We start from the raw sequence: 67,647 nt of genomic DNA, 5'->3' as shown, positions 1-67,647 counted from the left end.
AATATGTATCTATACAAAAATCTAGCACGTGCTCCAGAAAGTTCTATTACCTATTCAAATAATGCAGAATTAGCAATAAAAAATGAAAAACAAATTCAATTACCTAGCTAGTAAGAATATCTAAATCGATAGTAGGTAGGTACCTACCTACCTATAGGTACTGTAGATACCTAAAACTATTTGATTTCGATTCGCAGCTTTTTGTAGTTACAGATTTAGGTTTGAGAGATTTTGTTGCTTCAATTATTTTATTTCCTCGGGGCATGGATTTGCTTGTTATCGTAAGCCGGGCCGAGTAATCTTTACTGAGGATTGGTGCGTCTAAGCCTCGCTTATCGCGACGACTTCAATTAAACAAGGATCTAACTGGATTGCTATTTGCTATTACGACTTGTGTTGTTAGTAGGCACCTTGTATGAGGGCAATGGTGTTCTCATCTATTCTCAAATTAAAACGAGATAAGAAAATGGCGATTATTTAATTTGAGAACCTACTATTAAGTTTGAATATCATAATAAGTAGGTAAAATAAAATGTGATCTTCCTGCATTACAGCAAAAAACATAAATAGGTAAGTAAAAGGCACTTGTATACTTACTTAATTTTCAATGAATATCAAGAGGATACCTACAAAATAATGGGGATAAACTTTAATATAAACATATGAATTACACTCACGTAGGTATTCCATCAGATAAAGCTTTTCTTGATTTTTTAAATTGATGTACCTATAAATATTGGAAGTAAAAAGAAATGTCTTTGGATTGAGAAATTAAGTCACGTTTTTTCTATAAAATCATCACCTTAGTTTTTCCGAAGTAGGTAAATTTTCCTTTTATTTATTTAACCCAGGGGTTCCCAACTTTTTTCTAGCCCGGGACCACTTTTATACTATTCTTGTTAGCAGGTACCCCTATGTAAGTATATTAAAAATATAAAGTAATAATCACCCTGAAAATTTAAAATCATTTGTGGACTATTATTATGACTTCCGCGGACCACTGGTTGGAAACCACTGATTTAACCTGACCTTCTTTTGATCTGAGCCCGGGTAAAAACACATTATAACATGTTGAAGTGTGATTACATGTCACTGAAAAAAAAAGATAGGTATTAAGTAGCTAATAGTTACAAGTACGAGTAGATTTGATTCTCAGCAAAGATGGCTCCTCCTTTAAAGGAGCATCTCTAAAGTTATTATATGATGTTATAGCTATAAAATACTGCACACTGTGGTTCATGACCACATAATAAGGCTATAAGTAGATGAAGAAAACGCAGTGTTATTTAATTAACTCCAGCTAGCAATAGCTCTCTATTCATATAAGTATAAGAATGAATCGGCTGAAGGCTTTATATGATTTCCCTAGGCATTAACAGTGAGTATTGAAATGAAAATAGAAAAACGTTTTTGTTTTCCAGACTGTTCATTGTTCGTATAAGAGGTGGAGTAACAAAATGAGGTGTAATTATTGGTCTTAAAACTAGGCCAGACATCGAAACTCGGATAATTATCGGTAAGTGTTACTTGGCAAAGTTCGATGCAGGAACTTTTATTATATTTTGAATGAAATACCGACAGCCAAGCGCTTTATACTTAGTTAGTATTTTTGTAGTTACTTCTTTTTCTTTCCTTTCCGATAGGCTCTATGTAAAATACTGGTATTCAGCTGCATTTGGTAAGACTAGAAGCTGACTCCAACATATTTGGAACAAAGGCTAGGCTGATGATGATTTCCTTAGTTACTAGCTACAGGTTTTTCCGATGTTTTCCGCTCTATATCTACGATGTAATCGCTATCTTTTCAGGAATACACAATAGTGAGATAAGCGCGATCAAACGAGACTGGATTATGGTCCCACGCGAAAATATATTTAGTTGAACAGAAAGTTGCTCCGGGCTTTGAACCGGAGATTTGTATGTTAGGAAATTTTAAACAATAGAAGAGATAATAAAGAATGCAGAAAGGACCTTTTTTTACCTTTGCTGTCCCACCGATGGGTAAGGTTCTGTTTTCCTTCGTCCTTTTTCGTCCTCCTGAACGAAGGATCAGCCTCGAGTCCAAAACGCTGGCCTAAAGTGGAAGCTAATAGCCTGAATTGATAGTAGTGACAGCTGAGTCCTATAAGTTGGCACCTCCTATCCATGAAATTCTACATACTTAGATGCCGAATACTCAAATACTACGTTTTAAATAAATCATAATACTTATAAGTTTTTCGGCAAATATCTCTTAATATTCCGGGCAATTAAACAAGTTTCGAAGTGTCAGTGATGTTAACATTCACGGATGATTGGCTTCAAAAAAAATCAGCAGAGTTTATAATCCTCAATCCACATTAAAATAAGCTGATGGAATTAAGGTTGACGTGCTGTCGTTCATTTTTGTATAACCAACTTGTTTGATATAACAGTCTTTAAGTATTTTATTATTTTTATTTGGAACTTAGATTAATGCCAATAAAAGGTCTCTTAAAGTCCCACCTTTATTCAAAGCGGTTATCCCAGCCTGTATTAATATTGTCTTTACAACAATAAATAATGTATTTTTCTTGTCAAAAAATATATATTTTGGTTTGAACTGGATGTAGAATAATTCTTTGAATACAATTTTCTGACTTGACAAAAATATTGGGAAGTGTTCAACCTATTTATACTTCATACTCTCTTAAATAAAGGAAACCGTCGAAAATTAAGAAGTATAACTTATATTTTCTAAACTCACAGTCAAAGAGAAGGAAGATATAATATATTTAAATATATATTAGCTTTCACAAAGAAATATTATTGAAAAGAACAATGGATTTCCGCCTAGTAACGTATGTTTCCTTCAATTCACACAAACTCAATTTGATGAGTAATTTGTTACGTTTGACTGACTTTTGTCCTTATAATAACTTATTTACTGAAGTCAAATAATGAAAAAAATATTATTTAAGAAAACCTTTATCAGTCATTCCACAAATTTCTGTCAATTTAGGAACTGTTATTTTCTTCCGCCGTTATGTACGCTACCTATATATCTATACCATATACTATATACTATATATACTATGTAATATTATAAAGCTGAAGAGTTTGTTTGTTTGAACGTGCTAATCTTAGGAACTACGGGTCCGATTTGAAAAATGTTTCAGTGTTAGATAGTCCATCTATCGAGGAAGGCATCACGCTACGACCAATAGGGGCACAGCACCAGTAAAAAATGTAACAAAAACGGGGTTCATGTTGACCCATTCTCTCTTATGTGTATCTCGAAGTTGCGCGTCAATGAGTAATACCATCAAATTATCAATCACTACAAGATTACTACTTACTACTATTGAGGCATATATGTTTTATTTATTTCATCTCATCGGAAAGTAGAGTAACATAATGTAGTTACAAGCTTTAGTCACCCTTCAGCGGATGCCATTAGTAATCCACTTCCCTCGTTGAGTCTTACTATGTCTTAGGATGTTTCATGTGTTTCTATTTGTAGATAGGAAATAACATCGTGTTCGTAATCACAATAGGTTCTAGACATTCTAGTATGACTCTATGGTGGTTTATTTTTAGAACATCCCTTTGAAAATGCTTTGTGCCGTTGACAGCTGCACATGTAGTTTTTATATCGTTCGTCTTGAGGTTGAGAACTTCATTTAAAGTTTCTATACGAGAAATCTTGTTCTACAGACATCGGAAACAAAAATAATCATGGAGAATTTTATGATAATATTTTTTTTTTCTTTTATATAAATTTGTTTATAAAACGTAACAAATTTCCAGTTTATTCTTTTAAACGTTTCTATTAAGTTGGGGGTTCATTTAAGATCCAGTGGCAAGTTAACTGGCAAGTTATGCAAACAATTTATTTTAAACCAATTAAAATTCGTACAATCGTATAAAGCAGATTGATTAGATATTTCAATTTTCTAGTAATTTAATATTTCCTAACTTCGTACCGGTCAAATCATAATTAAAAAGCGAGAAACACTTGAAGTTCTTCCAGAAGAACGGGACGATAAAATAAAGTGGTCTTTAAGTGAATATTCTTAAGGCTTCCCACTTCCCTCGGTGTCGTTTAAATGGATGTTTAAAGCCCATAAGAATCCGGAACCAACACGCCAGCCGATTCTGTTTTATTGTTATGACATTTTCCTACTAAGTATAGCCATTGTTTTGAAGATTTAAGACAGTCCATAGCTTTTTGTGCTCCATTTGCAACATTTAAACACAGTGATCATTGCCATTTTTCATAATACTTTTAACCAGCTTCTTAGGCAACCGAAAATTGTGCAGGATTCGCCCCGAAACTTTAGTTCGTATCAATATGATCCGTTTGATTGACGACGTCACACGAGGCTGTAAACTTTCACAAAAGGAGCTTATTTCGCAGAAAGGGATATAATAGACCTTTATCCAGGCCTGATGTTAGCTGGCTCGGAATAGGTCATTATTTGGATTACCGGTCAACATTATGAAAGGGACTATCTCGTTCATGATGGTCGGTAATAAAGTTTTAAAATTATCAAGCGTTTTAATCACATACTTGAAGTCTTTGTATTTTATTTTTGATTACGGTATAAAGCTATTGTCAGGACAACATTGTTCGACCATATTTCTAATAGAAAAAATAGCTACGTTGATTTCATTTCTAGTCAGTTTTCAAGCGTAATTAATATCTACTGAAGAATATCTTTTGGAAATATTACTACCACTTTACAAACATGGTACTTAACATTAACTGTTCTGCTATACTCTTAAGCAAAATAGCTAAGAACCTACAGTTCTATTAACTTGCATAATAGAGATATAATCAAGCGACTCGAACTTGAAAATTCGTATCCAATTTGTACCCGGAGATCAGCTCGCAATCTCTTTAAGTACACAGAAGAATGCAGTGCAAAAACGATTTGGTGAATCTAGATTGGATTACGTTAAGTCAGCACTGTAGGTTATCAGTGAATTTCCCAAGTTGCGATCATTGGCCGACTTGTGGAACTTAACCGAGAGATTTCAAATGTATTTGGAACACGTCGGCTTTATGCGGTTTCTTTAATTAACGACGACGAATGAGGTTGACTTTGACTTTGGCACGAAGTTATAGAGAACGATGCTGACGTCTGTCGGAGGCTTAAGTATGTAAGTCCTTTGGAACATGTTGAGCTTTTGTCCCCTAGGTACAACGGAGTCTAAATTCAGGTATTGTATTAAATAAATCAGAAATTAATATACATCTCACATTATACTTACTTATTTGAAACTGTAGATTACACACGTGTGTTAGAAAAAAAATTGTAACTATAAGTCTTAACTTCGCGTCGCTGTAGTTAGTGAAATTAAAATCAATCATTTGCAAGAAAAGAAACTTACCAAGAGTTGTTCCTCTAGCAACCAACAAGAGATAACTTGTATAACAAACTTATTTATTTGGCACTTATAATATATCATTGCGGAATGTCTTTAAAAAATGTCTACTCATTATAAATAAATTCAGCTAATGCTGTTATCAGTAGAAACGGGTATTTATTACTTTCGTTACGATGTTGTTGTTTGGATTATTGTCTTCTTACCGATATTATCAAAATAAAATAAAAAAAGAAGCCCGCCCCATTTCTGGTTACGACCTCTTTGTTTTTAAATACTGGCCGTTTAATGTTGAAATAAATGACCAGACGCCATTAAAGTTTATTTTTAATTTTTATTTTCTTTATTTATATGGCTTTTTGAATAGTTTTTAGACATGCTTCGGCCAGTCATATTGTAAACATTAAGTTCATAAAAGTATTTCTTTAATAAATTAATTAACTACTAACTTTGTATATCAAAGTAGGAAGATGTAAAGATATTTGATTTATTTTTAGTAGTATTTTCTGGATAGAAGAATTTTTACTATTTTATCAACTTTGTTTTCTGTTCTAGAGTTGAAATACGTCAGGCATCTGGTGTAATGACATTTATTAAAAAAAGTTTCAGTATAAAGCCTGAGACAACGATGTGTTTCATTAAAATCTTTAATAATTAAAACTGCTACTCGTATTTAAGTTTCCAAAGGTAATGAAAATTAATTCAGCCTATAATATCGATCGGACCAAGTGTGGAAATGCACAGTGACACGTAATCTGTACACAATAAACGTCAAATGGAATATCTAATTGTTTTTTGGGCATACTGCCAATAGTTCCAATGTTTAGATAGGTGGCGCCACTCCCGCGTTGAATTGTTAAAGCAAATCATCATGGAATCGTCGTTGGCGCATATTAATCGAGAAGTTTGCGTTTACAATCGATCGGTTTATTATTAATTTGTTTGTGTTGAATTTTGTTGCTCACATTTTGATTAGCTATGTAGAACTATAAAAGGCAGTGTAGTTTTTTCTTGCGTTTTCTAAATCTGGTTGATATTACTTTTTTAGTACTTTTCGTTTCCTAAAATAGTTTTGGAATATCGTAGAATAATAAACGTAGTATGCAAATGGAGAGTTATACAAAAGATTGTTAAGAAAATAGCATAGTAGGTAGTACAAATAACTCTTCTTGCAGTTTTTTTAGTCAATTGAAAGGCTAATAAATTATGGTTACTTATAACTATAAGTACTCGTATACGTTCTTAGGACTCAATTGTTTGTTCGTTTTATAAAACGTTTTACCTCGAAATATTGTTCAACATTATAAACACTACATAAAATTGAGCTTTTATCACAAAATTCATTAAAAAATAACGAGCGTTAATAACAGTTTTGTCGAGAATATTAAATTATGTAGTGGAAAATTGTGAAATGTGCATAATTTGTTTTCACAAAAGCTGTTAAGGCTTTTGTAAACATGTTGAATAATGGTTCATTAATATATCAATGTGGATTATAATTGAATAATTCTGTAGCAAAACATACAGATATTAAATTAGATTGCTAATTTGAAATCTTTATTGTAATATTATTATTATATCTCTAATAGATTTAACATTCCCAAGTCCCATTCTGTTTACATTTTTATAAATTATGCGAAAGCTACGTGGATACTTGGATAGCACACAATATATGTATGTTAATATAAGTTTTTCTACTTATTTGATGAATTAAATCATTGCCTAAAACTTGTTTGGTATAAAGCTAAATATTCGTTAAGTAGGTAGCATTAAATTTCTTTTCAATTGTCAGTGGTCAACAATGTTGCTAATAAAAATCTAAGTAATATCAAACTAAATAACTAACTTTATTCGTGGAAACATTATGAAATTTTCGTCAGATCACATACAACAAAAGAAATCGGGACTTTAAGCAAAAGACGGCGAATAAGTAGTATTATATTTCCATCTGATCTAGATTATATTATCTAATATTAGATAACTGTATCAGAAATCTTAATACTTATCTATTTTTGTCTTCAAATGAAAGTTAGATTAGATTTTTGTCGTAATCTTGTCATTCGTCGAAAATCCTAATTGATTAAATCTCCTCAGTTGTAGGTACTCTGATTTATTTCACGGAATAAATGATAATTTTGTCGTTAAGTTGAAACGTATGTTAAGTAATTTCTCCTTAAAGATGTACTTATTTATAAATATACCTTTAATTAATACATACTAAATTATAATTTTAGCAAAAAGGGCACACAGGTAAGTTAATTCTCTTAAAAATGTATTCAAATCTGATCACAAAAACTAAAAATGAATCGTTATCAATGAATCCATTTTTAGTCAACAAAAAGGTTCTAAATTTTTTAAACAAACACTGACCAAAAAGTGTTAAAATTTAAACAGTAGCCCTTTATTCGGAAAAGTAAATCATTAAGGAATAAAACTCTAATGGCGTCACATTTTTTTTGCGGCTATGGCCAGAATTGTATTCGATTTAATTTTAATTTGAAATAGGTTTGCTTTAAGCGCAATAATTTTTCATAATATTATTTTTTTCGAATCCTTTGTAGAATACGAAATGTAAAAACCCTTTGACATATTCGTGTTGCAGTACAAATTGTCCATTAAATATAAAACAAAACCAATACATAATCTAATCTAAAGTATTATACAGATAGCGTATGTATTAGAAAATACAGACATTTGGCAATGTAAACAAAGAGGTTTAATACCGACGTTTAAAGCGATATTAATTTATGCGGTGTATAGTGCATGAGCAATGTTCATTTGCATAATATCTGTGTGGCAACCTGCTGCATAAGTGTTATAGCTTCTGAATTTACATAGAATGCAGTACTTGAGCCAAAATTATCTTTATTTAGTGCTAAAGAATAATATTACGAGGCTATTTTCAAACAATAACTGCTTAAAATTATAGTTGTATCATAACTAGTTTATGTTCGTAGCGCCGCCCGTCTGAAACTATAGACTACTATGTCCTTTTTGAGATATGTATAAAAAAATATGTCCCTGCTAAATAAAATCACGCGTTCAGGCGTTTTCACGTAAAAGAATGATAAACAAAAACACTTTCTAACCTATAATATTCTTATGGATAATCAATTATGGATTCTGTCACAACATTAGAATAAAAAAAAAATCATTTTCTACATTTGAAACAACTTATAAAGGTAAAAGTGTTTCATAATGTGTTCTTAATGTCTTTTAAAGTTCAATCTCACACTCTAAGTATTGCGAATAATACACTTTGCTCGTGTCTGCGCTCGCTTGATACTAATTAATATTCTCGGGCTTAATAAATTAAAAGCAATTAATTTGTTAAGTGCCTGTACGACGATCCTACATGTCTTTAGAAATAACTTTAGTATAAAATGACTAAATACATATTATACGCATATGAGACGGGTTTCCATGAAGTTCTTTTTGAAACTTCTATTTTGAATTTGATTTCACTTGAATTTCGTAAGAAAGTTGAATCGTTTCGCTTTTCATATATTTCAATATGTTTAAAGCAACGACACGAACTGGGGTCGAGTGTGGCACGGCCATTTTTTGTATATATTGTTTTTATAAAAATATATTTATTAAAACAAAACGGGGTATTTTCTGCAGTCATGTGTAAGTTTTCCGTCGGTTTTAAATATAAAAAGTTTGTGTAAAGTATTAAAAAATACCTAAGAATCGTTCATTGGCAGTAGACAGTTGAGTTTCAGGTATAATTTAACGAAAAAGCAGACTCTTAACTGTTATTCTATTGGTTCCTCAATGGTTCTATTATGCCTAAGTTTGTTGATACGATTCCCAGAAGGAACAAGATAACTTTTTCGACTGGAGAAAGTTACTAGTAATTTGCCTTGAGTAACTATTGTATTGTTAGTTTTGAGACAACCTATTGTTTTCTTTTGCGTATGTTTTGATAATATTCTGTGAAGGATACTAGTTTAATCGAATTGTATAGAGTAGAACTCAAGAAAGTTGCTTTCAGTAGCGCGCTTTTTTACCAATGTTATCTATACAAAAATGTTGCATGCGAAATAGAGCAGGCCGGGTACCGTAGACTTAATTTTAAAAACCTAGGTTTACATTTTAAGAGGCAAACGGAATACTTTGTAGCAAAATTACGTTACAGATACTACTTAGTTGTTCTTAAATGTTAGTTAAGAATAGATATACTCCGTCCATCGTTTATGTACTTTATCAAAATAAAAACTAACTAATATCTTAAAATAAATCAATGCTTGATATTTATATTTACTATAATATCGCGAACTAGTTTCAAAGTTCAAACTAGAAAGTGCTAATATGCATAATTGTTTGGTTATTAGTTTGACGAATACAAACAAATAAACTCTGAGATTAGTTAACATTATATTTATTCTTAAGCAGCTTTATAAAATGTTCTCGATCACTAAATCCAACTACAATAATACTATATATTTATTTAATCTATTACTCTCCCACTGCTACGAATTCTTTCTTGTAATGAGGCAGGAAACCCATAAAAAGATTTTATTTGTAAAAACGTACAAAGGATTTACTAAATTGAGCCTACCGGGTACTATCTCCTGTGCCATCAGGAAGTAACAATCTTTTTTACTTTAATAAAATTATTAGAAAAAGAGCACTTAGGATAACACATGGGTCCCTTATTCGTGATAGATTACCATGATCTTACAAAAAAGAAACCCCGCGAAGCTTTGCACATTCCGCCATTTCCCGAGAGAATAGACCATAGAGAATGAACAAATCTTTTTTAGAGTAGCTATTCGATTTATTCTTTGTTTATTGTTTTCGTGAACCGACGATAGTAAATATAAAGTTTACGGTCTCATTTGGATTTTAGTGCCGTAAAATGGGGTGACTTTTTAGAATATATACGACAAGTAGAAAATAAATAAGTCTTTTAAAAATAGTGATGTGGTCAAAATATACGGCCCTTTGTATTTAAATTGTAAATAAATTAAAGTAAAAACAACACACCCTTCTCATTACATTTTTAATTTATTCTTATTTTTCAAAGTCACTTTGTTTGACCGTAGTACTTTGGTTACTAAGTTAACTCAAATATCTATTTAAATGATGGCTTAAATTATACTTATCTAACTTTTTGCTTATAACCACACAACAGCCTGATTTTCCTGTTCCATAGCGGATACCATGGATTGGTTACTAAGCAACGAATTATTATAGTAACGTAGTTATTTGGAGTCATTCATAATCCCTGAGGACGTCTTTACTTGTCCGGGCGTATTTTTGTCGCGAACCTCTATTTTCCTCTTCCCTTCCCGTAACATTTCACAGGTGTTGCCATAGCGACAAACGAAAACGCCATGAAAAAGCGCCTGTAGTGTAAATGCTCACTGACAATAGTTTATTAAAACCGACAGACGGGATACTGATAAACGGAAAATATTCTGGTTAATATCGGTCGGTAACTGACCGCTAACATCACCGATATTTATTTGTAGGTGGTAAAACAGTGGATTTTATACTACTATCGACTTGCAATAACCGGATAGTTATTGAACAGTTTAATATTAAAAAGAAAAACTATGATTTAAGTAGATTACCAGTAAAATTTTTACAAAAACAGGGGAAATTTTGACCCATTCTGTCTGTGACGCTAGCGAAGTTGCGCGAGTCAGCTAGTAATATAAACATACTTATTAAGAACACGAAAGTATTTTGTCGTCAGCAAATAGAGTAAGTTGAAGTAAGCTCTTAGGCTGTCAGCAGCACGTCTTAGTGCGTAGACACAAGATGAGTGAATGTGGGCGTTATTGTTAATCACGCAACATGATCCTTTAGATGTCATGTTCTTACAATCCATTCTCAGCCGTTTCATTATGAAATAGGACCTTACTACGTCATATACTTTTAAAATTTTATCGGTATTCGATAGCTTTTAACGAAATAGGAAGCTTTAAGATCGATGATCGTTTAGCGGAATACAAATAGCGCTGTATTTCATCCTTCCATTTTACTAACATAGTGTTGATATAACCTTTATTATGTTGAGATATAATTATGAAAACAAAAGGCGTCGAATTAGATAGAAGTTTTTTAAAATCTTATTTGTTTGTACGAGAAATGTATCGTTTACAACTTAATACAGAATAATAACTGGTATCAAGCACTTATTGTAATTGTAATTACACAGATTACTGTTGTAAGCAACTGACGGGCAGTCAGTTGTTGAACTAATGAAAAGGTTTTGGAGCACGCGTAACGAAGACAGATATTTACGCGGTGCAATTAATTTTACGACATCAATTTACATAAGTAAATATCAATTAATTTATTACAATTCGTGTCACAAGTCATAAATATCTAGTATTCAAACAGTCTCCAAGTATCGACATTATGCCGAGTTTAATGGATATGTGCGGTTTCTACGTAATCCGTGGGGCATGAGCAATACGATCGCGGGCGTTATTAACGTTTCAAGGCACGTCTACGACTATAACTACATTTAACGTTTAAAATGACTAACTTAGTTGAAATGTCTCTTACCGAAGTGATTCAATCTGTGATACACCCTCAGACTATTTAAAATAGTATTTAACAGTTTTGTGAATTATTTAAAAAGAACCACAAACTTATAAATTTACTGCTAAGTAAAACATTATCATATAGATCTGCTAAGTTTTTAAAGAATTGAACTTGGCTGCAGATGAATATTTTATCTATGAAAGGACTTAAAAAAGGCATTGTTGCTATTATAGCAGTATTTTTTGGTAATGTTGGTAGCAACCAACATAACAATAATAGTTTATTCTACTATTTAATATATATTGTCAAGTTGTAATATAAGCTTCGTACATGCGAGTAAAAAGTACGTATATATCTAGGTAGACTGTTATAAAAGTACAAAAATATTCACACACGAAATTGTTTCCAATTTTTTGTGAGCAAAGCAAATCAATCAAAATATTTGATTGACGTAAAACTAGTCGAATTATCAAAAATATAATATTTAGCAATATTTCCCAAAGAGGTAGCACGTTTACGCTCATATCTCACCAATTATTAGTCGGCTAGGTTTTGTGCTTGTATAATCTGTATGAAATAATCCTTGAAACCTAAATATTTTATTAATGGAAGCAATGTGTTGCTACTAATTGTAAAGCAATCTAAAAATGTTCTCAGAACGTTATTTTAACCTATTTTTTTGAACTATTTTTAATCTAGAGTTATGTTGTATTTTCGTTGTGATTGAACATTATGAAATACTAAAAGCAGTTGAAAGTCTTTACCGTTCATTCTTGCAGTTCTTTCTTGAATGGGGTACGAAGTTGTTTCGCGATTGCCGATTTACGATCTAACCAATTTTGGTCTTTACTTTTCACATTTCATCTCATTAGAAAAGATAAAGTATTTACACATACCTACGCCTGAAACAATTATACAGTGTTGAGTCATCAATTCAAGATTTGCAAAGCATTTGTTTACAATGATAGGTCTGGGTACAAAATATAGATATTAATAGTTACCACCTCAGGGAACAAAAATTCCTAAGTAAAAAATTTACGTAAAGAATGTCTGGGATTCTATACATACAAATATACAACAAGTAGTAAGTATTCTACATAACATTGTATTCAAACCATCAAAGAAACAAAATCTTTCTTCTTCACCCAACGTTTCCATTCCAGTCTAATATAAATAATATAAAGTAATTCAGTTAATAAGCTAACTTACCTTACAAATTAACGTCTGAGCAACGAACATTGTTGTTGTAACATACCGTGCGATAGAAACACGGTGTTATTTGTGGTTTGAAATGTTTTCATTAATTACCGCGAAATCAGACTCGAGGTTGAGGAAATAATGAGCTTCTTAGAACAAAAGTCTGTCTGATAATTATGACAATTGAGGAAACATAATATAATTATTTTATTTATTTATGATAAAGAGTTCTTGAGACTGGTACGTCTGGTGACGTATTTTGAATATGGTGTATGTAAATGGGAAAAATTAGAAAGTAGTAATATCCAAGTTTATGTATACAGAGAGATGATTCACTACTACTGTCGACTATTGAGAACAGGCTGTTGAGAAATGTTGTATGATAATCTGATAAGCGCCCCTAGCGGGTGCCGTACGAACTAATTTTACAGTTTACTTAAACCGTCAGATTCTCAATACTTCTTAGTACCAACTGTAGAAAAGGCATTCGTAATTCCTAAATGTATCCGTAACTTTTACACAAGCTTGAATACGAAGGTTCTTTTGAATGTAGTATGATTATACAAATCTATGTAGGTACAATTATAGTACGTAGCCTTAATACAAGTTGCAAAAGCGGCCCTACTTTCATTTGAAAGCGTGCTTGAAAACAAAAAGGCACTGCAGGACTGACAATGTTCCGCTCTGAACACGAGCGTTTAAATGCGCTTTTATCATACACATAATATGTATGTACATTGTACATGATCTGTCTACATGTGATAGTTGTAAATATACTAAAGTATTATCTATTTTGAGGTAAAGATCTATAATAAAATATTTTCATAAATCAAATAAACATGTCTAAAAGCTACGACCTTTCACTTACGTAGGAAGATAAGCACCTGAAATACGAATGTTTATATTCTCTTTAAGATGTACGTGGGAAATAGTTATTTGACGAAAATAGTACAATTACGGTGCCTTTCCATCAGAGATGTGCTATGCAGCTATGCTATGAGAATGTACCTAATAGCTATGCTATGAAACTATTAGGTCGGGGAAAAAGTCTTTTCGCATTGTAGTACTTATGTATAAACTTGTAATAAAATCTTTTCTCTATACAAAAAATGCTCGACATTTGGGTACCTCACGAGCTCACTGAAAGAAACCTTATGAACCGTGTACTCATTTGTGGTTCATGAAGCCAAAGAGATTTTATTCGTTTATGATAGTTCATAAACACTATAATGCGAAAAAACTTTTTCCCCGACCCAATATGTGACCGTTACTACCCATACTAAGCTATGTAGCATGTGTGTGTAAGTAGGATGTGCAAAGTAGCTCTGCAAAGAAGATGCGCAGCTCGATCTATGCGATGTACTGATATAAGGGAAACAACTCACGCGTCACGCATAACACGCATCCTTCCATTTAAAAACCATATCTTATGTGAATCCGTTTCAGCCAGTGCTGTATGTAGCAATGAATATGATTGGTGGATGTAAAACGCATCTTTAGCAAGGTAGCATCTTTGTTGGAAAGGTACCCTTACTGACATGTGAAACGTCAGTAACCGCAAAAATGACGTCACTTTACAACGTATGCTCAATTGCTCAGGCGGGATTCCTTCAGGTACAAACTATTCTAATAACTGCAGTAGTATTTTCTCAGTAAATAGTGACACGGCGATATTGATGATCTTCCCAAGTTCCTTGTAGTTTGATAAAGGAACTAGGTCTTTGTGTAAATGGAGCTGTGAGTAGCCTCAATAGTTTGTTCTATTGGGCACAGGTCGTGGTTGTCCACGCGTCAGCTGTGACCGAATAACGTGATTTGTCCGTAACTTGTCATTTAAGTCATTGGTAGTATGATGTTATAATTTCTGTAGCTTGAATATATAGGTGATGATAGACGAATAGTTTTTACGTCATTTTATCAAGGGAGTAAACTATGACTAAACCTAGTGAGGGCTTACTTTAGTGCAATGGTTAAGGTGTTAACTTCTTCACTAAAATGATTTCTGAAACAAGGAATACCTTGTATGATTTATAGATTATTGTGATGGACTCTGCAGGTACCTAATTTTTATGCACGCACGTCTCTTTACTTCTCAAAATATAATACTGTATTATATGTACGAAACAAACCACGTGATTCCCCGAAAAACTTCTTTATGCAGGATCTTAATAAGTTTTGTTAGTCTACCACACTACAGTTCTAAAAGCGTACGACGATAAAGCTAATATAACTATCGAACATCAACAAACTAGAAACATAAAATGTAGAAAACTTAAATATCCGGCGAGCGAGAGAAAACTCGAGGAAATGAAAGTTGCTTTCAAGAATATTTTTAATATTAAATAGGTAGTCAACAATTCGATTATATTTTATAATCGCCGTCGAGGCTGCCATATACAAGGGGTCTGCGCCCGAAGCGTCCAATACGATAAGTGGGCAAAATGGATTTAAACTTCATAATACGATTTCCAACTTCGTTTACCGTTTGCATTGGCTATGTACGTATTATAAATTACTTCCTCGAAATATTGGCTGAATAATTTTGCGCTTCGAAATGTATTTATAACTTTCGAGTGTGCTCAAATATTTTAAAGATAAAGCGTTAAAAACATTCAGTTCGAATTAGGTACATTTCAGTAGGACTATCGTAAATACATATTATCAAAAGTTTATATTAACCACCACCGAAATCAAACCCAGACCATACATCAATGTTCATTGCGGTTGCACACATTACACACCCTATGAAGCCCATACATGAGACGTTGCAAAGTGAAGGCTGGTTCTCTCAATCGACGTCATTACTCGCATGATTTTGGTATACAAATAGAACAATAAATTCGGTGCAAACCTTTCATTGAAACTGATAGTGCAAAGGAAAATTCATTTGCTAACCTAAAAGGAATGTACGTCGGTAATATAATGCAGAATAATCATAAATCAATAATAGAGCGATAAGCAAAAAACTACATAATATTCGCAAATAGCCTTCTCTTATCGTCCAAAATAAACTCGGTGGCGCTACGTGATTACGTCACATTATCAACACATATTCATGTCATTATCATTTTTCCAATGTTCGTAGTATTTACATACCGTTTAAACGTTTTTTCTTATCGCGTCGTGATGAAAATATCATCGTTGAAATTCGTGATATATCGTATCGTGTCGTAAATTTTCAATGCTTTAATATGATTAAGTTGCGGAAGGCTTGTGTTGATTTTGGAGTTATATTTAAAACTACAGCAAAGTCTAGTGTAGTACCAATAGGTATTTACTTTAGTAACGAAATGTACTGTCACTGTGGAAAATTAAAAGAAATTGTTTTCAAGTTAACGCCGAGAAGGGACTTTTATTACATTCCAAATTGTAAGCTTAGACATTGAAATGGTGAGATAGACGTGCTGTAGTTCTCAAAGTCAAACGTGACTTAGTGACGAAGTCACTCCTCGAAATTTCGTGTCGATTAAAAATTAATCATCATTCGCCGTAGCGTTAAAGGAAAACGTCGTAAGAAAATTATTATGAATGCAATTCATAATAAAGTTAACCCACATTCGGCATGATTGGTCGACGGTGACATAACTCCCTCAATACGAGTAATGACCCGTGCGCAATAATGACACAGTTTGTATAAGTTAACCATGTTATACCATTTATTGAAAACAATGTAATAACGATTATCAATTAGCTGCTACATTTTTCAATCATTACCAAATACTATGTATATACATATAGGTAACAAGGTCGTTTTTAGAGCAATTCCCTCTAGTTGACATTTAATTTCGTGTTCATGTGAGCATGAGAGTGTTTACTTGCGCCGTATGTACTAGGACAGCTTTCAAACAAGTTCCATTTTCATACAAAGTGACAACATCGTATCGAGCTTAATTGCATTTCTAAACGTAAAAGCAAAACGCAATTCTAAACCTGAATCAAAGTAAACATAGGTACTTGTGTTGACACAAACAACCGGATTTTCCATAGAAAAGTGCTCACGTCCACTGCAAATATCAATGACAGGTCAGTATCGTCGATAGGCTTTCATTCGAGCTTGTTATAAAGCTATCTGTAAGCCATCGATGATAAAGTGGCGATAAAGATAGTTTCAAGTTTCAAGAGTTAGGTGGCGAGTTAGTCAGTAACTCAGTACTGTGTGAATCGTTGCCGGGACCGACCGCGAACGCTACGGTACGCGCGCGAAATGTAAAAAAGAAAATTCGTTTTTTCCGCTCTCAATCCATTCACAAATATAAAACGTCTTTAAGTTTACTTTGATAATCACGTTTTGTTTGTGCCCGCAGTATCGTAAGTACTCATTTTTATCTAGTGCTTAGTATTTGTTATTTGTTTTGTAAACATTGAATTTGGCGGTTCTCGTTTCGCTAAACAAATATTTTTTGATGCGAGAAGGATTAATGTGCTGTAAATTTTGATGTTTAACGTGAAACTAGGGGAAATAGTTTTAGTGTGTTGCTGAACTTTACAGTAAATAAATATATTAGATTGTTTTGTGAGCTGGTTTCCAGGTAGTTTTATATTAATGTTCTGTTTACAATGTATAATAATGTAATTTACATAAGACGTCAATTCGATTGACTTTGTTCATTAAATGAATAAACTTGCAATAATTAATTCCGATCCTTTTCTATTGGTAGAAAATTAGCATACAATGTAATTTTGTAACAAAACAGCTTGTTTTAAAATTGATACAAATCACTTGGCAGGCAATAACCCGCGTGTACCTACAGTATGCTGTAAGTAGTTGTATGTGAAAATGCTATGTAATGATAAACAATTTTTAGAATACACAAACTCAACGCAAATGTCTTAGAATAAACAGTGCCCTGTGTTGTAAAAGAAAATAAAATGTTTTAGTTTTATTTAGAACTCGTAAAATGTAGTTTTGACTTAACCTTCAGTTGTCTTTTAAAAGATTACAAATCTTTGCATCCAAAGATCTAACAGTGTTATAAAATCTCTTTAAAGATGTACTTTTAGATAATCTTAATGCGATATAGTTAATGCATTGTTTTGTCAATAAATGTGTGATAAAAACCATTAATATCAAACAATGGACACATGCTCATTAATATTGATCGTTACATAAACCTTTAATCAGTGTCGGGCTGAAATCGCTGGGATTCATGGTCAGTTAATGAGCGAAATGTTTACTTCAGAAGCATATTCGTGACATTATTATAAAAACATTATAATATGTTGTAGTAAAGGCAGAATAGAGACAAGATTATCCAGTTTGCGTATTGTATGTTAGTGGACAACTAATGTACGTCAAGTTAATAGCCACTATGTAGTACATAGTAGCTTTGACGTAACTTATTATGTGTACTCACAATCTTTTTATGAAATTAATAAAGTTTAAAATAGTGGCTATCAGACAGTTGTCAATTGAGATACACAATAGCCCCTCAGTTTCCTAATACCTACTGTTAATAAAATTTTGAATGATGGGGATTTGCACGTGCCTTGCACTCTGAGTGATGAATCTGGATGAATGAGAAGTACGCAGAGTTTTTTTATCCTTATGTTGAACAAAATTATGTACGCGTTTGCGAAAAATATATATTTTACTGATAAAGCAACAATTAATTTAAAAAAATTTGCGATGATGATTATGTGGAAGAATGGTGAATTTTGAAGCGAATATACATCAAAGGATTTTGACAATAAAACAAACATATTGTTATACCCCACGGTTTATGAAACTGTATGGAATACTCCCACGTTACGCCGCCGCTAAAATTAATAGAAAATATATTTACTAAATAACATAAAATAAAACAAAAAAATGTGACTGTAGCCGAAGGTCTACCATTCGTCTATTAAATAGACGTTGATTTTGTATCACACAGTTGGTTTCAGTTCAAAGCTCAGATATTTCTAAAACCACAAATACGTAGTTTTATTGGCGTACGTGTGAATTTTATTGTATGACACAGGACTGCAGTTCTTTTATCTATTTCGTATCGCGTTAAAATACTAGACATTTTTATTCGCAATAAAAGTGTAGTTAACAATGCTTCAAATTGGTTTCGATGGCTTATTTTAGTGCTTTAGAGTTTCCGTGTCTGAAACAACTTGTTAGCTTGTTAACGAACTTTTCATTTGGTATTGTTTTTACTTTCTTGACGAGTGGTTCTATTATATTATTGGTAAGTAAGTTTCATACCCGTTTATTCATACCTATTTATTCATTTAAATAGGTCTTTTTGATGGGGTAATTTTTGCTTTCACTCAATTATTTAAAAAAGTTTTGATATAGCTCCATTGTTACTTATATTATGTCATATTCAACATTCTATACAAGTAAAGAAAGTAATTAAAACATAGATCTATCATGAAAAACCATAAACTAGGTTCAAAAATTTTAATGTGCATACTTACAATGTTTTGTTTATGTAAGTACAGTTCAATGACCTGCCCACAATGACCTAACATCTAGAATGTTAGAAGATCAACTAACAAACAGAATATTGTTATAGCATTCTATTGTCCAGGTTCAAAGCACGCGGAACAACCATCTAGGGACTACGAAAGCACAATTCAAAGAAAGTTCGCTTTTAGAACGGAAAAATTCTTGGGTAAAAATCAAGTACTTACTTACTTAAATGGTTCGTAAAAAAAAATACGCACCATTTGCATTGAACAAAAAAATATAGTTAATAATTTTTGCCGGTCAATTGCGAGTTGAACTTACGCAAGAAAGGTTCCATTATTTATTAAATGGGAAAAAAGTCTTTTGTATGGCACCCAACTTAAATATTTATTTTAATTTGATTTATTATAATATATTTGCTTTTATAGCAACAACAAAAATAAACCATCTCATTTCGGAACCTTTAAAACTGAAAAGTAGTAGGTAGTACCTACACATAGTTATGATTTAATTTTCTCAGTCAAGGAGGGCTGCTAGCACTGAAAGTACTAACAATGTGAGACTTCAAGTTTGTTAGGTTGTTAAAATAGTTGTAACTAGCCTAACGATGTGTTACTGAAGGCACATAATGTTTTATTGTGACCTTGTAATAACATGTTACTATAGTTCAGTTTACTTATACCTAGGATTACCGAAGGTAGTATTATTATTATGAGCCTATATCGTCCCACTGCTGGGCAAAGGCTCTCCCAGAGCTTTCCACTGCTTGGATTGTTGGAGTCAAGCTCATCTCTCCATCGAAGTAACAAAAAACAAATAGTTATACTCTTTGCGAGCTAACACACTCCACAATTTATTGTCATATACCTACAATACAAAGCTTCGATATAATTATATAGGTATAGAACACACAAATATAATATAATCTGCAGTGTAAACTTTAACCAACAAACGTTAGTAGCCACCGATCTTAACCACTATGCCGATAACAAGACAACCACTACGATTCAGAATACTACACCTTCAACTGCAATCATCGATCCCACACTATCATTATTTCGGACCATTGCCAATTAGCCAGCATTGTTCGTATCAGTTCTCCCTGCCTTGCCTCTAAACACTGCCATAATTATACCACATATAGTACATATATCATATACAAATTGTATTGTAACATTACTAGGTACATTGACCAAGACTTTTACGGCTTAAGCTTCTATTGTTGTGATTTCCCGCGAGGCATTCGTGTTTTACGCTTAACGTATTATAATTAACATAGAAATAAAACCTTAGTGATAAGGATGTGAGTTTCGTAAAACCTGCGTCTCATTTTGTAGGGAAAGTTTGCGCGAACATTTATATTATCATGTTTAAGGAAGGTAGCCCACGAGCCTTTTGCGTTTCCTTCCTGTCCGTAAAAAGGTCGGTTAATGATAAAATTGTGCTAAAATGACAAGAATTGCGGACGAACTTTAACAATAAAAGCGGTTAGAGATTGCTTGCTGATAGTTATACACTATACATTGTTATTTAATGCTCGTTTTGTAAAACATCTGATTATTTTTATTGTTTCTTAGATACATTTTATTCTACAAAAGTCAAAAAGTCTGGAGGTCTGACAGAAAAACAACAAAAGTCGATGATTAAAATTAAAATCACGTCTTTTTTCGTAAAAGTACACAACCCAAAAATAGATCAAACTGAACTCCATTTTCATCGCGTTAAAGTAAATACTTTTTAGCCAGGGAGCCAAGGACTAATAACATTATAGAGACGAAAGCTCACTCAATGCACGTGTTCCGCTTTTTACCTGAGAGAAGCTGATAAAATGAGTTTCGAAATTGTGCTCGACATAAATAAGTTTACAAACTAATGTCCTGAAGTGCAGTTTTAAACTTGTAAACTCAAATAGACAATAAAGATGTAGCGTTTGGACGCCGGGAAGTGTTGTTACGATTGTATATTCTGAATGGAAATTCGAAGTTTGTTTTACGCCCGTTCGTTCAACACGAAATGGAATGGAACCAAATCATCGGAGAAAAGTAGGTTATTAAACACCTCTCTGCCTTTCCGAGAAAACGAAGGAAATATTCGTAATATAAAGAAATATATTTAAAAGAAAATTGGCAACGGCTTTATTGCTTTCTTTTGTCAAACTTTTTGAAATAAATCAATATTTGTAGGACTGTATTTTGCAGTGTCGTGGCATTTTCTTTAAAGGCCGTTTACTCGAAAGTCATTTATATCATTTCATTGTTCAACTGCATACGCCACAGAGAAAGGGGAATTACCATACATGAGCAAATATTCTCGCTTTCAACATACGGCTCTTTGATCCGTTAATCTCGTATTGTATCAAGTACAATTGTTCGATACGTATAGTCTCATTAAATTTCGGCTATTTTAAGGAAAAGCGTGAAAATGTCATGTTTACGATAATATCCAGGCTTAATTTCAGTTTCCATTAAGATATTACTTTATTTATAATCGTGTAATCTAGTTATACGAGCATAATATACACTTTTCAGTGGAATTGTCGCAATTAAAACAAACTTGTTCGCGCTGGATATACGAAAGTGCGAAAAGCAGAATATATTAATAAATATGTTGTTTTTGAGATGAGTGGATTACTTAAAAACATGAACCAGAATAGTGCATGAACATTGTAGATGCGGAACAGAATGTCTAAGAGTTAGAGGGCAACAAGCGATAACATAATGTTATTTGTTTTTAGTGTACCTGTATTTTGGTTCCGTGCTGCTTTGTCGGTGTAAGTCTCGTTTGTTTTTAGATAGTGTCTTTGTAGAGTTAAAGGACGGCCTCCGCAGTAGTTAAGGCAGTCGCTACGTCACTACCAATGTGTTGGGGGTTGTAGGTTCGATTTCCACGCGGAACAAATATTTGAGTGATTCACAGATCGGATTGTTTGGTTGTATTTTGTGGTCGGTGTTGTGTGTTATTAAAAGTCCCCGCGACACAAGAGCAATTCTTAATCAATTTCAATAACACTAATAAAATTCTGAGTTGATTAATTGAAGATGTCTAACAAAGATAAAGTTTCTGACCATAGGTCGTCGGTCATTCGCCTGACCCTAAAGTCTTCCATGTCACAAATATAACATGTATGTTGTTTCTATCAATAGACGCTCGCAAGCTGCACAGATGCCATTTGTTTCGAATGCAATTAGTTGAACAAACAGTCGCTATGATGGAATACTTCCTATCATATTTATTTAGCTGTCCTAAAGTGGAAATGCAAATCCTCGCTTATTTATTTTGGCTTGAATATCTTTGCAAAGTGCATCGTAGGGATCTTAACAAAATTACGGGTTAGTTTTGACAGTTCTTAGTGATGAAATAGCAGCATAAACCCAGTGTTATCAACGACTAGTTAAGACATCTTAGCGATGAAGAAGTTAGAAGTTCGGATATAAGGATTATAATCTTCGAAGACGTCTTAAACGAAAATTTTATTTTAAATCGAATTGATACAATACGATCGAAACGTCGGGTAAACAAATGAAGTATCCTAACCTTTAATTACAAATCGCGTTTAAGACCCGTTACAATATAATATTATGTGGACAAGTCGCAAGAGTTTCAAAGGGTTGATTTGAATGATTGTGCAATACGTATATTTAAAATCATTTATAGATGTTTTTCATATATTTGCATTGTGCGCGCGGTATTCATTCTTTTTCCAGAACAGTTAACAATCTGCACAGGTGCGTCAGTCGGCGTCAGATAAAATTAACCATGTAGAAATGATCACATCACACAAAATACTTTTAACTTTGTTGCTTTGAAATACTTTGTGAGCCGTACGGACATTATATTATTTGAAAATCAATATGATAAAGTATTATTTATATTTGTACCTCGCTTATGGCTCGTATCAGTGTCTGTGTTAAAATATTTGCTAGAAATTTACTAATTCTTACTGAAGTTCCAGTTTAATTCATGTGTTAGACAGAAGTGAGCTTATTTTTTTATAACTCCTATATTTATTTATTACAAAATTACCAAAACTATGCTACAACAAAAATACATAGGCGCTACGCGTCAAACTACTCCTCCACAATGATAACTAAATAATAAAAAAATACGATCGTATTGAGGACCTCCTTCTTTTATTTGAAGTTAGTTATATTTAATGTTAGTTATATAACTTGTTTAATAACTAAACACGAAACAGAGTCTTACATTATCTGTCGGACCGCATTATGATCACCAATTTGTATAAGCTACGTACATACTTGATAAACTTTGGTGAAGTGTTCATAACATCTAACCATATATTCTTTTATTACAGATATTACTTTTATTATTTATTGATATACCCAAACTGTATTGGTCCCTATTGCTTCGTATACTTTCTCAATATTTCGGCCAGTAATAAGAGAAGTAGAAAAGTTTCGAGCATCGTACAAATATGTGTGGTCTAAACGTTTATTATTGGACAGTCGGAGATGACTTATTGGTAATAACTGACATCTGGAGATAATAATTGTCATTCGGTCTACATTAGGTCGACGTGGGGGGTTAAGAATTTAATTCACACATTTTGTAGTACAATTAATTAACACATAGGAGTACATACATTAAATCGGCAAAACGATATGAGTAGAATGTGTGATCTAATGCCTACTGTTGTCTCAATGCTATTTCGTTTGCGGTTTTAATGCTAATTCGGGTGGGTATTTTACAGGCTGTGGCAAAAGGCTGCCTTTTGGTTTGTTGCTACCGGCTAGGTCTGTTATTTTAAAATGTTAGAATGGTCAACTCGGACCATCGGATACAAAAATTTTGTAAATATTTGTATAGGGCAGGTTTGTCTTTGGTATTCGTGCTGTATATGTTAATAAACCCTCCTAAAAGTGGCTGTCTAGAAAAGAAAATGACGCTGCTAAAAGATTCTATGATGCAGAGGAATTTTGCGAGAAACATTATTTAATCTTTAACTACAGCAAAAAAAAGAGAGTTGACAATCAACTTCCGTCCTTTTCTAAACAGCACGTGATAATCCAATGTTAGTAGTTACTAGTTATTGTGAATGTCCGTCACCGCACTGTCCGTCTAACATCTCTACAGATCACATCTTCAGAGGAAGAATAACGTAACGTTGAACCTATATCACGTCGTTTACGCCTTTTTTCGACTGGAGATGTGATATGTTCCACTCTCGTTATATCTCAGCACAATCGGAATGACACACGTGTTATTAACACATAGCAGCTGGTTACTCGTAACGATTGATATTCTTTCATGTCAAGTTTATATTCATCTCGTATTTGTTTCAAAACTTAAGATCCGTTTAGAATAATGTTTCAACTTGCATCAGGGTGCAGTGGCGTAGAAATTTTCTTTGAATAAATATCGGTATGACAAGAATTAATAAGCTCGTAAGTGTCTGTCGTGTCTTTTAAGTTATGCTTGAAAGTTTAGAATCTGCGGTTGTAATTTGTAGGATTTATGTATTTGTTCATTCACAAAATTAGACATAGAGCAGTATTGCTTGAAGTTATGAAAAGATTTCGTATTGAAATACCAAAAACACACTGCATATAAAAATGTTTTCGATACTTATGCGTTATATTGAGCTGGAGACAGAGTAACGGTATCTCTACAATCGTTCATAAATAAATCGTTTAGGTTTTGAATGTAAATAGAACATCATTTATGTATTTAAATTAAAAATATCAACATTTTTATAATTATATTTAACAATATTTTAATATTGATAACATAAACACAATAGAATGCACAGGAAAAGAACAATACCATGAACAAAAGAATATTGAGAAACCTGTCCTGTTGCTCAAAGCAACGCACGTTGTCATCGGAGCTGCTGCGTTATTGAATATTTAATTTTCTTTCAAAGCAATACATTCTTCGGAGCTATTCGATGAAATATTTTTACATCAGAAACTTTGCACGTGCAATGAGAGATATTGATAACAATAGTATAATTATTTTAGTCACTGCCCACGTAGCTGTGGGTTTACGGCCAACGCACCTGACTTTTTCGGACTTCAACTCATATACTATTAACGATGATTTACACTTCTTCTTAACGTATGGTTAGTGGTCAACCTAGCGTCAAAGTTGTTCAAGCCACCAGAAGGCCTTTGACATGACTTACCAACTGATATCTTAATTGTCAATAACCGTGACTGAATTTTTAAATGCCCTCCGAAGCACGTAGACGGCCAGTTCAAATACCACTATGCGGTCACCCATCTATATAATGACCGCGTCAAGGTTTGCTTAGCCCACATATTGTTTACCGACCGGCTCAACGGGCTATGGGCGCCTTGATAAATAATACTGCGTTTATTCGGTGTCATGTTAATTGATCTTAAAACGGACGCAGAGTCTGTAATCTACTGAATAGATGTCGATAGCCATTTGGAGAATGATGTTTCATATGTCGACAAAGAGTACCTAGAGGTACTTTTTCACTAAACATATACGCGACCAGTACTGCGGCCCATATTTATATTTTAAATAGCTTTCGACGAATTCATGGAAAGTTGGCGCTTACCTTATTAATTATCCGTCATATTCTTTTAATTTAATTTTATACTGACCTTTTAGCAGAGTTTTTGTGGTATGCTAAAAAGTGGCCTGTGTAGGTTTTCTAAAACGCTCAAGTTTTTCCTCAACTTTCAGATAGCTCTCTGACATTTAAAACGGTTAGAAAAAGTATTTCGTTAATGTATATTAAACGAGTATTTTTAATAATTTCAAACCAAGATTTTTGTTCTTTTAAATTTGAAAAATAATTTATCTCGTTTGTAAGTTGGTATGAAGCAAAAAAAATAATATTTTCTTTAAACGTTTTAAAAATACTAATCACTTTTGTATTCCTCCCTTTATGTTTCTATGGAAAACATTGTTGATATAACAATCTACATCATTCCAGAATAATGTATGCCATCAAAAACATTCTGTAAAAACCTCAAGTCTCGCCGTAAAAAGTTGTGAGATCTATATAATACCAAGTCGATTAATCTATTTAGTCTCTACTTAAAGGACCTTCTGTCTTAAGTTATTACGTACATATGTTATTATCATGCCAATTTTAAAAAAATACCTTTAAAACAAATAGACCGACCTGGCCATCGCATGATTTGATTATTAGTATGTATCACACTACACAGCACGACAAGAAGTTAATGCTCCTGAAATGTTAATAATGGCGAATTTGTGTTTTCTTGCGATGACCAAGTCGATCTATTTGTTTTAAAGGTATTTTTTTTAAATTGGCATGATAATAACATATGTACGTAATAACTTAAGACAGAAGGTCCTTTAAGTAGAGACTAAATAGATTAATCGACTTGGTATTATATAGATCTCACAACTTTTTACGGCGAGACTTGAGGTTTTTACAGAATGTTTTTGATGGCATCTCACTTCTTTTTGTAGAGCGAACATAAGTCCAATTTGTATGGAAAGACGTTTTTTTTTCATAATTCAACATATTTTCTTATGGGAATGTTGTTCAGTTTCATGGGCTAAACACCCTTACCCACCCTTTACCCCCTCCCGTTATGCCTCATATAGTAGGTACCTATTTACACCTATTTATTTTATTTTCTACAGTAATAATAATTCATTAACTGCAAATGTAACCTTGTAATCTTATACATTTATATGGGATTACAAAGTTATTGTTGCAGTTGGTGTATTTAGAAAAATGGACCGAAATTAGAAAATATTAAATTTTTCCCATGATTAAGACACTAAACCCTATTTGTATTCTAAATTTTAAGCTTCTAAGTCTGCTAGAAGTACCTTAGACTTTTGATGATCGGTGAGTCAGTGAGTCAGTGAATCAGTGAGTGACAAAATCCAAAATTTTAACAAGTTGTCATTCTTAAACTACTGGTTCAAATTGACTGAAATTTTAAATATACCGTGTTTATACAATAACTGATTAGTTGCTGAAAATCCAGGCTTCTTGTTTTATCCACAACGAAATTATAGGGGTGTCAAAAATAGCCCGAATTGCTTCGAGAAAAGGATGTTACGGCCGTGCCGCTTTTTTTTTGCTCGACTTGCGGGGGCACTTCCGTGCCCCCAGATTTTGATATCGTGGAAATCCTTCGGAAAGTGGTTTTGTGTTTTTGACAAAGTAATTACGGGGATGATCGCCTGTCATTCTTATCATTGCTCAGTCAACGTCAATACAACATTGTTGATATCAAATAATATCGAAATATGTTAATTTTACTACCAATTTGCTCCAGTGGACACAAGACTGACTGTTTATTATTGAACATTTAATTTGATGTTATAGTCGGGGCGCCAACATGAGTAATTTGTGCGTAGCTTTTGAGTAGCAGTCGACAGCTCTCTCTCAACTTATTGTCTCTTTTCTTTATCTCTTATTTAAAAATATTAAAAATGTATTTCAGATACAGATCAAACTCACTTTTTTAGGTTCTTATCTATTAACTCTATGCGAAACTGTAAAAGGTTCTTTGAAGACTTCTAGGTCAGAAATTTTTGCCCGCTATTTTTTATTTAGCTACGAGTTCATTTACGCAATATTTGTAACACTCTCTTGTTTTACTTTTCTTACTGCCTTAAAATATCAGCTTTTTAATGTACTGCCTTAATTTAAGTAAAAGAGTGGTAATAAATTATTTGTGTCGTTCATTGATGCTACCAATAAAACATGTAGTCCTAATTACATTAGTATTCTAAAGTAGAACGCAAAGTCAACTGTCCACACTAATTAAAACAAAAATAGCACTAGGCCGTCCCAAGAGCCTATATTTTATGGTTGAAATGGTTCCTTTTTATGCTAATAAAAGTATTTGACTTTTATATTAACTGAATAAATAAGCGAAAATAGATTTTGTTACATTAGGCTGCCTTGATTTACATATAACATTTTTGTAACGCTTACACCGTTTAACTTTATATGTTGGCTATAGGCTTTGTATAACAATGGCACACAAAGTTGAAATTATACAACACGTAGGATAATCACAAATAGATACGTTACCTTGATTACTAAACATTGACTTCAAGATTAGTATTCACCGGAAAGTCATTGACACTAGGTCTTGGAATACACCACGGCTGTTCGTAATGATCAATTGGTAAGCAGATTACTCACCTTAAGCAGTTCACACATTCACAGAAGCATGAACCATTCGCAGTCGGAACCACTCGTCACGATTAACCATTAGAATCAAAGTACTACATACGCTTAGAATTTTAATTCCTAAGCGTGCGGATTTCCTCACGATGTTTCCCTTAACGATGGAACCGGTGATACATTTAAATGTGCATATATATATTTTCGAAGATATTTATCGTCGTCCGGGTCTGAATTAATGTACGCCACTATTTTATACGACGCTGATTTGCAATCGTAAATAAAAGGAAAGGAAAAACTTCATTCATTGTTCTCGAATATCACGGTTACTATTACCGAGCTCGTAAAGGACGTAAAGACGCGGAGTTATGTGTCTCTAAAAATATCCCTCTATTGAGTAATGTCAGCGTGGCACAATGTACTATGTTCTTTCTCGAGAATGCGCCGGGGCATTGATTCTTTTATGTCGTGAGGGATATTACTGTTGCGCTATGCATACGTTTTGCTTTACGACCCCTGAATAACTGAGTCCGCTGACATATTGTAGTTATTCTTGAAAAGCAGACAAAGGTTCTTAATTAAATTCCGGGGGATCGTTTGTGGACGGTCACCTTAAACCCAGATTCACACAAGTGCCGCTTGTGATGTGCTTTGGGTACGCGCGAGTATTATACAACAAGAAGCGACGGATCTATTGGAATATTATGCAACTCACGTTCTATTATTTTAGTTTTTTGTATTAAAGAATTTTTCATGAGTTCAAGAGTAAAGTGCAATTAAATTAGAATGAAACTTAGCGGTATTTACCCGAGTTATCTACAAAACAAGAGTGTAACACAATTCGAGCGCACGTGTTCACATAAAACTGTAGATAATTGAATAAAACAGTCATTATTGATCTGTGGAGTGATACGTAAGTGATATAAGTTGCAACTAATGAATTATTCAAGCGGACACACGACAGTTTACTCATCCTTTATTATGATTGATGCGAGGAATAGCTGACTTTTTCCCAGTCACGCGTTAGGTGTTGGTGCGTGGTTCACGATTCATCGTATTTCCATCACATATTGTATTTGATAAATGATATACCAACGGGTTGATATTCGGAATTGTGGTTTCTTACAATGTCGTTTTCTTGACTTGTGTTACAAGAATAATGTGTGGTTAATGTGTGCGCAAATGCGGGAGTCAAGCTACGCCGGGTTGTTTATGGTACTCGGGAACAATGGACCTGTATCCTCTTAGTACAAAGTTACAGTGTTACCGGATACGAGTGTGTTCGTAAACCTAATGTATGTTAATGTAAGTGAAAGAATTAATTCTTACTGTGGAAATAAGGTTGCGTAGGTGATGTCGAGAAGTTGTCTAACGTATATACTTTAGATTCTAGTTTTTGTTTGAGAGTTTACAAAAACATTTCCATGATGTAGTTTCGGGATTTGATATCAAATGAATATTCATTCTACAACGAAAAGCAAATAAATATAGACTTGGGTATGTTGAATTTATACACGATAGAAGTTATTTTACATACATACATTATTGAAAAGTTAGAATAAATTTTATTTTAGATCAAAGTTATTACAACTATGATTACAAAATGATGTTTACACCTCGGGCTGTAATAAAATGCTTTTAATAAAGTGCTAGAAACAATCTCCAGAATTGAAAACTTCTCAGACATTTCTGTAAAGTCAAAATAGTAATTGAATTTCACTAAGCTTAGTTTATTTTTAATAGAGTCAAATATTGTAAATTATTAACCTTTGAACGTAATTTTGTGGGATCCATTAGGATTTGTTGTTTGGTTGTGACCCAGAAAATTAGTAATAGTAGTATCACGAATTCTGTAGCGCGATTCTCTACACTCGGTACTATCGAGTATCGAGTAGCGTGATTCTCTACCATTATCGACTATCGACAACCGGCTAGCTTTCGAGAATTTTTCTATGAAAATTTTATCAGCGCCTCAGGCGGACGCCGTAGGAACAATTTTTCAGTAAACAAAATAAAAATATGTCACATAATAAAAATATAGTGGCAGTAGAATCAGTATTCAGAGTATATTGGTATTAAAATATTAAGGATTTCTTAGATTTCTGTAAAAGAGTTCCGTAAGGTTGTTAAGTTAAAGTTCCAGCGAGTGGTGTGCCTAAAAGATTACGTATTTATCTGGGGGCACGGAAGTGCCCCCGCAAGTCGAGCAAAAAAAAAGCTGCACGGCCGTAACATCCTTTTCTCGAAGCAATTCGGGCTATTTTTGACACCCCTATAATTTCGTAGTGGATAAAACAAGAAGCCTGGATTTTCAGCAACTAATCAGTCATTGTATAAACACGGTATATTTAAAATTTCAGTCAATTTGAACCAGTAGTTTAAGAATGACAACTTGTTAAAATTTTGAATTTTGTCACTCACTGATTCACTGACTCACTGACTCACCGATCATCAAAAGTCTAAGGTACTTCTAGCAGACTTAGAAGCTTAAAATTTAGAATACAAATAGGGTTTAGTGTCTTAATCATGGGAAAAATTCAATATTTTCTAATTTCGGTCAAGTTTTCTAAATACATTAACTGCAACAATAACTTTGTAATCCCATATAAATGTATAAGATTACAAGGTTACATTTACAGTTAATGAATTAAATTATTATTTCTGTAGAAAATAAAATAAATAGGTGTAAATATGTATCTACTATATGAGACATAAAGGGAGGGGGTATAGGGTGGGTAAGGGTGTTTAGCCCATGAAACTGAACAACATTCCCATAGGAAAATATGTTGAATTATGAAAAAAAAACGTCTTTCCATACGAATTGGACTTATGTTCGCTCTACAAAAAGAAGTGAGATGCCATCAAAAACATTCTGTAAAAACCTCAAGTCTCGCCGTAAAAAGTTGTGAGATCTATATAATACCAAGTCGATTAATCTATTTAGTCTCTACTTAAAGGACCTTCTGTCTTAAGTTATTACGTATGTTATTATCATGCCAATTTAAAAAAAAATACCTTTAAAACAAATAGATCGACTTGGTCATCGCAAGAAAACACAAATTCGCCATTAACATTTCAGGAGCATTAACTTCTCGTCGTGCTGTGTAGTGTGATACATACTAATAATCAAATCATGCGATGGCCAGGTCGGTCTATTTGTTTTAAAGGTATTTTTTTTTAAATTGGCATGATAATAACATACGTAATAACTTAAGACAGAAGGTCCTTTAAGTAGAGACTAAATAGATTAATCGACTTGGTATTATATAGATCTCACAACTTTTTACGGCGAGACTTGAGGTTTTTACAGAATGTTTTTGATGGCATATACATATCTTGTGGTAGTAACTTCTATAAAAGGCCTATTAATAAACAGTTATTTATTTGCATGTACAAATAACAGTTCAAACTATTATTATGTTAATGTCTGTCCTATGTTTTGTATGAATACTTAATGACACATTGATAACTCGATAACAACTACGGATTATCTGTACATAAACTATGTACCTAGTAGAAACTAGAACCACTTCATACAGTATAGCTTAGGCAATTCAAGGATACGATGTTCATTAATAGAATTAAAAAGTAATGACAATTTGGGATAGATCTCAATGTCAAGGAAACTCTAAAATTAATAAACCAGTTTTGAGAAGAGAACCAGTAGTATTTTCTAGTAATGTTTCATATGCCCTTTCAGAAAAATCAAATTGTGAATAAAGTAATTTATTGGAACAATTTGTTGGTTTTTGAAGACAATGTTCTATTTCAATTTTTCCGGAACTAACTCTGGCAATTGTTAATCAATATTATAAGTCCTAAGGTTACTATGTAAAGCATCCAAATTTAATATTTTTATATGTATGTGATTCCGGGAGGACGTGGATTCAATTCCGATAGATGTCCCCAGGACACAAGAGCCATTCTTATTGCGGGAGTTGTCTCTTCTAGAGAAAAAAGTAAGAGAGAACAGAGATTTTGGACAAAATAAGCTTCTAAATGTTATTAATCTATCTATTCAGTTCCAACTGCAGTAAAAAAGTCAGTCCATTAATGTTATATTAACTAGAGGAAAAATACCAGGTACTCAACTCAACATTTGTATTCAGAGAGGAGTGTGGGAAGTTATAAATTAATTAACATGTCGGAAGTGCAATTAAAATGCCATCTCTATGTGGCCGACTTTTCGAGGCTTTACATTTTATATTTTCATTAAATTATAGATAAATTTGCTATAAATAAATATTACAGCACGTGTAGTAGAAGAGATTAAAAATGGTCGATCTGAATATTTTTCCGATTAAAATTTGATTTACTCAGAAACATTTCATGTTGTTGTGAATCTTGGAGATTTAATTATAAATAATTTTCTACGTACTTCACAGCCAGTCGTCGCGATTTACTACTGTCGGTACCGATTATCGAGAGTCAGACATTTGAAATGGGCAAAAAAATTAGTACCTTAGGTATGTATGTGTATGGTTTTTCATAAAAATTTGCTGATTAGCAATATTCGATATTGGTAAAAAATTACGCTACAGATACTCGTACTCATCAAAATAATATGTCCTGTGCAGGTAACAAACTCGGAACGTCTTGTTAAATATGGTTTTAATAGTACGCATAGTCAACTAATCAATTTTCTATCTATAAATTGTATAATTATTATTGTTAGTGGAAAAGGTCTCTCACTGTGACGTCACACGCGGGAAATATAATCATGGTCAGATGATTGATTGTCTGAACACGCGTAATTGTACTAATTGCCTTTGATTTGATTCTATATTAGTTTGGGTTATAATTAATAATTAAACGGTACTATTTTATGCGGACTCATAATGTATGTATGTCATTGTATGTTTAGGAATAGTGTTTAACTGTTTACAAATAATACATTCTTTTTCGGTGTAAAGCATTAAGGCAAAAATGGCTCAACTAAAAATAATTCCTTTTGATTATATTCTACGAATTAATATTTTTTAGAAATAAAAAATCAAGGTCTTTAAGTAGTCCTAAGTTGTGTAATATTAAATTGTTGTGTTGTGAAGAAAATGTCGCAAGGCTAAATAAGAACATATTTTGGGTAACGTTAAAAGCGTTATTATTATGGAAATGACACTGCCATTTTATGCCCTGGATTGTTGAAGAACATGTTTTATCGTTGTAAAAGCAATAATGTAATATATTTAAGTTCTGGCCTAGGGAATATAAGAAATGCAAAAGTCAGTCTGTAACATTTCCATTTTTAAATTCCTCATGCGATTCTGATAAAATCTGTCATACGTGAGAGATACCTGAGTAAAGCAAAGATTACTATTAAAAATCAAGATCAAAATCTTGTGTCTTAAATGTGAAAGTACTACAATAGTAGCTTTTTTCTTTCAGCCATTATAATATAATTCTTTCGAACGCTACGATAAATTTTAACAATAATTAAATAGAAGACTGTAGAGAAGGAAAACTTAATATAAAAACAATTACTTAAACGATTTACTCCTTATATTAACAGTGGAACAGGTATTTTTTTGCTCTTTTTTCCTGTACGAGAGTCAATAAATGTCTTCTTTATCTCCGTGTAAGCCCTTAGGATATGTGTCCTAACTTAGAAAACATAGGTGTGGATTATTGACGATGTTCGTATATTTGTCAAAATAATACAAATATAATAATTTTGCTTTGTTATTGTTCAATTATTATTAGCGATCAGATTCTAATATACCTATGTGATGAGATATTTTAACCATCTCATAATAACATTGTTTAACTATAGTATAAATAAGAAACAACCAAAATCCAAAACAATAAGAAACGGAAAAGGACATAATATTTTCTTATACATCGAGAACTTTAAAAAATATTGAAAACTAACTGACCCGCGCAACTTCGATTGCGTCTCATAAGATAGAATGGGTCAAAGTTTTCCCCGTTTTTGTAACATTTTTTATTGCTACTCTGCTCCTATTGGTCGTAGCGTGATGATATATAAACTATAGCCTTCCTCGATAAATGGACTATCGAACACTGAAATAATTTTTCAAATCGGACCAGTAGTTCCTGAGATTAGCGCGTTCAAACAAACAAAATCTTCAGCTTTATAATATTAAGTATAGATATGTACAGTGGTTGGTTAATATGGAAATATACTATTACCACAAAACGTTTACCATCTATTTGACATTTAAACCCATAATTCATGGGAAGGTATTTCTCAATCGTAGGTTTGTCTATAAATAAATTATGTAAAGTTCAATGGCGGTCATAACACCAATCATATTGTTTAGATAACATTGCTTTAAAAAAAAATCCTCAATTTTTATTAAGATTAACTTTCATAGACTTGGAAATATAAATATTTTATTTAAAAAACTTTCTTGGAACTTTAGGAAGAATAGTACCCTGAGTAAGAGAACGATTTTAAGTGTAGGTACTTGTACTTACATTGCCGATCACAGCGGGTTTGGCAACCAACAGTAACCAAGGCCTAAGTTATTTATCTACTAACAGATATTACAGAATATGTTTATTACCTCTGACGAGTTCAACAGACCTCTAAAATCTGTCTAGTCTTAACAAAACTTTCCAATTACGTATTAAAACGGAATAAAACCTCCAATAGCTGATATTAAATACAGTAGTTATACAAGTTTAATAGCAATCATAAAGTAGTATAAAACAATCGTTCCTAGATACTATAAAACTTCAGACAGTTGTAAAGATAATAAACAGTAAACGTCAATTTGAGTACAGCTCTCATGTTTTTATAGTTAGTCAACATGTTGCCATCGATCCACAAGGAAAAATGTACAGAACATTTTGTATACAAATTGAAAATGTTTCGGGAAATAATTGGAAGCGATCTTTGTGTTTTTCTCGGAGATTGATGCTGCAATGTTTGTGTTTCGGTTTCTAAGAAATACTAGTCAAAATCCCACATTCTTTGGATTTCTTTATATTTTTTTTGTTGGCTGCCAACTAAATGTAAGACAAACAATGTAATAGTTGAAGCTACTAGACAAACTGTAATGTTAGTTGCTAAGTTGCTACAACTGCTATAACCTATGCTGTCCAAGGGCAGCGGCAAGGGTTTCTCCCAAACTAAACTCCAATCAAATAGACTTTATCTTTAGGTAGGTAGGCCAGGTATAGGTAGTAGATAGCTTAATGACGGGTGCAGATACGCGTAGTAATTCTAACACACGATAGAAACTCCACTATAACCGTCGCATCACATGAGAGAAAACCACAAAATACTCTTCACACGTAAAAGGATCACGTATAAAAAGCTCAATTGGTTTTTTCCATGTATTTGTTTAGTATTGAATGAATATTCACACTACGATCCAGGAAATGTTTATTTTGTAAATAGGAATCCTGATTTATAAGTATTACAAGGAAAACAAAGGCCCTTGTAAATATTTGTGCTACCCTATACCGTGGGGATGAATCCAACCCTTTGTACAGTAGAGTGGCGATCGCGGTCAGCCCTTGACGCAGTAATGGCGATGTGATTAAAATTATAAACGGATTTAAAGTCACGGCTGACGCGTAAATCGTCACGTTTTGGCTTATTTTCACATTGCTGTTTTATGATTTGTTTGTTTTGTCCTATACTTTGTTCTTCCGGGAGGATTTTCCTTGATTTTGGGAACATTTTCCGAGAATATGGGCTGATAAGAGATGATGTAGCTTTCTACCCGTTCCTTTACAAACAAGGAAGGACTAACTCTTTGTAATATTAATAAACCTTCATTTGGATAACCGAATACAAATTCAGAAGCTTGAGACAATAATGTTAAAAAAATACTTACGATATGTATTGATTTTGTAAAAGCTAACTACGTAACTTACTTTGTTTCATTGTTTGCCACAAGAGATCCCGTAAAAGACTTCGTTTTCTAGGAAACCTATACATAGATAGTTGACAAAAGCCTATCGCAATACCTCGATCCATTTAAAACATATTCACATTACGTTATCGATAGCTTTGAGAACGCTTTGACAGTAAGTTCGATTGTGTGATTAGTTGACCTGGAAAATTAGTTAATCTGGATTACTGCCCACATTATATTGACGGTTATTGTTCTCATTTCTGACGTGATACATAGCAGTCGTATCGCTATTACCGCGGCTTATGAATTCAGGTTTACAGGTAGAAGATTAATTGTACATTTTGTGATTATACATATGTTATACATGCATTTCGTATTCTGTACTTATAATAAGCATCATAGCCATATATTATTTATTATCTACACACGTTTTTGCAAATAAATTATCTTTTATCTTTATCTGTATAAGTGTTACTTAGGTTGTATCTTATTTCAATCATCTGTAGACTTATGAAGTACTGTAGGTTAATAAACTTTATCTACAACTTACTAATTTTATGCATACAGAAGTATTATTTTTGCTTCACCCAATGGAATAAACTCTTTAATAATCACTTGCTACGATGTCTCCATATTTGTTTTCTTTCACCCACATCCATTTGAAGGCCGTCATCGACATGTCTTTTTATCTTACTCAAACAGATTACTAACATACTTCCGCACTATAACTCGTATTCATCTTATAAATGACGAGAGATTTATATTTAACAAGAGAAATGATGCGTTAACGTCGCTAATCTTAAGCATTGTTCTACTTAACCGGACAGTGGAAAGATTCCATATCGATTCTCATTAAATCCAACCGGACTACAAGTGAAATGTCATAATGAATATTCAAACATGGCGCCGGCGGGTAACCGACACTTGAGCGTAACGATTGTGTCGCCGTGGTTCGTTTACATTAACGATCGTCTTCTATTGACGAGCATCGGTAATACAAGCCGTTGTACTAAGTCGTTGTTAATGGATTAATATTAGATTTTGTTTGACGATTTTGAATTCACCGACTTATACACATATTATAATGTATCGGGTCTCAAACGCGATTGAAAATTAAAGGTTAGAATACTAACCTAACCTAACCTAACCTTATTTGTTCACCCGACGTTTCGATCGAATTACATTTTGCACTTTAAAATATACGTAAATTACGTTTTGCGATCTTGTACCTGCAATGTAACCTGCATGGAATTCAGATTTGAGTTTTTGTGCCCAGATTTATTTAAGTATGTTACTATTTTTGAGTGCTTTTAGTAACTTAGGGTAGATAATATCTATAACTTAACTAACTCTGTATTAACAAACTTCCCAGAATAAGAACTTCCACTCATAGTATTTAATATGGCTCAGTAGGAATCGCGGTCGCGGTTTTTTTATTTTCCGAAATCCGTTCGGGCTTACGAAGTCCACGAGCGCGTGAAAAGTATGCCTACTTACAGTTTTTAAGCCTTTGTAGGATTTGGACAATGCTTTTTTTTTTAAACACAATACAAGGCAAAAAACATTATATTTAATGTCTCTAAAAATGTACTCAAAATGCAATCCACTCAATATATTATAGTACATCAGTGTAACATTACTCACTTTTCAGTAATTTACTACTGCATTCAGATTTTCATTTCCCGTTCAGAATTCCTGCCACACATCCGCAGTAAGTTTCTTAGTTCTTCTTCGTTATTTAACATTGCACCTATATTGCGCTGAAGGGTGTGTCAGAGATTTATTGCGCTGTTACTTTACTTGCTATATAAGGTGCCATTTGTTAGGGGGTAAGCCTATCGTCATTTATTGATTTTGTTGGAACTCTGACTACTGATATAGAGTAGAGTTCTTTTACTCTGAAGAAAATTGAGTGTGTCCTTTACATTTATGAAAAAAGGGACAGGCTTTTTATTGCGTTTACAACAATGACCTTTCGAAATTATTTGTGTATTACTAATAATTATGACTTGCTCTAACGGCGAAGAAAAGACATCGTGATGCAACCTTGGATGCCTAAAATTTGTTTAAAATATTTATAAGGGGATGCCCGATGCATAGAAATTGCATCTGACTAATACTATCATAGGGAATGAGAGTGATTCATAGACTTTTTCAAAAGGTATTTGCCAATCAAAGCCTGACAAAAGTAGTTGCTAAGGGGATACAAATATCATTCCGTCAAAAACCCTTAGTGAAAGGCCTGACATTTTAATAAAATAGTATAAAAACAGCAACACTCTCTTAAATACTTAAGACTTCCCATACAAATCTCCCTCTCCACGTGTAGCATTAGAAGTAAACTCATTGAGTATCGCATCTATCTACAAACGCGCCATACTAACAGCTGTATGGTGTTGCATGTCTCTCAGATATAATTCTCTTTTGTTTACGACACCACCGACACTACCGCGTCACTTCCATCCGCTATGAATAGCTCGACGATCTGCATTTATGTATTATCTGATAATCACAATGGCCGCACGATAATACTTCTATATCATCAGTTGGTTTTAAATATATTGATATTGACATTGTGCTGTCGTGCGGTCGGTTGTCTATCCTACTGCCCACGAAGTCCGGACTTCGATTCCCAAGTCGGACAAAGTGCTATCGATCTTATGCTATCTTATCTTATGATCTTATACGAAATTATTTTCAATAGTAGTTCAGGTCCAGAGTTTGGTAGCGCGCTCGGTATATGGCAATAGGTCGCCACTGATATGGGATTATTATTACCAATTATTATTACTGTTAATAGCATCGCGTGTATTTCATACACCTCTGCCTATAACTTCGGGTATAGCATACGGCATATTCTGTATGTTTTGACATTGTTTTAGAAAAGTCTAGTCTATTAGTTAAGGTTAACTATAGTCTGCAGTCATATAGCGTGTTTTTATATAACCTTTTATTATTTTATCTCGTCTTACCTCTTAAATCTCTTCTGCCTTATATTTCGCTATAATTTAATTTAATGTCTGGAACAAAGTCTTAAAGAAAAATACATCGTTATTTCATACGGTTCACAAAACTTATCTCATTGTTTGTTCGAAGAAGATTGAAGCTTTTATAACATTACAACTAAGTTTCAACATTTCAACTCGTTTTCATTTACTAAGAACCCTCATTTCCACTGAATACGGGTCTCTTTTAAGTAGATTTAACGCAACAGCATTGCGCCCAAATGCGAATCGCTTGCGGTTCTTATAAAATACGAGGTCAACCCTTACTTTATTCAGATTTGTATTCCGTTGAGACCATAATTTATATCTTTCCATTTCATAATATAGCTCAACTGGATTGCATGAATCCATCTCCTGTTCTGATTATTCTGATTCAATAGCACCGTTATTAGATCCAGCTGTTCCAATGGGGTTAAAACTCCATTTCTATCGGACGGCGATTCAATCATTGGTTATAAATAAATGACCTTTGAATGATTTGGGATTAGAATGAAGGACTTGCAATAGTTTGTTTTGAATCCTGTATTGAATGGGAACTTTGAAAACAATTGTATCGAGCAAAAATGTCCAATTGCGTTGGCTTGGACGTCCATACTGAATTGGTTGCCTTGACATAGACAATAGGCTCCGTTGAATTCGCGCAAAATCAGACACGTTCGTACAGTTCCTTTGTTAACACGAGCTGTAGGTCGACTTTGAAAGTTCATGCACGTTGTTCAACAAAACTGGTCAAAAGTATAGGGAGGACTTCTTTAATTGACGACAAAATATACAGGAAATATTTGTTGTTTACTGTATATCGAATTAATAAAAACTTGCTAAAGACATAAACAAAAATATACATGGGGGATGTATACCTATGGAGTCGTCTACAAATATCCACCGACTAAAAAAATGGTCCAAGCTGTGCCGTGATAAATCTTTTTTCGGCGGCTTTTTGACGGAAAAAAGAGACTTTGAACGAGACATGGATGTGCCATATTTCATTTGGTACAGTCAGAGCACCTGACGTTATTGGCTAGACGATTTTGTTAGTAATATGACGCGGACTTGATTACACATTAATGACGTTTTGTGCCTGGAATTCCCGTATTCAATTTTCTATAGTAATACTTATAGGTCAATATTTATTTAGTATGCTTTTAAGTGAAACCGTGTGCAGACTAAATACTAAGTGCTAATTAATTGTTGAAATATTTAAAAGTAAATTAGTGTGCTGGATTATAGTGTGCTCTTATCTGCTATACATATTCATGTAAGTTTCTTTGAAATCTGTCACTGCTTTTTCAAGTAGGTACGGTCTGCTTAGTTTATAATCAGATAACCTATATATGAACCCATAATAAATACATGACTTATTATGTCTTTATTAGACATATTATTGTGTATGAGATATTACATTAAAAACTTTTAAAAAACTCGCGTTGCCTTATGTTTACTATATGTACATTAGAATACTGGACTCACACGGAAAAATTCGTGTTCGCGTAAATTGCTATATTCAGAGATATGACTTTTTTTAAATTTCTCGCAAGCTTAGTCATATGGCTATTTAGTCAAAAATAAAATCATTTTTTTCGTCTTGAGTTTAATCAGAGCGGTCATTAAATTCTTTGTTGGTTAAACATTAAAACCATACTACGGTATGCGTAAATAATAGTGGCGTTAATAAAAAGCGAAAACTCATATTTCAAAGCTTGTTTACTACGATTAACCTTGGCCGTTTGCACGATCTGTAAATATTGAAGCACTTTTATAAGGGAAACAGCTCCAGACATTATGAACTCTGGCAGACGATAAATTAAAAATTATACACACACGATGAGTGACGGTGAAGGATTTACTATTTACGTACTATAAATAAGACGGTTTAGTCTATACACTAACTGCCATTGGAAATTATGCGTATTAAAAGCATGCGTTTCTTTTATATCGAAAAGGGAGGTGTAAAAATATTAAAAAGATAGGCCCTCTTTATACAGTGTTGTATATTAAGTTTAAATAAAAAAAAAATTTAACCCATTACTGTCCCTCTGCTGGGCAAGGGTCTCCTCCCGTAATGAGGGAGGGGTTAGGCCTTGAGTCCACCACGCTGGCCAAGTGTGCGGGTTGGGGACTTTGCATGCCCTCAATAAATGTATTAAACAAATTTTTAGGCATGCAAGGTTTCCTCACGATGTTTTCCTTCACCGTTGGAGCACGTGACAATTATTTCTAATACACACATAACTTCGAAAAGTCATTGGTGTGTTGCCTCGGGTTCGAACCTGCGACCACTTGCGTAGGAGGTGTCAACTTATACCACTCGGCTATCACTGCTCATCAAGTTTAAATAAATAAAGAAATAATTCAAATACTAAATACGAGTGTGAAATGTACATGAAACATTGTTTTCTTAACTTGAAGGTTATTTGAAAGCTCCCTATAATTTTTAAGGTAAGTATATAATATGTTTAGAATTTCTTTAAAAAGTACTACCAAGGTGAAAATATTAGTATTAGTACTTTTACAAACGTTTAACATTTGTAGTAGCTGTAGTATAAACGCTTTAAAACCAACACGACATTTAAGTTGCATTAAAAATGTTCTTCAGTACCCTTGGCAATGCCAGAAATAGTCCATAACCAACTCGTACCATAATTAATTCAGTTCTAAGCAGGTGGTAACGAATACGTTCTATAAACGTCCCGGCATCAGTTTTATGCCTTGCTTTGTTTTTGCAGTTAAGTGCGGCCGAGCCCGCTTTGATGGGTTGTTAGCTAAAATGATGATGAAAATACACTGTCGCATAAATTCTACTATTTATGACATACTAATGTTATTGAAGTTTTCCATTTGTGCGCAAATTATTTGTTTGTACAATAATTTTCGAGAATTTTGAATGAAATAATAATATTTTTGGAACGAAACCTATTAAAGTTATATTGTTATTTTAGAGTAACGAGTTTGAAGCTATTTTTTATTAGAGTAGTTTATGAATAAAGTATTATTTAATTTTTATACCAAGCCATATAATATCTTATATATAAAATTTCCATGTCACAATGTTAGTTACCATCGTACTCCTCCGCAACAGCTTGACTGATTCTAATGAAATTTTGTGAGCATATTGAGTAGGTCTGATAATTGGCCAACATCTATTTAGCATACCCCTAAATGACACTATTTCTTTTTTATTTATATGGCAAAGCAACGTTTTCCGTGTCAGCTAGTCTATTGTGTTGCTAAGCGCCAAACTCAAGAACGTCTCAACCACTTCGACTAATTGTTTTGTAAAATTGCCTTTAAGACACGGGAAAGGTTTTTAAGAAGAGAAAAAATATACAAAGGAAATTCGTGTGCTGCGCGTGTCAGCTAGTTATAGATAAAAATGGCAGAGCAATGCACAAAGGGAAGACCGTTAGAATTGATATAGTGAGTGCAATTGATATGTACTGTGATATAGGTGTTATATGTTCTCTTGTTATCACAAAAGTGGTCTATGATGGGGTTTCTTGGATTTTTTGTAGAAATTGTGTGTTTCTATAAAATAAAAGTTAACAGTGTTGTGTTGAATTGTAATTAAAAAGAGTGTAAACGTTTTAATAATAAATTTTACCGATTTTAAACATTGAGTAAATATTAAATATTTCGATAAGAGGTATTTTGTAAGATATTCAAGTAGCAATAAATCTTTTAAGAAAATATCTCAACCGAGAAACCGATATTTCCGCTAAGCATTTTTATGCATACTATGATAACCAACAAAATGTACATTTTCCTTTTAAATTTATTGCGGGTTTATCTAATACAATTATACCAGTGTGTATGTTAAAAGGTTCCAATGCTTATATAATTTGCTTCTATTAACATATTTCTCGCACTGCATAAGAAGGAAAATTTTCGACATTAGTTCTTGACGTCATTACCGATAAATACCACGTGCAAAAGTATTATCAAACAGTCACTTATTTATTTACATAAAGTTTAGCAACACAGGAAAAATTGGCCAGTATTTAAATTAAGATTATTGCTGATAAAATGAAGATTACACAAGAAATAGAGCGGCTGGCTCAGATGGTCGCGACACGAGAAAACATTTTTTTAAACTAGAATATATCGGTAGATATTTTTTTATGTTTTCCTAATGGAATGTTATTTGTTTACAGTAATTGGAAAAGTAAACGATATGAGAAAACCACTATTAATTTTACGAAGAATATCATCAAACGAATCGATCTGTGACTGCAGGAATAGATATAGCGTGTGTTGCCTTAAGTGATGAACAAAGAGGTGGCCAGTCACAATGCTAGCGGACAATGACACCCACTTCGCCGGTGGATCGAATGGCTCATACAATTTCTTCTTCGAGGACCCAAGGTTCATCTCTATACTTAAACACCGAGGATCGAACTACACTACCAGTATCGGCGAAGTTATCAAAGTTCTGGAAGACTGGCGCAGCAGATATAATATATCAGTCGTAAAGGAATGCGAGAGATCGGAATATTGCATCGGAGAATTTCGAGATTTGATTCTCGCTTATAATAATATACATGGATACGTCAGTTTATTGGTAAGTTTCCGTAATATTCACCCTTTCGAAGCGTACTTGTTTGGATTTAGTCGCGCAATTTATAATAGCTCAATTTTATTTGACTACGGAATGACTGAGAATTTGAATTTCAACTATTTCTCTAGTAACATTTCTGGCCTCTTTTCGTTTGAAGACGCTAACTCTGAAATGGAATTACGTACTTTTACTTACCAGACCTCGATTGTGTCTGGATACAAATTAAATTTCTGAAACGGAATCCGATCTAATCAGTCAAATAGACGTTACAATCGAAATGTTCCGATTTGTTTATTTCTTTTCACAACTGCTCTTTATGCCTAGAGCGAATTGAAGGGTAAAGTTTATCCAATTATTACGTAAGTAGGTGTATGTAACGTACATTACACGTACGTTCGTAATACTAATTAGCAGAATTTTGGAAGTTGTTCACAAACTTTCATATAATAATTTATGAGTTTCGCTAGGAGCAATACATCAACTCGAAGTACCTAATAAACAAATAAGTTTTATGCTTATGATGTAATCTTTTCTCCTAGGTTTGTCTATTTGGTAGTTTAGCCAATGCGCTGAACGTAGCCGTTCTGACTCGTCGTGACCTTGCCGTGACCCCTATCAATCGTCTCCTCAAGTGGCTGGCAGTAGCTGACGTCTTCGTCATGCTGGAGTACGTACCCTTCGCGATCTACAGGTATTTGGTGAGTATAACTCATTAATATAGCATCTTTGCCTATTCTACTTCCTACTAATATTATAAATGCGAAAGTTTGTGAATATGTATGTATGTATGGATGTTTGTTACTCTTTGACACAAATACTACTGAATCGATTAAGATGAAATTTGGTATGTAGGTAGCTGAAAACTCAGAATAACACATAGGCTACTTTTTATCCCGGAGTTCCCGAGGCATCGGGGTTTCAACGGAAAGGGTTTCCACGCGGACGGAGTCGCGGGCTGCCTCTAGTTCAGAATAATTCTGTACATTCAAATAAGAGTGTGCTTAACATGAACTAAAACATACAAAATAAATACATGTTAGGAAAAGGCAATATGAGAGATAACATTTTTGTTTGTCTTTCATTGTTTATTCATTTTCAATTCTCCGTTCAAGCAATGTTCCTTTAGCGCTAGGATACGCCAAATATAAAAATGCCACTCAGTCACTTATTTCGGAGTTATATTAGGTATAGTGAATTAGAGATACCGTTCTGGCACTTTTATCACAAATTTTGATATCGCGAGTGTATGCCAAATCCAAATAAACAATGTCTATGTAAATATAGAAATCCCCTTGCCTCTTGGGATGAGCGCCATATGGCTCTTGTTTGTAAAACTTTGATTCAACTTTACGGTGTCGTATTGGCAGACGATATGATTTATTGCTATTTGGACTGGAAATATAAGTTTTTGATAACTTTGCTATTGAAATAACTCCTATATATATTCACTAGCTGACCCGTGCAAATTCGCTTGCGTCACATAAGAGAGAATGGGTCATATTTTTCCCCGTTTTTGTAACATTTTTCGGTGCTACTCCGCTCTTAATGGCCCTAGCGTGATGTTATATAACCTATAGTCTTTCTCGATAAATGGGCTATCTAACACTGAAAGATTTTTTTTAAAGCGGACCAGTAGGTCCTGAGATTAGCGCGTTCAAATAAACAAACAAACTCTTCAGCGTTATAATATTAGTATAGATTTTCACGAACTCCTGTAGCAAAAGTGTTCTCGTAGTTTAACTAAATATTATTCTTCAGAGTAAGTCTTGTTACAATGAGAGGTTAAAATTACTGAGTGTTTTGACGTCTCTATATAGAGCGAGCCATAACAATGGTAATGTTGACGGTAGCCGCCGCAAAAGTACGTTTAATTTCATTTCTAAATGCGGCAAGTGCTAACTGTAATGTCGAATCGAATTTTCAACTGTTCCGTATATAAACGATACTAGTAAATTTTTTTTTTTTTTTTTTTTTTTTTTTTAAAAAAAAGACAACTCCCGCACTAAGAATTGCTCTTGTGTCGCGGGGACTTTTACAAACATACAAACAACGGACACAAAGCACAACCAGACCCGAAACAATTATTTGTGGATCGCACAAATAATTGTCCCGTGTGGGAATCGAACCCACGACCTCCCGTTGCAGTGGTATCGGCGTGGCGACCTAAACCACTGCGCCACGGAGGTAGTCAAATTTGTTTTAAATGTTCCCAGAATTTAAGTCCCGTTTAAATTTTGCCAATGTAATCATTTGTGAACCTCACAATTAATTGAAAATTGCTTCGGTAATACAAATATTTGTTTGAAATTCATTTTCATTACAGTTTATTTGGAGGCGTCTTTCAGGGCGCAATCACGAACCATTTTATATTTTGATTTTGGGACACTATAGCTTTTTATATGGCCAGCTCTCACGTATAATAACGTATCCTTTAATCATTTATAAAATCACGTATTTTGATATTTCTTTTAATCAATTTGTAATATATAACGCTCAACACGACGGCTACATGATAGTACCAAAACTTCGTCTTCGTTGCGTTCTAGTCTTAGTTGATAACTTAGGAGAATATTGGTTCGTCAGTTGTAAATAGTAATTGTGTTGTGTGTTGCAGCTGTTCCCGGGGCAGGAGGAGCGTCCGTACTCGTGGGCGGTGTATATGTTGTTTCATATGCACTTCACACAGATCCTGCACACCGCATCGATACTACTCACACTATCCCTAGCTGTCTGGCGATATATTGCTATCAAGTTAGTAAATATACTTCTAAGTTTTGTTTATTGTTTGAAAATATACTTATTGTCGGAAAATGCGTGGCATTGTACATTTCAAGCGGAATTTATGTATTGATTGTATAAAAGCAGAAAAGCTTTAAGACGCCTAAAGGTCCATTGAGCTAATTTCGTAACTTTTATCGATGCTTTAAACTTTTCTACAGAACCTAATTTTAGCTAAAGAAAATTCACGTTCCCAGACTTTAGTAACACTGAAACTTACTAAACCATTTTACCGTTTAATTTCTTTTATTTATAAGACGTTTTTGAAAAAGCCAGTCCGTCTTTACAACAAGGAAAGTAGGCAGAAAATCTCAGTAAGGAAAAGTTGACGATACATTATGTATAGTACAATCTGTAGAAGCATTCACCTCTCGTACGTCGTACTTCCCACGACAACCCTTTGACGCTACACTACAATGCGCTATTATGCACTGCGAAGGGTGAGCGAGGGTTAATTGCTTAGATTATTTTATCACAATACTATAAAGACGAGTGGGTAATTAAATAAATTATAATGCGAGATTTCTATTTCAAAAAAAACTTCGCTGTGATATGTCGGATTTTTTGGAAACATATTTACGATTGACATTAAGTATAAATTAACTTGAAACTGAACTGTAGGTCACACATTTATTATTATGTAGCCACCAAAAACACGGGGGCGGTCTTTACAAATATGTCATGAAATGCATTAAAAACAATACACTAATTAATTTGCGTGATCGATCTATCTTGTTTCGACTCAGGTTAATGGTCCTCTGAAGTTATGACCAAGATAATTAGTCTGAAAATAAATTGTGAAACCTTAGATCGATTTAATTTTTCGATAGAATATGATCGGTTCTCTTATTCATTCATAATAATCAACAAAGATGGGCCAATCTTCACGGTGTAATGTGTTGTTGAAGTTCGAATACAAGATGTAATTTATTGCATAAATGTGCAGTTACTAATAGTTTGCCATTAATTTGGAATAGTAAAATTTTCCGATAGTTTGATTCAAATTTTGTTTAATTAAAAACAAGAGAAAAAAGTCGATATGGTCTGATTGATCAATCCGTGATTCAATAAAAGTTTCTTTTATTAAATGTTTTAAACAAAAAATATATAATATTTGGAAGACCCCATTGGTTTTTTTGAATAATAAATTGATGTACTCGTAGAGACTTAAAAATATATAAAACGTAATTTATTGGGAAAATTTATTTATTAAAAGAAAAACAATTCAACCCATTTTCAACATTTAACTTGTAATTTATGGAATTCCAGGTATTTAAAAGTGTTCATAAAATAAACTTTTCAGCACTCACCGGTGTATGAAAATTTCAGAATTTTTATAGTATATTTGTTCGCGAAAAAAGTTTTAAAACAATCACTCGTGTTTTGTTAACAAATGGTTCGGATTTTGGTTGTTTTGAAACTTTGTGTTATATTTATAGCCAATTTTATTATATTGAAAAGATATTGTTTTAGTTCAGTTAGAAGTAAGACTAAGTTATGACATACTAAAAGAAAAGTTCTTATGAATTGCTAAAAATAATTGATATTGACATACAACTACAGATATTTCGAAAGCAGCTATTTATACTGCACTGCGCTTACTCGTAAAACTGAACTTTACAGTAGAAGCGCTTAAAGTTGAAAAACTTGATAACTTTTGTAATGAATGTTATGTACGTACGTATATACCTTTAGTTAGCGTTAAATAAGATTTGTAACTTCATTATTTATGGATATTTTTGTGACCTTTTTTTGGCATATAAAACAACACATTTAAGTAGTTTGGCATAAAAACAATACAACCAAAATCTAGCGTAGAAGTTAGCGTAGAATAAATAAGTGCTGTCAATTCGACTGTTTTTTCCAAGCAACGAAATACATTTTTACTCTTACCTAAACGTAATTTCTTTTACCTATCTCATAAAAAGACTATTACATGTCTAAAACATAAGATGCCTGTTTATCTTTAAACATAAATAATAACGTAACTTCTATCTTAATGTTCTAAAGAATAATAAATATATGTATGAGACTTTTTATTCACCTAGTATATTGTTTGAGGTACAGTAACGAGTAAAAACATGAAAACATTAGATTTTGCATCTTATTTTTAGGCAATTTCAATTTAGTTAACATTGAATAAGAATTGGCCGAGTGGTATAAGTTGGCAACAAAAATAGTTTAACACCCCAACTAGCACACAAGCTGCTTATACAGTCGTTATACAGCCTGATAGTTGCATAAGAGTCGTTCAAATGCTGTACAATTCTCTATAAGTTGTATACTAGCTATTTAAAAAACCCTTTAACAGCTAGGCGGGACAGTAGCCGTTTAGTAGGAAACTAATGACTTATAGTGATATATGAGCATGTAATTGCATCGCTAGACAGCCTAGGGAAGTATAACTGAGTTAATGGAATCTTCTATAACACCGTTAACTGTATAAGGGGACTTTAGGAGATAAAAGAGTTTAAACGGAGTTATGCGTTGCTCTTATAGCGCTCAAGAGCGTAAATAAGCTTTTTGTAATGCCTTAGGTTCTATAACAGATTTTTTTAGGGCTAGTGTATTACTCATCTATAAAAGAGTTGCGTAGGTCTTTAATAGCGCCTTGAGCGTTATATCAGATATTTATATGGCTTCTGTACGGCAAATAGATGTATAAGGTATCATTCGAAACATTTTTACAGCCATGGGGATTACAGAATTATGTTAAGCACCTAAAGCGCTATAACCGAGTAATATACCTTTATACTAAAGCTTAAAATTATTATCATAATATATTTACATAGGTGCAGTGGTGGTTCAGTCTGTCAACTGTTTTTAAAGAATAAATAAAATAAAATAAAATAAATAAAATAAATAAAATAAATAAAATAAATAAAATAAATAAAATAAATAAAATAAATAAAATAAATAAAATAAATAAAATAAATAAAATAAATAAAATAAATAAAATAAATAAAATAAATAAAATAAATAAAATAAATAAAATAAATAAAATAAATAAAATAAATAAAATAAATAAAATAAATAAAATAAATAAAATAAATAAAATAAATAAAATAAATAATATAAATAAAATAAATAAAATAAATAAAATAAATAAAATAAATAAAATAAATAAAATAAATAAAATAAATAAAATAAATAAAATAAATAAAATAAATAAAATAAATAAAATAAATAAAATAAATAAAATAAATAAAATAAATAAAATAAATAAAATAAATAAAATAAATAAAATAAATAAAATAAATAAAATAAATAAAATAAATAAAATAAATAAAATAAATAAAATAAATAAAATAAATAAAATAAATAAAATAAATAAAATAAATAAAATAAATAAAATAAATAAAATAAATAAAATAAATAAAATAAATAAAATAAAAAAATTTCATACTATTTTAATATTCAACGACTGACCCCTAAAAGTACGAGTAAAATGCTGGTGTGCGACCAAAACAGTTATATTGAAGCACTCCTATGCCACAACTGCAAAACCTTGAGGTCTACAACAGCAAACACTAGAGCCTTTGTACAGCTTAAGGCGCTAGAGCAGATGTAACCAACTCTGAGAGCTGCTTGATCGAGACGCCATTATAGCATTTGGTAAACATATTTTTTGAGGTTATTACGATCTTTTGAAGATCATATAAATCTATAGCCTGGTAACGTTAACATAATTAAAATCATTTTTTATTACCTATAACCCTAATTAAATTATCTGTAACCCTCAAAGTCTTATTTATGTTCAAAATACAATTTCCAAATCCACATATCTATATAATTTTTGCATTTAAAACTGAATATTTTGAGGGCGCATGAAAATATTGACGATAATATACATATATATTGACAGCAAACTGGAACTCGCACTTTCATATCACGTACACAAAGAAATAAAAGCGATAGACTACTTGTTATTTTAATAATCCAATCCGTAAAAATAAAATGTCTCCTCATTTGTCACTGATGATTCATTTTAAAAAAATATATTTAGTTTACACCATAATAAACCGACCATATTACTAATTTAGAGCGTTAGCATTTATAACCGTTACACAGTAGCGCTAAAATAAGGTAAAGGTGGTATAATCGCGCTGCAAGAGCTTTTTCGAACGCTCGTGGCGCTAACCACCTCTGTACAACAGCTGGTAAGCGCCACGAAGCTGCGAAAAAGCTCTTGTAGCGCGATTATACCACCTTCATCTTATTTTAGCGCTCCTGTATTACTACTATACTACGTACTATTATAATTACTATTTACGACCACTGTAGATCCAATGTCGAGCTATAAGCTGGACAGTATGGGCCTATTTGACGCTACAAGAGATCTGTAGCCGCTTATAGAACCACTATACTTCTTACTAAGGAGCCTAAGGCGTTATAAAAATCCTTTAACCGGCCATTGTGCAGCTTGTTATAGCGCTTGTGTGCTAGTTGGGACGTTTCTTAATGGCTTGCAACAAAGTCCCAAGCCGCACTTGGCCAGCGTAATGGACTCAATGTAGGCCTCTCTCTTGCGTAGCAGGAGACTCTTGCCCAGCAGTAGGACCGTTACGGGATAAAAATCCATCAAAATCAATCAAGCTGTGTCATTTTAATTTATAAAAATGGTGTTAAAAATGTGAAAGAGTGTATATTATAATGTTTCTGACTGTTCGTCGTAACTTTAATACTAGGTATTAGTGTCGTGAAGTTTTCATGTCTGAAGCGAATATAGGTCGCTCCGAGCTTAGCACCTGCCATTGTTAATTTTTGAGAGAGGAAAATATTGTACTTACACATGTTGACTTGTTGACTACACTAGAAAGTTGCTGTTTTCGTGATATTGTATACAAGGCTCTTTGTTTTTGTGCAGTTTAAAATATGTCCGATTGCCTTTTGTATGAAAACGCTTGAGTTCACTTTCAATAAACATACTATAATATTACATTTATAGGAGAGTATAATACTAATTAATATTCGTTGTGGAATCATCGTCATTATTACTTCATGACAAAAGCTAAGTTACTCGTTTTAATTTTGACTGACAATCATTATAATCACTATAAATTATTAAGTAGGTAACATAAGGCTTAACAAGAAAGAGTTTCCAAGTGTAAAATAATTTCAAAACAGAAAATCTCAAATAAAACTATTACACTGAAAACAATCCAATACGACCAACCTCAAACTATCTCAACCAATACGCGATGTTTGCACAGGTTCATTTCACTTTCAAAGTTCGCGAACGCGAGTCAAAACTGTTTGGAATGCCCACCATACGATATTTACTCTAATAAAATTCGTTGTAAGAACTCCTACATTGAATACGAACTGTAAACTTGAACAACGAGGGTTCGAAGGGTGAACCTATCAATTCACCTTTGTCAAACTGAAGTATTCCAGGAACTTAATATTGTCGACGTCAATGACGAATTATTTCGTCACCACGTGTAGGCGCCTAAAGAACTATTTTAGCAGTTCATAGGACCAATTGTAAAGAATGGCGCTTCTGATCGATGATCGTGTGATGATGTTATACACGACGCGGCGATGTGAGTTTAATGAAAATGAAAAAAATATTTATTGCTTTATCTCACTTAAAACTAAATTACAATTTCTATGCAGCAAATCTATTTAGGCAAGACATTGCCTAGGAGACCCCACACTTCCACACATATAATATAGTTGAGTGCTTAGCTAAGAGTTTAAATATTTAGGTGATACTACCGCTTGTAGAGAAGAGCTTTGTGTATACAGGATATCAAGTTTTTAAGATCTTACGTATTTTATCAATCCCTCACCTATACTTATAAGTGTAGGTAGAGGTGTAGGAAAGAAAGCCGAATTGTGCCATTACTCACATCATTGGTAAGCCTATTGCAAAATACCTGGCACGTGACCAAACTCCTAGCTAATATTGAGTATAATACCAAAGTGGGAAGAGAAATTGGAAAACCCTGTCGCATTTTTCCGTTCCGGGAATCGAAACCGATTCCTCGTAATTTGTTTATCAGTTACCTTCATATACAAAAGATATATAAAGTTGGATTTAATGCCAAAGGTATTCTTTAACAGCGAACTTTGCGGTGATGCAGAGATAAAAAGAAGTAGTCTAATCAGCAATTCCATAAATTAAAGCACAAATTATACCTTTCAACAATTTCCCTCGGAAACCTAGCGCCTGCACCCCTTTCACACACACAGTAGACATCTTCTTAGAAAGCGTCTACTGTACCGCCAACCGGCTAGCTATCGAAAAACTGTTTAGCGCCTCTACCGGGCTCCGTAAGAACTATTTTGGCAGTACATTTTAGATGTCAAACTCTTGACACTCGACAGTACCGACTCTAGAGAATTGCGCTACTGACTTAACAACTTACTCTAAGAGTTGTTTATTGGAATACTATTGAAGTTAATATGAAGTACTTTGTCCTCAGGTACCCGACATACAGTCCAGCTCTCTGCACGGATCGACGGTGTACTATAGCAATACTACTCAGCTTCGTTCTGCCGCCTATACTGTGTATACCTTCGTACTTTGTAAGTACTTTACCAAATAATATGATAAGCATTTTCTTTGAAACAAAGCTGTAAAAAAACTGCAGAATTTATAGTTGAATTCGAAAATAGTTTCTAGTCGAAACTTTGAAAACAGGTCGTAATCGATAAAGCAAAATTGAATAGTTATTTTGACTTAGGACACGGAAATCCTTGAGTAAATTTATTCTTTACGATGATACTTTTATTAATCACAGCATTCTTCATTTAATAGTGATATCCTTTAATACAACAAGACAAGTATTCAAAGTGTAATACAACAAAAGCTTGTTTTTAGGCAGATGTCAAGAGATGGCAAGTCTTACATGGGTCAAGCCTAAGAACGGTTATACATTGTCCAGATGTAGTGTCTTAGAATGACATGAACGAAATGCGTGCACGGAATACAAAAAAATCACTTTTATAGTTTCGTACGTTTAGGATATCTATGTCTCTATTTTCAGACTGTCACAGGCTACACATTTTTTTACATGGTTCAGGGTTGGTTTTGCTTTAAAAACGTTGCTACTAGATAAAGTATCCTACGTTCCTTTTGTAACAGAGAACTCCTACTCGTACTTGATGCTGCAATCGAAAGTTTTGTAATAGAAAACTTTAGTCCAACGTTTTCCTCGAACCGGAAATCGAACCCGACACTTTACAAACCAATAACATATTCTACAGTTTGGCGTTAAGAGGCACTTGTTTATTGTTATTTAAAAACCTATTTCAACAAACATATAATGTCGCCGGTAATACATGAAGGTGTAGAGAGAGATGTATGAAAAACACCCACGTTTTACCAATAATTATTTGTATTTCTACCGTATCATATCGTATTATACAAATGAATCTGTCAAACCCGTATACTCGATGCAAGACTTCCTGATACAAATGATCTGTCACTGCCTACACGAGACAAGATGGCATGTCATTTCTGTAGTTATTTATGAAAAGATCGGGTTTCATTTCGTAGGGATGAAGGACGCATTATTACATCGTAAGTCAACAGAAACGAATGCGGTATATCTATGTACTTTAGTTTTTTTTACTATTGTTTAGAACTTAAATAATAGTGCTATCTAGGTATCGACATTTTGTGTTTTCAAATGACAACAATTGAAAAATCGCACGCTTTACGTATTTTTTTGTCCGAAGCTATACTAAATGTAGTAGGTACTTGAATTTGCATGGACCCGAAACTTTCTACTGAAAAACATTTTCATTGACATCCATGTAATTTACTGAGTTTGTTATCAGACTTTAGGTAATACAACAAACATATATTACGTGTTTCATGATATTATATGGCCCTGTACTGTATGTGGAAATTTGAATGTATAAAAGAGTTTAAAAATAAACATTCTACGAATCAATCAGTGGCGCGATTCTCTACCACTATGGAAAACTTACAAGCTATAGACAAATTTTGTGCGAAAATTTGATCAGCGCCTCCATCGGGCACCGCAGGTACTATTTTTGCAATACATTTTAAATGTTCTTATTCAAACTCTAGTCACTCGCTGCCTGTAGAGGATCGCGCAACTGTAATCAAAATAGCAGTTACAAATTTATTCGAATAACTTCCATCATTGAAATCTTATCATCATAAAATCTTAATGTTCCATAGCTTTGCTTATTGATTCTACCACTCAAATCAACTCACACAGGCGCGTTAATACCCACAAAGACATATAAAGTAGCATTAAATTTTATTGCTTATTGAATGAAAGATATCAATTGTCGTTTATTGAAAATTAAAATAATTAATGTTTATTTCAACATTTATTATAATTAATGTCTCGTCATCATAACCTTCTCTTCAGTAGTAATATTTTCTTTAGTTACAGTTTATAAAAATACTTGAGTTAACTAAGTATTGCGAAATACGCATGGGGCAATGTTCAAATTGTAATTCAAAAAGCAATAAATATCTCGATAGTGGTAGAGAATCGGCCCACAGATTTTTCAGCCAACAAAATACTCACAAAACACGAATGGGCTTTATTATACCAAAATTCAATTCAGTAGCAATAGTTATTTTAATTATACTAGAATGTCAACGAAATTAGTGAAATAGTTTTATGGTTATTAATTAAATCCTTTAATTTTGCGTTGTCAATTCATTACGGTGGTCTACGCGTTTGTAGCGGTGGCGGTTAACCATTATGAACAAGCGAAATGGGTAAACACCACCGATGCGATTTCGATTCCATTGAAACCAGCGGTTGTTGTGTAATGAAAATTATTAGTTGAAAACTTAATGGCGTAATTTGTTCATTGTAACGCTATTACAAAATCAGTTTAAGATACAACATATCTTCTCAAACGGAAACTATTATCAGATTAAGTATGTTCAGTAGCGCGATTCTCCTCCATTGTACTAACAAGTATCAAGAATTTTAAATTTAAAATTTACTGAACTATTCGTTCCTACGGCGTCCGTTAGGAGCGCTGATCACGATTTTATACAAAAATTTCGGTAGCTAGCCCGTTGTCGATAGACGACAGTAATAGGGAGTCGCACCTTAAGACAGATGCCAATTTTATTGTAAGGCGAAACCTCTTTAATACAGGTGATAAAATAAATTATTAAAAAATCCACGGTCACCATCGTAAAGGTCGATAAACTAACCATTAATTAGTTCGATGAACGCATTCTTATCGAAAGCGTAACAGCTCTCGCAATAAACACAAGTAAAACTCTCCAGAACACAACTCGCGTGACTTAATAATGATCTAATTTAAACGTAACATTAAGCTGCCTTAAATTAAATTAACACTTCCACACGTTTCTTCCACCACACGTGACCTAAGTTCGTGTAATAATTTATCTCACCGCCTACGAGAAAACCGAAAGCAAGCAATAATGTAAGTCACGTGACAGAATGAAAATGTATCAAGTAATATGCACGTAATAAGTTAAAATTAGGTGTTTCTTAATAGTGCTGAAATAACAGCTTTTGATTAAAATCGGTAGTGTTTGAAAGTGCGGTTATAAAACCACAGAATTAATATTTTCTATTGCTTTTACCTTTTTGTATCGATTGATCTCCGAAACAGTTGGTCCGATTTTGCGAGTTGTCTATCTATAGATAGCTAGTGTTTGTATCAAATATCTTAACTATTACATACATACATATCACACAGTCTCTTATTCTCGTAGGTGTAGGCAGAGGTGTATGAAATACACCCACGTATCGCCATTAATAACGATTATATTATTATCGATTTCATGTAACTGGGGACGAGCTTATTGTTATATTAAACCGAGCACGTTACCAAACATCGGGCTACTTACAGAATAATCATAATAATATAAAAGAAGAAAATACTAACAGCTTTTTGCCCAACCCAGGTTTTGAACCAAAGACCCCATGATCAGTATGCGTACTACCACAAAGACTGTCAAAACAATTGTCAGACTACTTTATAAATACAAGCCAGTAAGACCGCGCGCGTTACCTAGTGTACTTAAGTCTTTGATTAAATATAAATTACGAGTATTTCGGTAACTTCTCATTCTCAAACAATGTCAATAACACTTATCAGTTAATTAACCAGTTACTATAACAAGTCGGTTGCAGATTCATACAATGTTTCCTTGCTGAGAATCAAAGAAAATACACGTGTTTTATGTGTGGGAGTGTGAATTTAAATTAGCTGATCTGTTATTCACAGCTTGGAAATTACATTCCTTTCTGCTCGTTGGTTGGAATATTCAGTAACAATGCCGGCTTTTCTGACTAGGTTTTGTTGTTTAGTTGCAAAAACTGAAACTGAAAATGGAAAAGGTCTAATGACTATGAGAAAAATAAAAAAATATTCAGTTCTCGTCACCCATATTTTGGCATATTATTATAATATGACTATTATACGTACTTACATATGTAGGTACACGAGAAAGCAATTTTACAAGCTTATATTAAAGTCAGGTCATTCTATATATGTACTTACAATAAAAGAATCAGCGGGCCACCTAGAACTTATTTTGTCAGGTGAATTAGGAGTTCAAATGTTAATAAATATGAATTTTATTTTATTTGTTTGGTATTATGTTAACTTATTTTCATACACACAATGCAATAGTTAAGTATTAAAATTCAAACTTCAGAATCAAGCTTCAGTAGAACTGTAGATTTTAAATCTTTCGTGGGAGAAGAAACTAGGTTTTATTTATGTATCAGATATCGAAGTTGTATAAGATTGAGGTGAGCGCGTAGGTTAGACTGGGTCACTGGAAGTATTTATTTGAATAAAGCACGTGGGCCACTTGTGTAGATGTACAATGTTTCTCAACAACACCTTTGGAAAACCAATAGATATGCTTTATCACATACGATTTTTATTTATTTGATTTAGTCTGGAATGTTTTGTACGACTTCTGTGGATCATGATAATAATAGTAAAGGAAGTTAGGAAGGAACTGTAAGTTAGTTAAAAGTCTTTTCTGTTATGCATCCCAAAAATCTAAGCGCAAAAAACAATTATCAAAACTTTCCTATTTTTTCGCAATCATACTTATCAGTTTCAACTATCAACTAAAAACCAAAACATACATCTAAAATCATTTTGTATAAATACATAATTATTAATAAATCATTTTGTATTAGTACATAATATATTTTTTAAACGAAAAGTCATTTATATTATGTGTCGCAAATTGATACCCGATATTTGTCCACATCACGGCTTGACGAAGGTTTTAGCGTAAAACAATGCCATTACATGTTGGAGGTTAACCTCACGTTAAATTAATTGATTCCTCTTACGTACGTGTTCCGGGTTCGCCTGACAATACACCACTTTCATTTATATCGAGTAGCTATATTGTTGTCTTACTGGTGGTATTGAACTATCTAATTATCGTCGGGTTGTTTACTCGTCTTCTATAGATAAGCGAGTTCTTACCTTGTGTAGAACCATTTTCATGGATAAAATAGTAGACAAATGTGGGTAAATATCTTTGGATATTGAAAGTACGAATAAATGTATATATCAGTATACATTTTTTAAAGGTTAAAATTCATAGTTAGTAAAATTGGAAGACATAACTACTTAGCTAACAAGATATTATAAAAAAAGAAAAATGCTTTTTTAGAAAACATTTTCGAGGAATTGCCGTTACTCGAGAAAAAAATCTTTATTTAGCAGCCTATAATTGGATACGACACAATGTTAACAAAACAAACAACACGTTCGTTTCATGTTTCAGTAGCGAAAATACGACGATCATATTTCAAAGGAAATATAAATAGCTTTCCTATTAGCTAATAAGAACGTTTATCAAAACAAAAGAAGGTGTGTTTAATCGCGTGATAAGTGACAGACATCAAAAGACAATTCGAGCCACTAATCAAACTAATTTGTTTCCAGGTGTTCACCATACACAAAGATTTCGCGTTTGACAAAGGCGGCAATATGTTATCAAAAGTTTACTTTGTGGATTCCAACTACAACGGGAGTTTGTACCAGATAAATTTCTGGGTGCATGCCGTGCTTATTAAATTGTTGCCATGCGTTATATTGACCGTGATTAGCGCTTGGTTGATAAGAGCACTGTACAGAGCCAATAACAGGAAGAAAGCTCTCAAAGGATACAGTGCATGTCCAGCAAATACGGTTGTCAATGGCAACGGCAATGTATTTACGAGGAAGCCCACTAAACGATCGAAAGCGGAACGTCGTACCGATAGAACGACAAAAATGTTGGTCGCTGTACTTCTGCTGTTTCTTTTAACAGAGTTTCCACAAGGAATTCTAGGTAAATATAAATGCCATCAAAAACATTCTGTAAAAAACCTCAAGTCTCGCCGTAAAAAGTTGTGAGATCGATATAATACCAAGTCGATTAATCTATTTAGTCTCTACTTAAAGGACCTTCTGTCTTAAGTTATTACGTATGTTATTATCATGCCAATTTAAAAAAAAATACCTCTAAAACAAATAGACCGACCTGGCCATCGCATGATTTGATTATTAGTATGTATCACACTACACAGCACGACGAGAAGTTAATGCTCCTGAAATGTTAATGGCGAATTTGTGTTTTCTCGCGATGACCAAGTCGATCTATTTGTTTTAAAGGTTTTTTTTTTAAATTGGCATGATAATAACATACGTAATAACTTAAGACAGAAGGTCCTTTAAGTAGAGACTAAATAGATTAATCGACTTGGTATTATATCGATCTCACAACTTTTTACGGCGAGACTTGAGGTTTTTTACAGAATGTTTTTGATGGCATCTCACTTCTTTTTGTAGAGCGAACATAAGTCCAATTTGTATGGAAAGACGTTTTTTTTTTCATAATTCAACATATTTTGGGCTAAACACCCAACGCTTACCCACCCTATACCCCCTCCCGTTATGCCTCATATAGTAGGTACCTATTTACACCTATTTATTTTATTTTATTTTCTACAGTAATAATAATTCATTAACTGCAAATGTAACCTTGTGATCTAATACATTTATATGGGATTACAAAGTTATTGTTGCAGTTGGTGTATTTAGAAAACTGGACCGAAATTAGAAAATATTAAATTTTTCCTATGATTAAGACACTAAACCCTATTTGTATTCTAAATTTTAAGCTTCTAAGTCTGCTAGAAGTACCTTAGACTTTTGATGATCGGTGAGTCAGTGAGTCAGTGAATCAGTGAGTGACAAAATTCAAAATTTTAACAAGTTGTCATTCTTAAACTACTGGTTCGAATTGACTGAAATTTTAAATATAACGTGTTTATACAATGACTGATTAGTTGCTGAAAATCCAGGCTTCTTGTTTTATCCACAACGAAATTATGGGGGGGTCAAAAATAGCCCGAATTGCTTCGAGAATAGGATGTTACGGCCGTGCCGCTTTTTTTTTTGCTCGACTTGCGGGGGCACTTCCGTGCCCCCAGATATGACTAAATAAATATAATATTATGTTTTGGATACCCATGTTACCGGTTTTCTCAAGATACACTGTTTTTATAAGTTTCAAAAAGGAAAGAAAACACAATTTCATCAAAGTGAATTTCACTTCAATAAAACGGAAAAGCATTTGAGATAACAAGGCATTTATTATGTTTGCTCCGACATACTCTTCAAGCATTATACATTTGTTTACATGATGTCGAATTTCCCGTTCCGTTACTAAATATATCATCGGTGTGCGTAACGATATGAGGAAAAAATCGTCCAAGATTATTATATTTTCTTTTTCATTTTTGACATTTTGATCTTTTGACAGGACTGCTGAGTGGTGTGTTGGGCAAGTGTTTCTTCAAGCAATGTTACGACTTATTTGGAGAGCTGATGGATGCCCTGGCACTCCTCAATGGAGCCATTAACTTCGTGTTGTACTGCTCCATGTCTCGCCAGTTCAGAACGACCTTCGGCCAGATGATCAGGAACCGTTGTGCGCCGGCTCAACGAGCTAACTCACAGACTGAACTACAGACTACTTATGTGTAGAAACATAAAAGTGATTTGTGAATTAAAGTGTCAGTGTATATCAACAAGTCACAGTTTTAAGACTTGTATTAATGTTGTACGTTACATTTGTCTCAGTGAGCTAGACAAATACATGTTGGTAATGTTTCGGGAGCTGCGGCTAGATGTCAAGTGTGACCTCTACCAGTTCACGGGACAACGTAAATGTATGAAATGTCAACATTTCCAACATGTTTGACATTACTTTAAGTGTTACAGTTAATCTTGTAGAGGACTATAAGTGTAGAGGTGTTAGTTTAAGTCGTAAATCAGAATTTCTGTGTTAAACTGCCTTAGTTTACTGTGCACACTATGTTTTGATTTGCATATTACCGGTGGTCAGATGCAATTATCATTGCGCTTTCCCGGTCACTGCTATTCTGGTTTGTATTCAGTGATCACAAGCACTCACAATCGAAAGTGTCAGGTACAATAATTCATTATTTACGGCTATTCAAAAGGGTATGCAAATTTCATATCACAATAATGTTTGTAAATTCATATTTCAACGGTAAACAAGCGACAATTGCAGCAAAATGTTTGCCAAATTAATAAGCCTTACATGCTTGCACAAATGTAGAGCGTCACAAATCATGAGCTTGAATATTCTGCAAATAATTGCGTGCATTGAATTCATGAATTATTATAGTCATTATTAATGATATCAATCTTCATTCCGCCACTAAACTTGTTTATTCTAATGAACGGGTGTGAGCCAGACGTAATATAAATTCAATTCCACTCGCAAATTACAATCTAGTATCGCAAATTGGGAGTGTCACCTTACGCTATAACGAGAGACTCTTTATAGTGTTATATATCTGAGAAATGTTCTCCAACTAACCGACGCAGCACCCTTAGGCGCAGATTTTCGCCTTTAAACTGTATTGGGTTTTTATCGTTATTTTATAGACCGATTTGGCCACGGAATTATTGGCAACTCTCGGACTTTTTATATACCTTTGTACGTAAATATGTAGGGTTCGCCAAATAATGCTTAGGTTGTGTGATTTAATATTTATTACGAAAAATAAAAGTGCTGGATTTGTACCTAACTTTCAGTAAAGGTATTGAAATAGAGCGATATTCAGTAAAATGAATACATTTCGAATTCAAATTCAATAACGATGTTAGTGTCAGATTTATTGTTTAAATTGAATCATATTTTTCGTTTTCACGCGTGAGCCTTGTTTAAAAGTTCGTCGTTTCGTGTTCAGTTACCAAAAATGCCAATAATATCGAATTACTCACATGAAAAATTGAAACCAACATTTTATATTGCGCTTCCAATGCAGATATTTATTTTTATATCGGATCAGATACATCGCGGATCGGATTGACAGCTTCTCTATAATCTCATTTAAAGTACATCCCTTTGGAAGCGTAGCGAAAGCGGCTTACTGATATAACATGATAAAATATTTATTTTTTGTTAATTCGCGGCGGATGTTGAGTTGCAGCTTTTGTAATTGATGACTTGTTCAAGAAAAAACTACTTTATAGACAACCATTGCTTGCATTTCTAATGATTCAATATGTGAACGCTTCCAAGATTTTTAATAAATTCTAGAGTGCCCTCTTTTTACACAGTGTAACGAGTAGGTTCATATTATTTTTCTTATAGTTCAGGCACGAAGACGACATCTGGACTTCTGAGGGCAAAATATTTCGCGAAAATAGGGTATTCTAACAATAGCATTAGCATACCGTTGTTTGTACAATATTGTGCTTTTTGGTATCAATTGTTATGCAGATCACGGACTACACTAGTGGTTCCATTTAATAACACGGATTTAGGACAAATCTTATGACCTAAAAGGTTTAGTAAGCATATTATTTGGAAGACTGCCACTTTCATATTCATCTATACTAATATTATAAAGCTGAAGAGTTTGTTTGTTTGATTGTTTGTTTGTTTGTTTGTTTGTTTGTTTGTTTGTTTGTTTGTTTGTTTGAACGCGCTAATCTCGGGAACTACTGGTTCGATTAGAAAAATTCTTTCAATGTTAGATAGCCCATTTATCGAGAAAGGCTATAGGCTATATATCATCACGCTACGACCAATAAGAGCAGAGTACCAGTGAAAAATGTTACAAAAACGGGGAAAATTATTATTCTCTTATGTGACGCAAGCGAAGTTGCGCCGGTCATTTTTCATATAATTTTCTTCGGCAGTAAAATTGAAACTCACTCGGAGAAGAAATCGGTTTATGCTGTTTGTTTTCGGACAAAAGGATCCCTTCGTCCGCGATATTTACACGTGTCTATCGACATTCAGAAAAACGATGATAGTATTCGATTCGTAGTGCGGCCTCGACCGAGAATAGACCACTCGAGCTCTCCCCGAGGTGTCGTAAATGTCGACTACGGATTATGTCAGTCCGTCGGGCAGGATCATTCGCCCGAATACACTAGTATAATACGCTGAACACTGAGTTTTATTACCGATTAGTATTTGACGTGAGTTATTAAGATATTCTAACGGTTAACGCGTGTAAATATTTAACGTACAGACAGAAACAGAAACTACGGACTTTATTGCGAATTGATCTTCACATAACATATTTTACATAGAAGGTAACTTGTACAAACAATTGTGTGTTTGTTAGATAGTTCAGTATTGCACAGATGAAAACTCTGATACCGCGCTCTTGTTTGTGTTACCTCTATAGTTTTATTGTTGTAAAAACATTAAGAAGTACGTTCTATTATTCTAGATGGTATTAATTCTGGTTTAACAGAAAATAATTTGAATATCCAATATTCTATAATAACATAACAATATGACGCTACAAAAATAAGGGCTATTTTTGTAGGGATTATGATAAAATTCGAGCAATTCTGAGAAAAGTTTATCCTAATAACAAAACGCGTGGGAAACCTACAGGAAACCTTTGCGGTTTCCGTTCCATTGTTGTCAAAATCTCAAATATAAAGTAAAATTAGACGCGAGTGGAATGTTATGGTGTAGGGCCACCCTACGCATTGTGGCTGTAATTGGACAGCAATCGGGTTTCACTTTGGGGATCGTAGACAAGGGACTCTCGCAACAGACGAAAATACATAGTATTTTAGAAAATTGTATGAAATTCTTTCCTATATTATTGTTATATACATTTTCTATCTTTGTTTTATTTTCAAAGGCAAACATAATTATTAATCTTCTTAATTCTTTTTGCCATTTAAATTCACTGTCACAAAACAAACAGTGATTTAAGAATCATGTTTGGCGATATACCTATTCCTTCCTGTATTATATTTTTCCATGTTATTAAGAGATTTTGCTTGCATCAGCATCAATAATTAGAATGTCTTTAAAGCTTTGCAAAACTAAGTGCAAAAAGCGCATTGGAATAGAAAATCACAACTGCCATTGACGTTTAAATCATGATAGGTTGTTGTGCTAGAGAATGCTCGTCATCAAAATATCACGAGTCAGATAAAATAAATCTTTACGATACTCCGAGAATACCTTTATAGCGATCAGCATCAATGTATGGCACAGTGATCCGTTTCATATTAAACGTAAATCTTGTGATTTTATCCAACAGGTTTTTACTAGTTAGTGAGGATAAACGATTTTCGCTTTATTTTTCCAAGCGCTTTATCACATGTTGTTACCGTTTAATTCAAGAATTACATTGTGAACTTCAACAGTTTTATCGGAAATGCAATATAAATAAGTGTTTTAACTGTAACAATTTCCGTTAAATAATAGGACGTTTTTCACGAAATAGTAACTATATTGGTACTATCAGGAACAGTTAAAAGTTTGTTACAAACACCTGTTTTAATGGAGGCAAAAGTTGTGACGTAATTGGATTTGTTTCGCCAATATTCGAATTGTGAAACAATGTCGGATTATGTAGGCACTACCTACCTACAGTTATATATCTACAATACTGAGGGAACAGTTCCCGACCAAGATGAATGATCCTGATACCGGGAATTCGTGTACATAAACTATTATGGTAATCTAGCTAAGAATATTAATCGTGCGATTCGAACCTCGTCGTCAATGTCATTATAGTTCCAATTTTCATCACTAGATGTCGTTTGGAGTAGCAAATTTGAATAATTTTAAATTGGGAGGGAGACCGTAACGTTTTATTGTAAAATCCTTTCTTGAGCATAAAATATGAATGATAAATATATGGCAGTTATTTTTCATGTTTTCATTAATCATGACAACATCACGTTAACATATTTGTGCTTATACTGTATCAAAATAATACGAGTAAGTCAGTAAATTTTTGGGCGTAAACTGTAGGTAAAACAATTTTTATAATGTGTAAATGCCAAAGTACGTTTTTATTATAATCATCATGTTACTGTACTGATAGATTAATTTTATATTTAGAAAGATGTTATTTGGTAAACAAAAAGTCAGTTAAAATATTGCTATTTTGATCTTTATGAAATAAAGAGAATCACGATTTTAAAAGAATTTTAAAATATTTTAAGTCTAATATCGTAATGTAAGGACATATTTTAATTAAGATTATAGCCGTATAAATGTTTCATGTAAATATAGTAAATGTAAAAAATATGTATAATTTTCTTCGAATACCTAAATATAAAAGTTAAATAATATTGTTCGTTAAATGTTTGTTTTATATAATATGAAATATTGATAATAAAAAATGCTTATTATGAGAATTAAAATCAACGAACGAAGTACCTATTTAATTTGTTTACTTTTCCTTGTCTTATTCTATTTTTGATAAATGTTTATTCTACAGTATTTTCTCTACAAAGTGAAGCTTTATGTCTTCTGTTTGAAAGTAAAAATAACTCTTATATTATTGACTATTGGGTACCTACTTACTACTTACTTACTTACTACTATACACGTGTGCATAAAATGTTCCTTTTGATTGCGGTAGATTTTAATATTGCTGAACATAAGTTGGTGAGGGCTCTTGCCATAAGCCCGAATCGGTTACTTTGCCGGTTAATTTGGTAAAATAATAACTTTTATTATACTAGGTACTCACATAATGTCGATAAACAAAGCAACACAGACCTTTCTTTAAAAAGAGTATTTTTACCGGCACGCCGATTTAAATCACATAGAATCTACGAATTCAGTTCATCGACTCAACAAACCTTTTATAAATAGTTAGCGATAAACTTGTATATAAAACAGAAGGCGCCAAGTGCTTATCATTCCACGTAACTCGTAAAATTGTCTGGGAAAAGGCTAATACATTCTGTTCCCGATACTTTCTAGAACTAATACATGAACAAAACTTCTACGGCGCGGCTCCCACGGCTGTATTTTTTTGCAATAGATGAAGATATTTTAGGTTAAGTAATAAATCTATGTAATACGCTCGCATATTGTTGTGGAAATGCATTTCCCGTTTGCTTGAGAACAGAACCGCTAGCATTTAAAGGAGTGAGTTTTACACTAGTTATTTCATTAGTAAAGGCTATCAACATCTTAAACCTATTGGATTCTTTATCTTAGTTCCATATTAATAAACTGTTTTAAGAGCCCGTTTAACAAGCCAAAATAGGTTCTTAAAACCATACTACTAAGTCGATTTCTTAATACATTCCCTGAACAAACTTTTGTTGAATATGGCTTTAAATATTTTTTTTGCTTCTAATGCAAAATGAGGTAAAATAATTTTAAATCTCTTTTGCCTTAGTCATTTTAAAATGGCCATTAGAATATAAAAACCGTTTACACGTCGTCTGTCAGGAACACAGACGGTCCTCTCATTACGCGACTTTAAGTGCTCTGTGTGTGAAAGAAGGCGTATCCTCACATAAAACGATTTTTTAAAAGACTTTTAGATGCCATGATACCCGCAAACTGACCTATTTTTTTCAAATGCGTGCAATTTATTGCTTTGAGAGAGTCTCCCCGAAGGAACTACGGTATTTGCATGCAAAAAAAGAAATTCTAAGATATCGGTCAAGGAATTAGGGCGTAGTGAGGAACAACGACCATGAGAGAAGGATGGGTCTCATAGTTTTGTTAAAGGACCTAATTGTGTATGGTAAGTTACGGCCTAATTATATTGATTTTATTGTTTGAAATGTGCCGATATAAAAATATTGACTCGTGCTTGAGCTCTCATTAAAATGGATTGATACCTTAGTTATACACAAAAAAAGTATTTTGTATTCGCACAAGTGAATGTGTGGAGAGAAAATTTTTTCAACAATGATTTGATATGGAATTATAATAATTCAGAAAGACTGATTTTGCGAATCTTTTACTAAGACCCGGTGAATAGATGTGGTGTCAAATAAAAAGGTACATGTTGTTTTATTTTTCCTTCTACTGAAATCATTAATGCTTATAGCGGACCGTACTTTATTAGATCCTTCTTTCACCCCATTCCAATACGTTTGTAGAAGAAATGGATTGGTATTGAGAGCGGGAAAAAGCTTGATTTAATTCTGAATACTTTCGTACTTATTCAACGCAAAGATGTTGAAGAACTTGTAAGTTTGCGCGAGAATTCGGAGTTGATATTAGTTTGCACTAAGTAGGTTAATGGTTTGGTCCAAACTTGAAAAAAGCAGATCTAGGAATCTTTTTCTTTAGATTAGGAGCAGGAATTTTCGGAGCGGACCTAAAAAACCAGTTAATTTAGATATTTCATATCACGAACATAATTAAAAATAATGTACTGCACATATTTTAAGTTTTCGTCACTTTATTATCAGTTAAACCTGCCATTAATGAAATAAGGGGAAATCACCGTTTTGTACAACTTAGTGGCTTACTGCAAAACCCTCCAAATTCGTAACACAAAATAACAATAACGGATTTAAATCTTATTCTTAAGTACAAACAAACACTCAAGGAATTGCGGCTCTTTTAGAAGGTAACATAAAAGAAACGTTACCTTTACACTTAAGAGAATGTTACCACAACAATCTACTGT

General features: G+C 33.1%; 1 protein-coding gene across 1 annotated transcript; it reads left to right on the top strand.

The window, feature by feature from the left end:
* Positions 1-17,159: 17,159 nt before the first annotated feature.
* On the top strand, positions 17,160-65,415 carry LOC142980145 (G-protein coupled receptor dmsr-1). Its single transcript, XM_076125464.1, has 7 exons — positions 17,160-17,358; positions 43,545-43,951; positions 44,488-44,646; positions 46,563-46,699; positions 53,158-53,260; positions 58,634-59,021; positions 60,498-65,415. Exons 2-7 carry the CDS (start codon positions 43,682-43,684, stop codon positions 60,719-60,721), a joined length of 1,281 nt encoding a protein of 426 aa, XP_075981579.1. The 5' UTR covers positions 17,160-17,358; positions 43,545-43,681; the 3' UTR covers positions 60,722-65,415.
* The last annotated feature ends 2,232 nt before the right edge of the window (positions 65,416-67,647 follow it).

Source organism: Anticarsia gemmatalis, chromosome 17 (genome assembly GCF_050436995.1).
Source record: "Anticarsia gemmatalis isolate Benzon Research Colony breed Stoneville strain chromosome 17, ilAntGemm2 primary, whole genome shotgun sequence".
Classification (NCBI taxonomy): Eukaryota; Metazoa; Arthropoda; class Insecta; order Lepidoptera; family Erebidae; genus Anticarsia; species Anticarsia gemmatalis.
Note: the sequence above shows the minus strand (reverse complement) of the source record. Positions and strands in the feature narration are given on the sequence as shown.

What these genes read in the sequence shown, in the direction of transcription:
- LOC142980145 (XM_076125464.1), top strand. Translation starts at nt 43,682, where the DNA reads ATGCTAGCGGACAATGACACCCACTTCGCCGGTGGATCGAATGGCTCA. An exon ending in TGGCGATATATTGCTATCAA is followed by an intron (nt 46,700 to 53,157) that starts GTTAGTAAATAT and finishes CTTTGTCCTCAG; the next exon opens with GTACCCGACATACAGTCCAG. An exon ending in TGTGTATACCTTCGTACTTT is followed by an intron (nt 53,261 to 58,633) that starts GTAAGTACTTTA and finishes ATTTGTTTCCAG; the next exon opens with GTGTTCACCATACACAAAGA.